Genomic DNA, 72,089 nt, shown 5'->3' with positions numbered 1-72,089 from the left:
ACTTTAAAGAATTTTATAAACAAGGTATCTAAAACTAGCAAAGATTTATGAAAATTTTGTATTTATATTCATGATTTGTGTTATTCAGCTTTCTTTAATTTTTACTGCCTATTTAGATGCCAAATTACCATTAAATTATTCTGTGGCTTATTTAAAATTTAATTTTAGAATATGTTTATCTTTTACAGATATTAGTTAATATCACAAAACTATTATGGATATGTTTACCATACGTGACGTTCCATCCTTCTACACGGATGACGACAATGAAGTACGACCCGAAGACGTTGAAGTTGAACTTTCTGTTCATCAAGCTGAGTAAGTTTTTTAATTATTTTTATCTCCAAAGAAGTTTATTTGTATCAGTTATAAAAATTTCTTAAGAATAATTATTATTTCATCGAAATACTGCTGAACTCTGCCATAGAATAATTTATAAACAACTTATACTGGACACTATAGAAAAATAAGTGGTATACTTTTGTAATAGTGCGGCATACTGTTTTTAAAAAGACTTAATAAAAGAAAATCTTAAACAAATTTTATTTAAACTTACGTATTAAATGCAATTACGAACGTACTATTCTTATTTAAAAAAATTTAGATATATTTTGTTATTATAACAAAAGTTCAGAAAAGCTGTAATAAATGTATGAAAGATTATAAATATTTGAACTGACTAGAAAAAAGTATTTTCTTTTTATGTTCTATAAATTTACTCTGTTATACTTTTCAGATATATCAACGAAACCTATGATGTTGAATTCAACGCAATGCTCGATGATTTGATTCAACATTTTGGAAAATTGAATTTTGCTTCGAAGTGAGTATTAAAATTTATACTACGTGTTTATAATTATAATTAATATAACTACGTGTTTAATAGTATTTGTTTTAAGTAACAATTTAAGTTATTTAGTAATAGCTTTACGCGATTTTTTTCTAACGAACTCGTACTATATTTGCAAACAGTTGATATCATTAATACCTAAAAACAGAGATAAACTTTAGTAATTATTATTTTATTAATAGATTAATCTTTTTCAAAAAACACTTTAACTTTTTTATTGAACTACTACGTATAACAATAAAAATAATCAGTTGTACACTTTTTGAACTATTAGCATAGCAAAAGAAATTCATATAAAAATATTTCTACGCAATGTAAAAATACTAAGTTCATTTTGTAAATAAAATTTTTATATATAACTATCATATATTTTAAATTTATCTATTTTCTAGTCATATTAACAGTTGCTGTTTTCTAGAAAACTTTAAGAATTTCATAAAACATTTTTTTATTTTTATTTTGAACTTTTTTTAGCTCAATGTTTTAAATGAAACCGTCAAACTTTTTATTTTACCAACTTCAACTTTTATTCCATTTTATATTAATTAATGTTTGTCCCTCTATCAGATTATTATCTTTTAATTTGCTAAAACACAAAATTAACTTATTTAATTTTAGATTTTAAGATTTTGTGAAACTAAAACTTATCTATAAAAAAAAGTTCTTTAATTTTTCAATAATTATTCAGTTTAGATGTTCAAAATAAACAAACTTTTAAGAAGTTTAAATTGTTTTAAAGCTATAGTATATTTTTAATGTTTACACATTTTAACCTTACAAAATAACTTTTATTAAAAGTTTGTTCGAAGCTATTTTAAGGTTTTTAACGATATTAGAATTCTAACTCTTTTAGTTATACATCTTTAAATTGAAAAAAAGCAAAAACAACAAAAAAAACTTATACGATAAATAAAGTTCATACTTAATTTTTTGAAAACAACTCTTTAACTTTTGTTATATTTTGTTAAAGCTATTGTGAAGTTAAAGATTATTGCCTGATGAAGTATTAATTTTCTAGTTTTAAGTGTAAATAAATCAAAAGCTTAAAAATAAAAACTAACTTACACTTAGTAACGTTTTGTTCAAACAATTGTATACAAGTGTTTTTATATTCAACAAAACTTTTAGTAATTAGTTTATAATTAACAGTGACGATAGTGATAATGAAGTTCTCACTGTTGAAGAATCTGCAGTTGTTGAAGTCGAACCTGCTATGGCCCTAAACAAATCTGTGATGGCTTCAACTAAAGCTAACTTAAAGATGATACAACCTGGTTTGAAAAAAGTTGTTGGACACGTTTGGTGAGTGTGTTTGTAAAAAGTTATATCAAAACAAAAACACTTATGTAATAAAATAGTATTCAAAAAACATAAACAACTCTTATATTTACCCTAAAACTAAGGTTTTTGGTTATTCATTTGTATTATACCCTGTATACATAATAAAAGTATATACAAAAGCTTTAACCATATTTTCTTTTCTAAGTACAAAAAGCTGTAATACAATAACAAAAAATATAAATTTACAATTTTGTTCCATTTAATGTTGTTAAAAATTTATAAATATGTAAATATGTTTTGTTTGTTTAAACATATTTAAATCTAATTGGTTTAGGTTTTTACTACTTAGTGAAAACAAACACAAAGAAAAAAAAGAGAGTTTAAAATAAGTTTTGCACTAATAAAAGCAGTAAGTCGTAAAAGAAGATGTTAGTTATTTTTTATGTTAATAAAATAACATACACAATCATTTCTTTCTATATAAAATAGAGTAATTAAAAAAATCATTTAGCTAACAGTGCTCTAAAAAGTAGTAAAGCTTTCAAAGCTGTTGCAAAACCTGGTTTAAATATTAGTGCTATACTAATTTTAAACAATAAATACTGGAAAAATTTTGATAAAAAATACGCTATAATGATTTAATTACATAAATAGTTTAATCTAATTCCGCTTTACTAAAACTTTTTCATATTTTTTTTTGTATTAATCAGCTGCAAAAATAAAGAAGATAATAATTTTAATTAAATAATTCAACTTTTTTACATATTAAATAACATATAATCTTTTTTACATCGTGACAAACACACGTTGTAAAAAAGAAAGTATATTGTAGTTTTATGTAAACAACTTGAAAAACTTATAGTGCTGCTGAAGATAGCAAAGTACTCAACGTTGTTGAAGAAGCTCAAGTTGTCCCAGTTGAAATCAAAGTTGATGAATTGCAAGTTAGGTAAGTCTGTTCTTATGGAGTAATAAGATTTGAAAACTAAAAAAGTAGTCTAAAGCATTAAAAAACGATTTTTTATTTTTTAGATTTTTTTTTAATTTTATGTTAATTTCGTTTAGTTAGTTTTGTTGCTTTGAACCTCTAATATTTTATTTCACAAGAAAACAACGCTTTAACCATTTTTGTAGTCTTCATAGTTTATAAAATTAGGTATTTATATTTAATTATCTAAGCTTTGAAAAATAGATAAATAGAAAGTTTTAAACTTAATTGGATATTTGAGAAGTATGAACTTGAAAGAGAGTAAAAAATCATACTTTAGTGAGCATTAAGTAAAATATTTAACTGTAATTCATAATGATTACTTTTTTGTATATCTTAAACTTTTTTTTTACTCATATACTGTTTATCGTTTTAAACTTAAAAAAATGAAAACTAATATAACAGGTTTTTAACAATAATGAGTTTTTAATCTAATAACCTTATAAAATTGTCCAATAAAACTGTTAGAATTAAAAAATATATTATAATTCATAATTTAATAATAAACTAAAAGGTTTTTATTTAGATTGACACATAATTTATTTTTTTAACAGTTCTACGATTAAAGCTTATTAATACTTTAAAGTCAAAGCCGCGTAAATATAAACAAACTTAGAATTTCAACTTGTATAAGTTATTGTAACTTTTGCTTGTATTCTGTTTTGTATTATTGGCTGTATTTGTACAAAAATACTTTTATTGATTTATGCATTTATTTTATTAATTATTTTACTAGTACAAGTAATTTAAACATTTTAAATTGTAGTTTGATTTTACTTAAAATTATTTGCATTTATGACTGATTTGACTTAGTTTAAATGAATAAGTAATCAATCACCACTTGGATTATTATAACATATTATATTTTATTTGTTATTGTACTATTTATTTTCTAGTGAATGTAACTGAATGTGTAATCGTATATGTTTTCTTTGATATGATTTAATATAACAGTTAAATAGATATTAAGTAAAAAGTAAATAAATTTATCAACTCTTATTTTTTATTCTGTTTTCCTTTTAGAAAAAAAAAATAGTTTGATTTAAATCAACAAACAACTGACAGAACTGCTTTACCTGGTAAGTCTGGAAAAGAAGCTGAAGCCATGGAACCAAATGGTCCTGACGGTCAAGCCAGCTCATTTGAAGACCCGAGTATCGATGAAGAAAGAGCTGCTGATGACGCAATAGTTGATCATGAAAATGCTGATGAACCTGATGAAGAAAGAGCTGCTTATGACGCATTAGTTGAAAATACTGCTGAACCTGATGTTGAAAGAGTTGCTTATGACGCAATAGTTGAAAATACTGCTGAACCTGATGTTGAAAGGTATGTTGTTGAATCTGCACAATTCGAACACTATTTTTTACTGTTTTTCTCTCAGACATCAGGTATATCTATTTTTTTAATGATTGTTAAGCTTGTTTACTGCCATTGTTTTTGTATCTTTTAAATGTTCAATTATTGTTAAATGGTAACTAAACCGATTACATTTTCATCTGGTCCCTTAGTTTAAAATAAAACGGTGTTTTTATTCAATTTTTTTATACATTTGACTTATTTCATAATATAAGATAGATAGACTATTCCTATAGTCTTTTAACCAGTACTAATTAAAACGTGTTTTAAAAAACTTAAACATAGAAAATCTATAATTTTGTTTCTTGATCTTTATTTAATAGCTAAATACAATAGATAACTTATATTACCATAAGGAATAAGTTAAGTTATACAAGTGTTAAACAAAAACAAATTTCAGAGCTGATTATCGTGATTTGACTGATTCTGAAGCTAATCTCGATGACTCAATTGATTCAATCCAGGTACAGAGGTCAGAAGACTCCGATTTTGTTGAAGAAGCCATGGAAGATTCTGAAAGTGTTTCAACAGCTGAAAATCTTGAAAATAACCTGGATGTTGCTAGGTAAAATACCCGAGATTAAAAGAATAACTTTTTTGCTTTGACATTAAATATATTTTGAACAATAAACGCTGCAGCTAAATAGATTTTTTAAATTAACGCTAGTTTTAAAATTGTTTTAGAGATGAAGAAACAATTGTGCTTATCACTGATGATGAAGAAGATGAAGAAGAAGCTGTTGGAGATGAAATTGTTGAAGTTGCTCAAAAGAAAGATTTGGAGTTAGCAGAAGTTGCTTCAACAATGCTTCAAAATACTCTTGCTTTCAATAGGTGAGAAATATTATTGACCTATGTTTAAATTTATTGTAGCAAAAAAAAATATATGCAAAAGCTAGTTGTCTACTGTATTTATCATATTTTTGTTTGTATATATTTTAGAGTTTTAAAGCACGATTGCTTTTCACTGTAACCTAAGTTTTGTAACCGAAGAAAACTAAAACTAAAAGACTGATTACTTATTTTTTAAATTTTAGCTGTATTTTTATTAATCACATTTTAAATTATTGTTCTACTAAGCTTTAAACATATTTGCCAAGAGGCTACAGATTGTTTTAATGATTTTACAATGTTGTTGCTTTACTTTACTACTTTAAAATTGTTTTAATAATTTTTAATTTAATAAAACTAAAAACTCGACTAAACATAAAATTTAAAGACATTTATAAACCTTAAGTAAAAATGTAATTTCAAGATCTGCTTAAGATGTAAATGTTCTTTAATTTCTTTGGAATATAAATTGTTGTTTAAAAATTTCCTTCTTAAAATGTCTTGTTTAAATATTCTAACTAATATTAACTTATGTATTAATATAATATCTGGAAATGGTTTTTAAATGTTATAGTATTAATTTTATTAGTGTAATAAAAGTTTCATTTAAGTCAGGACAAAGCTAACCAAAGCATTTTTAGAATAATTTCAAAACGTGCTAACTAATTTTTAATCAATCTTTTTTTAATAACGTTATTTTAAACTATTATTTTATTTTAGGAAAAGCGAGACTGTAGTCAGAAGAGTCAGTAGTGCAAAACTTAAAGTTAGTTGATCTTATTCTGTATAAAAACAATTGAAATTTTTAAAATGAATTTTAATAAACTATCTAGCTTTTAATTCATATCTAATTGCAAAGATTTACTAAAATTATAAAAAAAACTAAATAAAATTTTTGTTGTAAACAACTTTATTTTAGTTAGTTATTTTAATTTTCTAGTGTTAAAAGATTTAATAATTTTTTATTTTTTTAGGTTTTTTTAAATTTTTGCTTTAAAAATTTAGCAACTCATAAAACAAGTAATTTATTTTAAACTATCAAAATAAGTCACTGAAATCATTCAATAAAATCAAAAGTGTAGTAAACTGTATTTAAAGTTAATTTTATTTTACAGCCTCCTGTTTTCAAAAATGTACTAAAAGAATTGTTACTAACATCAGTGGGTCCTTCCTTCATGAAGTTTCACAACTTCATCAAGTTCAAAGGAAAAAGGTTTTTGTCTGCAGAGGTGAGTTTTTGACAAATTTTTTAGTTCAACTATTTAAATAGTCCGAAAGTCATAATACTGTTAGAATTTTTTTACATTGAAGGTTAAACAACCAAACCAAAACATTTTTTTGTGCTAAATTATCTTTCTGTTATGATATATTTTTGTTTTTTATCGATTATATACAAGTTCAAAATCAATAACATACAAAAAAAAGATTTTAGTAATTTTTAGTATTTTAAAGTTACACAGTTCAATAATTATTAGTATTTTAAGATTACTTAATGCAACTTTAATTTTTTTTAATTGAAAAATATTATCAACTAAAATTACTTTTGCTTTAAAAATAGATAATGGAAGCTTACTCAAACCATCTTTTGAGTAAGTGTGAAAAGAAAATTTCATATATTTCGAGTTACATGAGTACGAAGATTTATTTGAACAATCTTTTCGGAAACTACAAAAGAATGAGAACGTTCAAATTTGACGACCATTACGGTGAGTGTTAATAACATACTTATTAGTTTTGCTTTCAATATTGTTGTTTCCTTGCCTTCAAGAATTTTAAAAAGTTCGTATATACCAGAATTTCTTCTTACTTGTTTAAAATAAGTCTTTATTACTAGCTATGAACATATCAAAAAAAAATATTATTGTTAACCCTATATGTCACACCTAAAAAAAATAAAGTTATTAATAGTCTTGAAAATTTATGAATAAAAACAATTTATGTGACTTGAAAAAATAAAACATATTTTTTATACAATATTATACTTTCCAGGTTTTTTCTCTTTCCTAAACAAAGACGAGCATTGGATCTTCGTAGCTCTCAAAAATAAAACTCTCTACTATATGGATCCAATGTGTCATTATGACGACACTGAGACAAAAGTGAGCAGATTTTTGTAAAACAAAAGTTTAAAATTATTCTTATTTCGTCAAGAGAGTTTTACAAATTTTTAACTCGTTAACGTTTCATTACTAAACTATATCAGAATCTAAAAGTAAATTTAATAACTCAGAACTAACTTTACCTAAACAGAATGCTCAAAAGTTTGCAGAAGATCTAATGGATTTCTTCTCTAACCGCAACAAAAAACTTAAACACCCTGAAAAAATTGGGTTTTACAAAATCAGAGCGGTTGTCCCGAAACACAGCTACCAGCAAGATAGGTACAATTGCGGAATACTATGCCTACAAGTCAGTTTGTTTTTACAATCAAAGCACATAGAGTTATTTAAAAAGTAATGATCTCTTAATATGCTGTATAAATTTCATACAAAGCACATTTGATGTTAATCAATTAGGTCAAAATACTAAATACTTCTTCATAAACTAATAAGTCCAACCATGGAAACAACTTGTAGATTAAATTGTTTTTTCAACTAACTACAATATTAAGTTTATCACTTAACCCATAACATTTCACATGAACATTAAATGAAACGTTGATCGAATATTTTTAGTTTGCCGAACAATTTCTGAAGAACGAGATGAAGGTACCAGCCGTCGAAGTGACCTCATGCCCATCAAAACTGGACGGAGTGAGGAACATAATCGGACAAATAATTGAAAAAGAAGGTAGCTCTCATTTTAAACAAATTTTGATGTTCCAGTATTTAGCAGAAGTTTTAGTAAAAATTTACATTTAATTTCTTTTATATTATTAACAAAAAACATTGTTGTATAATTTTTTTGAGCGAACAAATTAAACATTATTCACAAAAACGCAACATCTGTGCAATTCAGTTTTCTCTTTCACTTACGATTATGTCGTTTATAGTACCTCACAAAAGCTTCTGCTCGAGTTGCGGCCGCAATGGAGACGCAGTGGAGTTGAACCAGATTTGTGGAAACTGTCAACGAGTTCAGTGCCGCGACTGCCCGTTCTTTGTGGAGGGCTTGTGCAACATTTGCACCTGCCTAAAGTTTGTTTTTGTTGTGATAAATTCATTTGATAATGTCTTTGAGGTAATTTACTGTTGATTAACAAAACATATAGATTTATTCATCATTTAAAGTGACTACTTACTTTTATATTAAAACATATTTTTAATAAAATTAAAAAACAAAACTTTCCTTACCTTTTATACTTGCTTTTAATTGATGATTTTTCAAAATAAATATTTACTTTTTATTTTATTTTTTATTTAGTTTTAAAGTATTCAAGAAAATGCTTAGTTAGTTTGTTATAAAGCATTAGTTCAGATGTTTAAGCTAACGTTTAGGCTAAGACCGAATTTCTGTTACAAAAAGAAAGTTCAGTTTAGTAAATAATCTATTTTTAATTAATAGTATTACTAAATTTTTATTAAAATATGGTTATGTTAGTGAAATGTTATGTACATATATTAAAGTTAAATTTTTGTTTTAGCATTGAGATTCAAAAGTCACCAGGAGCAGACGTTTTAAAGTTGCTCTCAAAGAAAGCCTTGAAATCAGGCGAAAATGTTGACAGCGAGTTCATAAATTCACAATACAAAGAAGATGTTCAGAAAAGAATCGACGAGATTAAGTCGAATAAAATTAAGCTGCTGTCATTACAACAGTTGTTGTCTCAAGGGTGATTCATTTGCTTATAACTTTATTTTTCAAAGCTATTTTTTTTAAGCTTCTCTTTATCTGGTACTTTTATAAAACGCTGTTTAGTTAAGTCAATATTGTCTGTCTCTAAATAGTGCTTGAAAAACTTTTAATATATTTTTTCATACTTATTAGTGATGCTTTTTTTGTACAGAGTTAAAAGCTCTGCAATAAACTCTGAGTATAAAAAATGTTTAAAAAGATAGTGTAGTAGTAAAGTATGTTCAATTTATAAAAAAGCGTAATTTTATTAAGTTTTGTCTAGTACTACTAAAAAACTATAATTTTGCAAAAATACTCAAACAAGTTCAATTTAATTTTTTTTCTAACTTTCAACTTAAAAAATTAGCTTTTAATAAATTTTTTTTTTAGAGCTGCATTGGCGAAGAAAGAAGTGCCATCATTTAAAAGCTTTAAAATAAAAGATAGAAAAAAATCGAACTGCGATCCATCTAAAACCGACGAACTCTTCAAAAACTTGTTAGTGTTAAAAGTTGTTACTTATACTTTGCTTTTAATTTAATTTAAACACGCTTGCTAATTGAATTTACACAGACTTGAAACCTTCAATAATTTTTTCCTTATACTTATTGAAGTTATGTAAGTAAATTCTTTATCAGCTTTAACTTGACTAAAATTACACAGTGAAAGTGAGGATAATAAAAAAAAGCTTTGGAAACCAGCTGCTAGTGGGTTAGAGGTCCAACAGCACATAATTACAAAGTAATTGTTTTAATTGTACAACTAAGTATCATGGTTTATTTTTGGTTTTTGCAGAGTTTTGGCCGTTTTGCCAACTTCAAATTACGTTTTTTTTATCTATTTATCTGAGTAACTTATCTTTAACAGAGTTCATCGAGAGAAACAATCGAAGAAACGCAAGCTTACTACTGATAATGCAAATACAACACGCCCACGTAAAGTTGTAAAGTAAGTCATTAAGTTTTTCTTCATAACTGTGATTTAATTTGAAAGGCTAACGTAACATTTTGTGTGATATTGATCAATTTTAAGAACAACGATTAAGAAGAATGAAAGTCATATAAGAAACAAAGAAAGCCGTCGGCAGATATCATTGACAAATCAACAATGTTCATCAAACATTAGAAGAATGTCGTCAGATGAACTTACAAGGTTTGTTGATTAACTGATAAATTTTATAATATAGATATTAATACTTTTGTTCGTTAAACTGCAAATAATTTAAAATAACAATTCTTTATATATTTAAAAAATTTAAAAGCTTTATACTTTTTACTTTATGTTACCTGATTGTGAAGTTAACAAAAATTGAATTTTAAGAAAATCTGAAGTAAGTCCTGCTCATAAGAAATTAAAGCTAAGCTGCAATAACGTTCCATCCAAAACATACAAAACGTAAGTTTATAGTATAGTTTTGATATATAATATCAAAATCTGTTGTATTCTTAAAGATATTAAAGTGTTAACATAAGTAGAAGTTAATATGAAACATTTTGTTCTTTTTATGTTGCTTTAGTTGATAAAATCATTTAATTTAAAACTAAATAGTCGGTAGTTTTGTATTTGTTATAAAGCATGTAATTTGTGTTTGATCTACAATATAGTGACTTTTATGACTTAGAAGGACGCTTTTAAGATGTTTTACTACTAATAATATATATAAAATTATAAAAATAGTTTCGTGAACAAACAAAACAATACAAGTATGACGTCATCACCTGTACGACACAATAAGCAAACCAGCAAACAAATGACGTCATCACCAAGCTCTTACGCAGTTAAACACGGGAAACCCAAGATTGCAGCTACAAAAAAACAAACGTAAGTTAAACTAATAACTAAGCATAAATAATTTTTTATAGCTTATATTATAATTAAATAGTTTATCAACTTTATCTTATTTTAAAAACGTACAGAGAGGACAGCCTTAAACAACAACATAAGTTTTTGAAGAAGCATCTGTCGGCTGGTGACGGGGTTGAAGTTCCACATAAAGCTAAAAAGTAATATTTTTGTAACTTTCGTTTTTATTAGAGCAGAGTTCCCGAAAACTTTTTTCATAAACTTAATAAACATAAATTTTTTGGAAAAAACTTAAAAAATGAACTGTAATTAATTGTTATTAACTATTCTAATAGTTATTGCCCTTTATTATATAACTGTTTCTGTTCCCTTACTGGTTGTTGTCTCTTAAAAGTCAAAATAATTTCCAATGAAAAGGTATATACCATTTAGGAAAACAATGTTCTTAAGTTAAATAAATTTAGTTAGCATGCGAACAAAGTAACATATAAAATAGTATCGTAGTTTATTGTTGGTTTGTACAGAGCTTATGACGTTGTGCCAAAATACAACACTTTTCATCGAGAAGAACTATCCAGAAAACGCAAACAATCTGATGATAATACAACATACCCTTGTAGAGCTGTAAAGTAAGTAGTAAAGTTTTTTAAATTAAATTCACATTGACATAACGAAATAACTTTGAAAAACAATTAAGCTTGACTCGATTTAACACTTTGCTTTATCCATTTCAAGGACAATGGCTGAGAAAAATGAAAGTCATATAAGAAAAAAAGAAAGCTGTCAGCAGATATCATTGACAAATCAACAATATTCGTCAGGCAACAGAAAAATGTTACCAGATAAAAATAAAAAGTTTTTTTTCATTTGTAAATGTTTTAAAAATTGAACAGTTTTCATTTTTGAATTAAGTATAGTATTGAAAATAGATCTAAGTAAAGCTTTCATTGCTTGCAAAATTAAAAGTTCATAGTTTGCCTAATGTATTAGTTAAACAAAATTGAATTTTCTAGAATTTCTCCAAATAGCTCTGCAAAAAGAAAGAAAAGTCTATGTGGCGATAAAGCTTATGAGAAAGTTTTCAAAACGTAAGTTTATATTTATTTGTATTTTTTATTTATTTTGTACTTTAATCAGAAAAGTGATTCTCTTCCTTGTACCCAATTTTAATGATATAGCTAAAGTTAGAATTAATAATGTTCCTTTAAAGTTGTTTCTGAATTTTCAATATAAAAATTTGGTTGTTATATATAAAATTATCAATTAATGCTTGTTTAGCAGCTTATATTGAATAATTATATACCATTTATGAATAATAATATCTAAGAACATAATTAAGTTTCCGAAAGGTAAGCTTATACTTGTTTATATTTATTATATATCTTGTACATGTAATCAGAAAAGCGGATATCTTCTTTGTATCCAATTTTATTAATACAGCTAAATTTAAATTTAATAATGTCCTATAAAGTTGTTTCGGAATTTTCAATGTTTTTACATATAAAATTATCAATTAATGCTTGTTTAGCAGCTTGTATTGAATAAATATCTGAGAACATAATTAAAAAAGTTAAACTGTGATATTACTGTGAAGTTTAAAAAATTAACTAACAAGTCAACTGGTTTAATTCAAATAAGTTTTATTTTTCAGTCCAACAAGCTCAAATCACCATAAGATCAGGAGGGTTGAAAATCAAGTAGTTGAAACTGAGCGAAAGCTGAAAGAAAACTCGAGTCTAGAACTGTCCATGGAGACTGTTTATGACGCAAAAATAGGTCAGAGGGGAGAATCACAAAGTACGTCTGACTTTACAAAAAGCAACAATTCAACGTTGACATCAACGAAACTGAACGGAGATGAAAATCTTTTAAATCAAACTGAAAATTTTTGTGGTCCGCTGAAACCAAAACCTTCTGAAAAACTACCAACTAAGGATCCACAAGAAAAAACATACCAAGAAGAATCCATAATAGTTTTAAATGAAAACAAGGTTGATGGAACAAACAAGATGGAACCTGAACAAGGTCCTGAAACTTTAAAAGATAACTTTGTTCAAAGCAGAGAGGGAGAAGAACTGATGGATACAGATAGTAACAAACTTGGTATGTTCAGAGATTCTTGTTCGATCAATACTGACGAGTCAAAAAATCGAGAAAACAAAACAAATCATTTACCTGAGAAATTGAATTTACCACAACCAAAAAGTTGTAAAAATCTTAAAAGAAAACGAAATACATCTCAGAAAAAAGTAGAACCAATGTTAAAGAAGCTAATAACGAATTGCTTCTTCAACAAAGGGGTACCTAAAGAAGCTTTGACAGCTGGACGCAGTTAGTTAATTTTGTAGTTTTTTATTATATATGAAGTTTTTTAAATAAATATAAATTATAATTTTATATATGTATGTTACTTGTACATAAGTTTTATTATTCCTGGTTAATTAAGTTTGAAACATGTCCGTAGTGTGTTAGATTTTAAATAGACTTTAGATTAAGTGTTTAACTATCATAACTACAACTTAAGAAATATTAAAGTATAAATTTTAATGGTACTTAGTTTTTGCAGTAATTAAAAGAATTACAGCTTAATTTAGTTTTAAAATAAAAAATCTAACTTTGTAAACAGAGTTACGGAGTAGCGTTAAAAATGTTTTGAATAAGCTGGACTTCTGTGGAAAACCAGCTCTAAGTAAGGATGATTTAAAATCCGGCATGAGTAAGTGAATTTTATAATTACTTTTTATTTTTGTTTAACTAATATAAAATATTGTTAAGTTTTAATGCTTTGTATAGTCAAACAATTTTTATTTATACTTAAAATCAATCAAAGAAGTATTAATTTAGTTCTGCTTGTATTTTGTTAAGAAATGTTGTAATAACAGTTCATGTATTACAATGCCAATTTGGTAAACAACAATCTAAATCTATTGAACATCAGATATACACATAACCTACATGCTTATGTATATGAGTGTTTAATTAGAAATTGTTAATAAAATTGTTAATAAAAGAAATTGTTTCTGTTAAGTAAAGAAAATATTAATATTGTAGATTTACTTATGAAGCTTTTTTTTGTCAAATTAGATTAATTTAAAAAATATATATAAAATGAAACACTGTTTTGTTGTTTTAACAGTTTTAGGCCTATAGATTCTATAAAACGTTTAATAAGATGTTTTTAATGTTTTTTTTTTTTCAAAGTTTTATTCGATTATAAATAACGACAAAAAAAATGTTTTTATCAATTCACAGAACTGAGAGGCGGTAGAACACTTTCAGCACCAAATAAACTCAAAAAACGTTAGTAATTTTTTATTTTTAATAAAAAAGTAAGTTTCATTGATTTTCTTTTGCATTTTAAAAGCTTTAAGGTTTAAACAGTATTATAAAAGTCTTTTTATTTAAAATGTTATTTCAAATAAGGCATAGTTATGCTTCTTAATTTCCATACTTACTAATTTTCATAGCTCAACTGTATAAAAGTAAATTAAGTTTAATTAATGTTATAATTATTACAAGTAATAAGAATTAATAAAACAGGTAAAAGAAGAATTAACCAGTAAAGATGATAACACACCGCTTGAAAAAAGGACAATCAAGGGAGAAAAGTATGTAACATAATATTCAAAAGTACAAATAAACCAAATGAATATTTTTACAAAGTTCAATTTTAACTGCATAAAATTACTAAACATCAAGTTGAAACTTAAAATTTTCATTAAGTTTTATTATCAAACAGTAAAATTGAAAACACAAATATTTATCTGAAATAAAAACTAGTACTAATATATTGTTTACAACAACAAACAACTCACATAATAAACAGCTCGAGGTGTTTGTGTGAGATGATGGCGAACCAGTCTGCTCAGTCCACGTGCTCATGGAAAACGAAAAAGGAATGCCGACAAGTTAAAGAATACCTCGAATGAAGATGTCGGAATCTATTTTTTGAACCAGATTAGTTAAAATTAATTGTCGTAAACTAGTTGTGTGAATTAATTAGATTTGAAAGTTGCATGAAAAGAGTTAAGATGGTAAATAATGCTTTTTGAGTTTTCCTTATTTTTTTTATTTTTGTTTTGTTGGGCGGGTGCGGAGGTTTGTTGAAACAAAAGAAAATTAAAAAAAAATTGAAAAATTAATTAAGTTTTTACCGTTTTAACTCTTTTCTATTTTGTTTTCTCTGTTCTTTTTTTTTCAACGTAAGCAGTGTTTTAGTTTTCAAGTTAATAATTAATGTAATAAATTAAAAAAAAGCAGTATAACAAGTCAAAGAGTCTAACCTTTAAACTATGTATTCTTAATATGGCACTCGAATATAGTTGTTTTCAAGTAGGAACGACACAAGCACCACAAAAATAAATAAATAAAAAAAGAGAAAAACAATGCAAAAAAATCATATTGAGCTTGTATTGTACTGTTCGTACTTATTTGTATTCTTTTCCACATTTAATATCTAGAATGATATCAAAAAAAAACACAAAAAACAGCAAAAAATAACTAAAAAAAAGAAAAAAGCAAAAAAAAAATCTTGAGTATTTTTTGTATCCTTTGCGAGTCTTAACGTTTTTATTTTTTTTCTTTCAGTTTCAAATCTACAGTAAAATACAAAAAAAAAAAAAACAACAAGAGAAAAAAAAAATACAAAAAAATACATATAAAAAACAAAAAAAAAAACTTTCATTTTGAGTTTCTTTTGTACCCTTTGCGAGTCTTAAGTTTTTTATCTATTATTCTTCCGTACTTCTCATTTACAGTGATAAATAAAAAACTATAAAATAAAACACAAAAAAAAAACCTCTGCTTTAGGCAACTTTTACTGTTCATAAAATAAGCAAACGTTTTTAGAGAATGTGACGTCAGAAGTAATAGTCTCAACATCTTATATTTGGAGTTTTACATATAATTTTAAAAATTACATACCTTGTAGAGCTTAATGACAGCCTAATTCGATCTATATATTTGTACATACGTTACAGTACAAAAGTAAACTATAAAAAATTATCTATATGGTTGTTTGCTGGGAGGGTGGGAAGGGCAAATATACAACAATTATTAAAAAAAAATGATTTAACGAATCAATAAAGTGAACAAAATCAGTAACTAAGTAGAAGTTTAAGTTTCGAAATCTTTTGGTCTGTATTGTTGAGGCGATTTTATTGCTTTGCCTTAGAAAATAACGTACAAACTTGAAATAATAATCTTTAAAAAAACTGAAAAAAGTTATCCATTCTTAGTTTTTTGTATCCTTTGCAAATCTTAAATTTTATTTTTCTACTTTCGTGTTTCTTATCTATATTAAAATACAAAAAAAAGAACAGATTATAAAAAAAAAAAACAAGAAAAAAAAAACAATAAAAAACAAAACAACAAAAAACAAATGCCACAAAAAAAAAACTGCCACTATTAGTTTTTTTAGTATCCTTTGTAAATCTTAAAATTGTATTTTATTCTTTTTCCGTTCTTTTCATCTTCAGTAAAAAACTCAAACCTATAAAATAAAATACAAAGGAAAATTAAATTGCCACTGCCAAAGGCAATTTTATTATGATTTTTACCTATTCAAAAAAAAGTAGACGTCTTTGGCGAATGTGACGTCTGAAGTAAAAGTATTTAACATCTTTATGATTGGAGGTTTACACATGTTTTCAAAACAACATACCTTGTAATACCTTGTAAAACTTTATTTGGCCAACATATTTCTACTTACATAATAGTAAAAAAGTAAATAATAAAATTATATAATTAAGCATTATCTATATGGTAGTTTGCTGGGAGGGTGGGTAGGGCAAACAAGAAAAAATATAAAAATTTGATGTTTTAGCAAATCAAGAAAGTGATAAAAAACTGTTATTAAGCAGAAATTTAAGTATAAAAACAAACTCTATCGCTTAGTCTGAATTGACAAAGCAATATTTTTTCCCAACAACTAAAACAATAAAAAAGATTAATAAAAAATTCACATAAAAATGCAAAAAAAAATGCCGTTGTCAGTTTGTTTTGCATCCATTACGAGTCTTAATGGGTTTTATTTATTCTTCTTCCGTGTTTGTAAATCCAGTCAAATACAAAAAAAAAAATTAAAAAACTAAAATAAAAAAGAAATTAATTAAAAAAAAATTGCCATTGTAGGTTTGTGTTTTATCCTTTGCGAGTCTTAAGTAATTTTTTCATTCTTTTCCGTATTTCATGTTTAAAGTAATAAAAAAAACAAAAACAGAAAATACCACAAAAGACAAAAAAGGGGAAAAAATGTAAAAAAAATGCAGTGTACGATTCTTATTGACGTAAGCATATTTTGTTACTGTCTGAAGACTCAATAAAACAGAATTTTCGTTTCTGTATCTTTTTTTTTGGATAAAAAAAAAATTAAAACCGCTCATAATATTTGAAATAGCTTTTATAAATGTAGGATTTAAAAATATGTCTGGTAATCTTTTGTGTAAAACTTATATGTTAGCAGAATGTTGTCTAATGCTAGCTTTATTCTACTTTATTTCTTGATTTGTTCTATTAACATTTGTTGTTTCCCTGTCTAAAGCATATATACTGGAAAATTTCTCAGATACATTTTTAAAAATGTACGTCTATTTCAAACACAATTTTTCTAGTTTTTTTAAACTTTTTCTTGGAAATTAAGTTAGTATGTCTGTAAATATTATAAAAATCATTACATTAATACTCTAATAAAACATGCTTTTTTAAACATTTTTCTAAGGGAATATATTGAATTAGTGTTTTAAGGATTCTTAAATTTTAGAAAGATAGGGTCAGCAATACTTAAGTGCAATGTTGAAAATTATATTACTTTAATGATAATTATTATTAGTGGGCCATAAGCAAAGTGGCCGTGAAGTTTATAGGGGATTAAAGGCCATAATCAAAATTTTACACTAGATATTGTCTTTTCTGGAGTTGATTATGAAGAAAAACAAAATCTTAGAGGTGTTTAAGGGTAGCTTTAAAACTTATTCTAGATATTACGGGAATTTTTTAGAAATTTAGGGGGCCATAAGCTGTAAAACGGGGAGCCAGAAGGCCATAATTTGAAACTCACTTTAGAAATTCTGGAGTTGATGGCGAAGAGCAAAAAAAAGATCTTATGCGTTTTTAATAGTAGTTTTTTGAGAAATGTTGTCGGTGGAGGCCATAGTTTTCATTTCTTTGAAGGGAGGCTTATGACAAAAATTTGGGAAACCCTGCTCTATATTTCTATCTAGAGTAGTTGTGCGTAAAAATGTTGCTAAATAGTATTAAAGCTTTGGTTAGAGTTTTTACTGCAATTTTTCATTTTACTTCTAATGTCTAGAATGCTAATAAGGCAGGTTAACATCAAAATTTTATCTGAGAGCTACTCAGCTTACACAGGAATCAGGTTTCTCTGTGGGGTATTCCCTCACGGAGAAAACCGATTAATGGATTTCATCCCGACGCTAACGAGGTTTGGCTCCTCGGTTTTTTTTCGTATGAGTTGACCTGTAAGACCAGAGAAAGGCACAGAAGCAGAGAGTTGTTGGGAATTCAGAAGTTGCAGGAGTGAGGAGACTCACCAAAACGATGAGAGAGGTTACAGTTACGAGGTTAGTGTTGTTGAGATTTATCATTGTCGCAGGAGTTGTCATAATTGCACTTATCAGAGTGTGAGGCAGACAGCTTTTTGATCATAGTTGTGCTTCTTTTATAACAAGTAATCAAAGAGTCTAGAATCTATTATTCTTATTGTTAACGACTAGTCATATCATTTAATAACTGCTAAGCCGGCTTAACTCTAGGGGTTACATGTTGATGCTTAGGTTTACTCAAAAGGTAACCATGTCAAGGCTTGTTATTGATTAGTTGCTACACCACGTAAAACCTAACTAAGTAGGTAGTACTCAAATTTATTGTAATTTACGTTTTTGTTCCTTTATTGTACACTAAAGAAAATTACTGTTAAATGCTATTAGACAATTATTAATCAACATATAATTCATAATTATTTTAAGATATGTAAAAAAATTGTTCTACACAGTTTGTACAGAATTGTATTTTTTTACTTTGTTTACAAACAAGTTAAAATATACTATAACTTTTAATGTAATATATAATGCACAAATCTATTTTAGCAAGATTAGCTTTTACAATCCATTTTAGTCTCAATTATTAATGAAAAATAAGTAATTTTTTGTATTTTATTTGAAAGTTAGCTGTATCCTTTAATTAGCTTGCATGAATTTGAATTTTCAATTTATAACTATTAATAACATTTTTAAGTTTTATTTAAATATAACCAGTCAAAATAGCTACATTAGCTTTTCTTTCAATTTAGTATCAGTTTGTACTTTTTATCAATTTTGATGCGAATGAAAATTATTTTGCTTAAGCTACTACTAAAAGTAACTTTACTTAAGCTAATTATAGTTTTTTTTTTTGTTCGAATTTTATACTATTTTACTATTGACCATTTGAAGATCCATGATTTTTAAAATTGCGATTTATTGAAAGTACTTTCAAAGTATATTTTAAACGCTTATAAAATGTTTTTTTTTTCAGAATATAAGGCTTTTGTGCTTTATTCAAGTAAATGTTGTGCCTTATTTAAAAAAAAAAAACTAAATTTATACTAGTTATTTGACTTTTCTGTTTTAATACTGATCTCGATTTGTTAAATGAAACTAATAGTTTATCCTGAAAAGCATGGAAATAAGAAACAAAACAAGAAAAATAAAACCACTTTGGTCTCACAATAAACCTATTTTAGAGTCATAAAATTTCCAATAAGTCAAACTATTGTAGTCTTGTAAATGTTTGATCGCTGGAAAAGTTTTAAGCAACATCAAAAATTAAACAAAACTGTCCGGGAAGAAAATTCGACTACAAAATATAAAAACAGAAAATTAGATTTAGAAACTTTTATTTTGAAAGGAAAATACGGAATGTACTTTTATTGATAATTGAACATCAATAATAAAAGCACTCAAAGTATTTGGTTCTGGTATATGGTTCACAAAAAATCCTTTTAGTTTTCGAGTCGCTTATCACTTGGATAGCTTTCAACGTCTTTTCCAGGACCATTTGAAATTATTTTGTCTTTTATAACAACAAATTTATTTTTTTTGTCAATTTTGCAGTTATTGGTTGTTAATTTCTTTTTAGTTATTTTGTTTTTAAGCATTTAGGTTTGTAAAGAAAATTATAATTTTTTTTTTTGTTTTCAACTACTTCTTTAAGAAGATATCCTAAATTTTAAATCAGAAATTAATTATGAAAAATTAAATAATAAATTAATTTGGTTCACATTTGTGTATTTCTACATAATCAATTTAATTTTATAATTTTTTTTTTGTATTTACAGCAAAAAACGTTTTCATTATAGCGGAAATTTCTCACTCAAGTAGAAAGCACTATTTGTTATAATGTTAAACGTTGTATATAATATTTTATACTACAACGTTTATATAAAATAAACTTTTTTTGATAATTATTTGAAAAAAAAAAAAAAAAAATTTTCATGTCAGATTTTTGAAAACATTAACTTAAAGTGAAAAATAAGTTTAAGTTTATTACTAAGTAAGTCAAACAATTTTTGTAGTCATAAATAGTTAACTTAATAGTTTTTTTTATTTGTGTTTATATAATAATTTATTTATTTATTTTTTAATTGTCGGGTAAACATTTTAAAATAAAACAATTTTTTTTTTTTGGTTTTTATCTAACATTATTGAAAATTGAAATTTTTTTAAAACTCTTTTAAGTTAAAAAAATAAAATTTTATATTTTTGTTTATACTTATATAATTTTTCGTTTGTTCTTTTTATGGTTTTTTGTTTTTTTGTGGTCTAAAATAACTAGCTAACAAACTTTGATGTTAAAAGTAAAACTTAATAAAACCAACTTCTACTTAAACTTTTTTTAAATTTAATAATTTCAATTGTTTAAACATACCAACTTGAAAATTTCTAACGAATAGAATAAGAACATATGAATTTATTCTTGCATATAAACTAAATACCTATTTTATAACTATTGATACAATTACCTACAAGAGAGAGTTTTTATTTATTTGAATAAAGCTTTAGATTTTTCTGTTTTATAATTTTGTTTTTTAATTACTATAAGTCTATAAGTTTTGTAATTTTCAATGATAAGTTTGTAAGCTACACTTTATAAAATTTAAAAAAAAAAATTTTCACAAAAAAAAAAAGACTTGCAAGTTTGATATTTTTTTAAGTTTTATGTACGTTTAAAATACTGCCTGTTAATAAACTTTTGCAGTAAACTTTTTAATTTTTTTTTTGTTAATACAATTTGTCGATAAATTTTATATTTTAGAGACGTTTATAAATTCATATACGATATTTTTGTTGTTTTAGATTGTATTGTTTTTCCTTTACTGAAAAAAAACACATGTAATTCGATCAAAAGTTAAAAAAGTTGATAAGTTGTCCAACTCTGTGTTATTGAGTCAGATTTGTACAAATTGTTCTGCAGAGCTCCTCTGGACTGAATTTTGATTTGCTGGAATACAGCTCAGTCCACATTTCACCTTTTAGTCTAAATTTCGACGTCTTAGTTTTTGTAAAAGACAGGTTGTGTTTGTTTAAGAATATACCAGATTAGATCACATTTCACCTTTTAATCTAAATTTTGACGTCTTAGTTTTTGTAAAAGACAGGTTGTGTTTGTTTCAGAATATACCAGATTGGATCACATTTCACCTTTTAATCTAAATTTCGACGTCTTAGTTTTTGCAAAAGACAGATTGTGTTTGTTTCAGAATATACCAGATTGGATATGTATCTGTGTAATTGTCGTCGTTTCTTGTTCAATTATTTGGATTAATGAAGAACAACAAACAAGGGAATCTATTTAAGTTTTACTGTTGTAGTTTTTATTTATGTTATTTATATAAGTATTTATGTTTATGTTTTATTTTATTTCCTAATTTATTTAGGATTTTAAAGTGTTTGTTTTAAATTGTAAAAGTTTGCACAACTCTAAATAGTATTTAAAAAGTTTATAATTAATTTTTACTGGTGTGTGTAAATTCGCATGACTGTTATTTTATTCATTTTGGTGTTAATAATAAATTTATAAAATACTTATATATTACTTGAACCTGTTATATTTTGATAATTTAGTTACACGTTTGGATATAATTTCTCTCAGAAAAGAGTTTTTTCTAATTTCTAGCTTAAAACGGTTTTAAATTTTAATGGTATACTGTTTTAAAAGTATTATGTGAAAACAAACAGTTGTAACAAATAAAACTTTTGTAATATAATTAACTACAGTTGAATTACAAATTTTTTGAACAGTTTTGTTTTATAGTAAAAATATTATATCAATCAATTTATGAAATCTTCTTAAAATAAATATTTTCAGTAATTTTGTTAGGCAATAGCTTTGTACAAGAAAAAGTTAAAAAAAATTTGAATTTATGTTATTTAATTTAATTGACTTATAGTACATATTTTGAATTTTGTACAATACTGTTTTTAAGTTTTTAAACTTTAAATATTTTTTTAATTGGTTGAGCATTTCTTATTGATAAAAGTTGTTTAAATGTGTATTTTTTTTAAAAACTTAATAAGCATATAAATTAATAAGCATTGTATTTCCATTTTAAATGAGTATTATCTATATACTTTTGAGGAGTAGTTTTCATGTAGATTTTTTCTAATATTTTAATATTTTTTTTTTATTACTGCTTTTTAACTCTAAATTCCCAAAAATTGTTTTTTTTTTTATTTTCATTGTTACTTACATATTTTTCGATTTAAAAATAAAAATGTTTTTTACAATTAAAATAAAATAAAACAACACTTAAATAAAGTACAGTTATTGTAAGGCCAAGTTTTTTTCTACACATATATACTGTCTGCTGTTTTGAAGTGTTACTTATATTTGATATTTAATATTTAAGTTTTTTAAAGATTAATTTATATCAGAAAAATATTTATATAGTTTAATGCGCCTCTTTATTTGTTTTATGATTTATGTAATTTATGTCTTACAAAGGCTAAAAGAACAATTTCAAAAAAGACAGAATACTTTTGCAAAAGTCAAGAAAATAAAAAGAAAAAGTCTGAAATTTGAATACATAAATCTGTAAATAAGTCAGATCATGTAAAACTGTTGGGATCAAAGCTATTTAGATAAATCTAGCAAACAAAAAAAGCTACTCGTACAAGTATACATCAGTTTCATTTCAGTACTGGTTATATAAATTCCTTGGCTTGATAGAGTTTTTGTATATCTTAGTCTGAATTATAAAACTATCTGAAAAATTTACAGTTATGTAAACAGGATCTTACTAAATTAATATTGCTGGTTTTAACCATAGATTTTTATCATTTAATAGTATAAACAGGGTTTAAATATATATTGAAATTGCATTATGATTCATTGTGTTTATAGGTTTTTTAGCCAAAATTAATAACCATTTATAAAGTTAGTTTTATAATTTGTTTTTTACTAATCTAAGTTTTTAGTCTTTATTAAAGTTTTAAAATTAATTGTTTAGCTTTTTATACCATAGCTTATTGTACTTTACTTTATTCGCTTTAGTTTAGTTAATAAAAAATATATAGTTTCTTTTTGTATTTTAAACTAAAATATTGTTTTTTAAGTATTTTGCTCTCCTAATTATTTATTATGAAAAGAACCAACATTCTAAAAATTTCACATACTTTAAACTCTTCCTAACAGTTTAGAGTGTTATTTTTGGTAGGTTTAGATTCATACATCTCTTTTTCACAATATTATAACAGTTTATAAAACTTAAAAATGTAAAAATTTAGATTAGTTTGTTTTGAATTAAGCTGACTGCTATTTTTTTGAATTTTATAATACACTGGCTTATATTTTATTTGATTTATATGTGCTTTCGATTTATTGAGTTTTACGTTTAGTTTTAATTTGTATGAGATAAAAGGTTTTATAACTTTTATTTTAAAAATCTATCCATTTAATTGTTAGTGCTATAAGGTTTGAAATTTTTTAGCTCATCAATAACGAAATCAAACAACTCTAACGATTTTGATGATTTTTAATATAACTTAGTATAATTGTTGTAGAAACTCTTTAAAATAGTTCTATTTCACATTTTAATATTATTTAAGTTTTTTTTTTTGTATTTGTATAAACTTTTATTCTCACAAATTTTAATATACTATCAAATATAAAACTTTTAATAACGTTTCTGTTGAAATTTTTATAGGCAAAAGCTTTGCAAAGGATATAAAAAATATATCTATAACCTCAAATTGGTATTATTTAGATGTAATTAAATAGAAAAGTCTCATTTTTTTTTGTGAAAAACAATTTTCTCATATTTATTTAAAATTTTAATATTGTGTTGTTAGTTGAAAAAGCCTTCTTATTATTATTTTTTCCAATTTTAAGTACTATTGTTTTTGAAAATAAGTTGTCATACAAGTTTTACGTTTTTTTACTAATATTTTTATTTGCTTTTATAACATGTTTTTTTGTTATAAGCTTAAAGATATTTATTTATTTGTTACCGTTGTTTATTGTTTTATATTATGTAGTAGTTATCAAACTAAAAAAAAATTAATCACATTTTTTAATATTTTTACTTAAATGTTCAACATATTAATATAAAAACAACTATGCAAGAAAAATACAGTGTTTAGATTTTGGTACTTATAAAATACTTGTCTGTTATTTATAAATTCTGTTTTAAATACTTTTTTTGGTTTAAAAAACATTTTTTGAAAATTATTTATAATTAATAAATGTTATAATTTTGAATGTGTTATTTTTTTGTAGTGAGTCATGTAAAAAAAAATTTGTTGCACGAATAGTTACAAGGACGCAATGTGAAATTCAAAAGAGTTTTTTTTTGTAATTGCATATTTTCAAAAATTATATTCATTCATTATGTGTGAAATATGCATTTCTGTTCAAGATAATATATATACAGCTTTAGTGAGGAAAATTGATATTGAAAAGTCCGGCAAACAAAGTTGATTCACTAATCTTTAATGGAACTAACATGCTTACATAGCTAAATGTATAGAAAAACCTGATTGTTTTGTTCTGATTTTGGAAATACTTTGCATAGTGGAACACTTTTTTTTTGGTACACCAAAGTTGTTCTTTGTTTGCTTTCAATACCAATTTGGAACTTTCTTTTTTTTACTGAATTGATCTTACTGGGAATTACCATAGTTTTCGACACCTAGTAGTAGAAATAGGGTGTAAATTAATTATTAAATTTTATTGTTATTTATTGTGTACTGTAGGTTTGTTTGCTTATATTAGATACTTTTATTAATTTATGTTTGAAAGTTTTAAACGTCAATAGTTTCAATTTTTACTTATAAAATTTTTACTTATAAAACAGAGTTTTAATATATATGTATCAGTTTACTGTACTTGAGTTTAATCGCTCTAGTTTGATGTTTTTACAAAGTTTAGTAGAATACTTTAATTTTTTACTTACAAGTAAGGTGTTGCTTTTTAAGTATTTTTCTCACTAAATTATTTAGCAATGTAATATGAATAGATCCAAAATTTTTAAAAACCTTTAAAGTGGTCAGCTTTTGTGATTGATAATAAAATAAAGATATTCGCTAAAAATTTAAGGTAGTATATCTCTTCAAGTCTTATTTTATTATTTTATAATAGTAGATATCTTTTCTACCAGTTTAAAGTGTTTATTTTGGTTAATTTAAATTCGATTAATTTTTTCACAACATTAAAACAGTTTATAAAACTTAAAAAAATATCAATGTAGACTAATATGTTTTAAATTCAACTGAATGCTGTTTTATACATTTCGTAACTCACTAGCTTATGTTTTATTAGATTTTATTGTGCTTTTGAAAAATTGAATTTTGTATTTAATTTTAACTTTTATAAAATAAAAAGCATTATAACTTCCAGCTGAAAATTTTTATCTACTTAATTTTAAGTGGTATACAGTTCAATTTTTTTTGAATAGTTACAACGAAATCCAACAGCTCTAATGATTCTAATGTTTTGTTATATAACTTCTTATATTTAATTTGTTTACATTTTTAAAAAGTTTAATATTTATATTTTGTTTCTGTACTAAGCTACATTCGATTTAGTTTTACCTTTTAATGCCATTTAATAGCATGTAATTCCTACAAAATTTATATTTAAATAAATATTCAAACAAATTATATTAAAAATGAATTGTTGAAGTTTAAAAGTTTAAAGTTTAAAAGTTTAAAAATGATTATACTAAAAATTAATTGTTGAAAAATAAAACAATGATAAACATTAAATTAAAAAAAAAAAAGTTGAACTAAAAGAGGTTTACGGTGTATTAGAAAGTATAAATCAATTATAAGTTCCTGTACAAAGGCTCAAGACTTTGTAAAGTAGAATAAAACAAATTCACATTTAAAAAAATAATTAAAAAATATATGTTGATTAGTACTTATCTAACAGCATTTAAGTACAGTTTTCTTAGTTTTTAATATATAAACAAAAACAAAATTAAAATTATATAAATTAATGTATTCCTTACTAGCAGCTGTCTAAAAGCTTGTCTAGCATCAAAATTTTAACAAGCCTCACTTCTTTGTAGTTATGTTTGACAAATCAAAGAACTCAGATGTCACTCCTTAGTAATTAAGTAGTGAATAGATGGTAGGCTTATTCGTTAACAATAAGGCATAATAGATCTTTAGACTTACGATTTACTTGTTCTAGGCGATTAAAAACTACGATCAAAATGCCTTTTTAAACTGTCTGTACTCTTTGTAATATAGACATCTCCTGCTACAATGATATACTTCAACAACACTAACTTTGTAGTTTCAGTGAATCACTTCTCATTATTGGGAGTGAGACCTTACTGCAAAAATTCTCAACAGCTTCTTGTAACTTTCGGTTTGCATGTTTCTCGGATACACAATCAGTGACAATTTTTAGTCGAATTAAGTTTGACGAAGGGATTTAATAGCTGTGTAGCAGTTAGTATAAAACTTGTTGTTTATTTTCCTTATAAGTTGGAAGGAGATTAGTTTTAAAAGTGAAAAAGCATAAAAAAAAAATAAAAGAAAAAAAATTAGTACCCTGTAAAAAATTAAAAAGTCAAATCAAAAAGTTTTCATCGAAAGTAAATTATGTATTTAGAACTTAATTACCAAAATGTCTTCACTTTTTTAGTTGCAAAACCAAAGCCCTTCTGATAATTTAACAATAAGTTTCTGTTTTCCTAAGCTCTTAATTATATTAGTTTTTTGTTTTAATTTTTTATATTTGCTTTAGGTGGGTTAGGGTTAACCATTCAGACTTTAGATTTCAGTTAGAGTGGGTTAGAGATCACGATTAAAATGTTGTTTACGTACTGTTGTATCAATACCTTATCTTAAATGCATAATTTTAAAATGAAAAATATTTCAAATACTTACTACTGCTGCTGACCCTGTACTTCGTAAAACAATATTTTAATGTTCCTTGTGGGTTGAAGCTTAATTGGCACCAGTTCTGTAAAATATTTTACAAAATAAATACCTCCACTGTCTTATGAATGTTTTTGGTCAAGCTAAATAATTTTTCTTTATAAACTGTTTATACTTTGCTTTCAATTGTAAAATCAATGCACTTTTGATTACTTTGAAATTGGTTTCTGTTTGTTTTAAGCCTTAATTATAATGTATGCTTTCTTTTGTATGCTTACGTTGGTTATGGTTTACGATTATTAGCTAAGATTTTAGTTACAGTTGGTTAAGTATAAGGATTTGAATATTACTTTTGTACTGTTGTATTACTACCTTATCTACATGAATAACTTATGAACGAAAAAAATTTGAAAACCTGAATACTGCAATCGACACTATTAATTGCTGAACAACTATTTTCCTGTTGCTGGTTGAAGCTGATTTGGCAACAGTTTTGTAAAATATTTTGCCATCTTTTCCCTGCCTTGTGCTTTTTGAAAAGCTATGGCTTCGGGAGTAAACTCTGAGAACAAATAAATTTAATCTTGAACAATTAGGTGGAAAGAATTTTATAACGTATTGTTTTCTAAATTCATTTTTTTGTTAGCTAACTTGACAGAAATTAAGAAATAATATTTAACCTCCTTTATTAAATAGTGAACTTTTGCTAGTTTATTACCAGATTACATACAATTCTTACAATTCATTGCCGCAAATGTCAAAAATTCTATTCATAGGCGACAGTTTTAACTTTGGAAAACACTTTTTTAATAAAAAAAGACAAAAACAAGTCATAAAACATAAAAGTTCAATGAAAGTTTAAGTTTATACAATTCATTAACCAATAGGTAACTTCCCATTTAGGATTGGGGCTGATTTAGCACCAGCTTTGCTAAACTTTTTGCCTACACTGCCTTGTGGATGATTTTGGTTAAGTTAAGGCTTCGGGAGTAAACCCTAAGGAAAAATTAGACAATGATAAGTCTTTAACACATAAGGGAAAACCAATTTGCTCGTTTAACAATGTCAATTTAATAATTGCCCTTAAGTTAAAAGTTATCCACTTACCTTTTGTCCCTCACTACTTATTGCTTTTTGACATCCTTAAAAGTCCCCAAATGTAGAACTTTGGATAACCTTACTTTAAGCTAAGTCACTTCTACTTCTAAAAAGTATAAAAATCCGAAAAAAGTATTCATATCTGGAATTTGTATACTGTCTCTAACGAATTTAGCTTAAGTGCATTCCGCTAAATTACTTCTCTAAATAGACAAAAAGATGCTGCTACATTATCTAGTGTGCAAAACATTATAAATAAATAGAACTCAAAATCTTACTACTGCAGCCCACCCTATATATTGCCCAACTAATATGTTAGTTATACCCATTGTGAGTTTGAGTTGATTTTGCCCCAGCTCTGTAAAACCTTTGCCATCTTTCCACTGCCTTGTGGGTACTTTTGGTTAAGCTAAGGCTTCGGGGGAAAACCCAGAGGAGAAATCAGACAAGTTTTAAATAGTTGGGTAGAGGGAATTACTAAACAGTATTTACTAAATTCACTTTTTCATTTTGTTATTAGCTGACTTGGCAGAAATAAATACCAACCCCCTTAATTGAATTTTTAACTTTTACTACTTATTACCATTATACTCATATAACTCTTACTTTTTCCGTGCTTTTAATGTCCGAAATTCTATTCAAAGGCGACATTGTAAACTTTTGGAAAACTTTTTTATGAATAACAACTGGAAAAAAGAAACTTAAAATATATAAACTTTGTCAACCAGTATGTTAATTTCCCTTGTTTGTTGGACCTGATTTCTCATCAGCGCTGTAAAACATCATGCCTCCACTTCCTTGTGAATGCTTTTGGTTAAGTTAAAGAGTAAACCCTTAGGAAAAAACTAGACAAACTTAAGTCTAGAAAACTTGTTGTAGACAGAACCCTTTAGCCCATTTATTACAATCTTATTTATAATCGCTCTATTAAATAGAAAATATCCACTTACTTTTTGTATCTTGACTACTTAATATCTTTTTTGTTTTAAATTTCTTTGCATTTTCAGGAGGAAAAACTTTAGCAAACCCACCCTTTTCTACTTCTAAAAATTAGAAAAATCTAATAAAAAACTATTCGTAGCTGAAGTGACGTAATATGAAATAAGCTTAGCATTATAATATTCCTAATTTTGATAAATCTAGCTACAAAGATAGCAACCGATAATTTCATTTTAGGCTTTGTGCTTAAACAGCTGATTTTAACTTGATATTCTTTTTTATTGCGGTCAATAAATTGTCAATAAAAAGTTGTAACAAAAATAAGTCTGTTACAAAGTGTGTTAATGCCAAAAATAAAGTACTATTGAAAAATAGGACTTGAAAAACTAACAGTGCAAATTTTAAGACTACTTTGATTTAAACCATTGAATTTTAGTTGAAAAGGTTTGACTTAACTGTGCTGACTACACGTTATACTGCTTAGTAGATTATTTAATTTTTTTTTGTTTTATTTTACAAAATAAATAAAAACGTCTACACCAAAACACTGCTTACTTGTTTCTTTTTCCTTAACTGTTAATAGAAGTCAAATACTATTTTTCTGATTTTAAATATATAAATTTGTAAGTGTTATAAAAATCAATCAATTAAAACACTACACTGGTTTTTATTTGAACAAAAGTTAAAGATTGTTTATTGAAAAGTTTATATACAACCAACAAAAAACTTGTAACGGACTTCTTTGAGATTTCTACATGTATTTTATAACATATGTACTGTCATAAGACAGTTTTTATGTTTTTATACACTTAATTTTAGTTTTCATGTATGACGGAAATTAAATTAATTTTTATGTTTTAATTTTTTCTTTATTATATTTCATCAAAAAAAAAATTAAAATACTAGTAAACTATAAACAAACTATAAACTGAAAGTAAATTCCTTTTTTTTTAATCTTTTTGCGTTTTTTTAATTACTCTTTTATATTTTTCCTTGCAGTTTTTTTAAGGCTATTTAATACCATGTTTAGTTTAAAAAAACTTGTTTTAGTGTTTTATCATCTATAGAATTTTTCATAACTTAAAAACCTTTTTGTATATTTATTTTTTACATACTTTTTTCTTATGTTTTTTATAAAGTTTTTATTTAAGTAAGATGCAAAATTTGAAATTAAAAGGCATGTTTACACAATAATTTGGTAATTTATTATTCATTGAATTATGAATTGTGTTAGTAGATAAAATCTGCTATTGCACTTAAATAAACAAAAAAGTTTGATGTTTTCGATAAGTTCATAGTTAAAAAAAAGAAATTATAACAATAATTTGATTATAAAACGATTACAAAAAGTGGCTTTAGTGAGCTGTCATACTTTTTGTTTGTTATTATTCATACACTGTTACAAATATTTAGATTGTTTTTTGAAATTTGAGCTCTTTTTTACTTTTATTTAATTTTTATATTACATATGTCAATCGTGTATTATTAATAAAAAAAGAAAGAAAAAAAAAGAACTACTAGTAGTTTTTTTTAATAAATAAGTTTTTGTTACAGTTATTCAAAGCTTTTTTATAAATGGTTTATCACATTTCTTATATACTCAGTCTATTAAGAAGTTATAATTATATAAACAAGTATTAAATAAAATCCTCTATAAGGTAAAATAATTAAACTTATAAGAAACCATCAGTTTTTAATGAATGGTTTATTACTTAACATTGAAAAGATTTATAACAATATAATCTTTTTCAACAAAAGTTTTAAAATTTGTAAAGTTTTACGAAGGGAAGTTTTACGCATTATTAAAAAGTTTTAGAAGCTAATTTATAGGCAAGTTTAAAACTACACGTTTTTTACTTTTAATGATACTAATAATTTTTATCTGTTAAATTTTCACAAAGGAGTAGTATGAAAATATTAAAACTTAATCAGTAAATTCCACTTCATTTGTTTAAAAAGATTTTTTTTTTTTATACTTATTAAATAAATATACCACGACCATGTAAAATTACTACTTTTTTTACAACAGTTATTTATTGTAAACTATTCAAAAACCGTTGAATTTAAAACTTTTGTTTAACAAAATAATTATTTTAGTTTAAATTAAGTAACGTTGTTTAACTACTAAGTTAATATCATAGTATTATGAGAGAAGAATAAGTAATATATAATTGATTTTCAAACTAAACGTCTAAATAGTAATTGATGTTTATATAATGGTATTTTTTAGCTAGTGGCTGTAATACGCTATAGCTTAATTTTAATTTTACTATTGACCTAAATAATTGTTTTTGAAATCAGTAGTCAATGCACAATCAAATCAACAAACTACTTTTATTATACTCAAACTGTAATGATTTGTGATTAGTTTGTTTGTCTATCACATTTAGTTTCATTATGATAACCATGAAACTTTCCTACTAACAAGGACATAATGCACTACAACTTTTGAACACAAGTTATATAAGTTTACATTAACTGTATTTTATTATACTTAATTTTCATAATTCACATTTCTTAAGGTATAAATTTTTTTGGTTTAAAAACTCAATTTAAATATTTTAACTTATAAACTAATAAAAAAAAGTATTTTTACAATTTATAATTTATATATTATAAATATAATTCTTACAATTTAAAATGTCGTCTAGTTGTTTATAAGAATTGACCTGGGCTAATCAATTTCATTTTAAATATAAATTGTTGAAAAAAATTGAAGTGTTAAAAAGCATTAGTTATTACAAAATACGTTTTTTTTTTAAAGCTTTTGCCAATATTTTTTTTGCACAATCTTTATATCATATAATGCGTTTTAATGCAATCTTAATACGAATAAATTTTAATAGAAAAAAGTTACGAATTGTAAGTATAAAACTGTTAGTATAAATACAAAAAAGAGTATTTACGTAATTCCAACTGCATCAAGATTTACAATTAAGTAAATTAAAAGTTTTTGTCTACGAACACCGTTGCTATTAATTTTGTATGATTAACTATTTTTTAAAATGAAATACAAGTGCTTAACTAAAACATAAAGATAATTTAAATGTTTCAAAAAAAAAGTTTAACTAATATATTCAAAAAGAACGATAAAGGGAATTTTATAGTTATGGAAATTTTGTATGCTTGTAAGAAAATATGCATTTTGTTGTTTTTTAAATGACCGCCAGGGGGCGTTAGACGATTGTTTAAAATCAACACACAATAAAACTTAAAATATGTCTGTTATTACGCTTAGTTAAGCCATAAGACCGTGCGAGACGCACACACATTCATTATAAAACTTTTTTATTATTTTCGTTCTATAAGATCTTCATGCTTATTTGCGTTTTTGTATTAAATTGTGCTTAGTTTAGCTATCGTTGTGCATAAAGCACGATATATATTAAGACTCTGTATTATTAGCACTTTTATTAGTTAGAACTATTTAGTATTTAAGATTTTAAACACTTTAAGAACATTTATATTTGAAGAACTTTGTGTTTATTTATTGTGTTTATATTCGCAGTTTTATTCAACTGATTTATTAGCTGCTTTATCATTTCTACTTCCTAATTTTCACATTAACATCACGTTTTTAATAAAATCACTTCATTAAAGAAATTATACATATTAAGTCTGTTACATATTTGTTAATTACTAAGTTAAACCTAATGAGTAAGATAAATTCAGTAAAAACCTCAAGAGCTAAACGCGCTAAGCGTTTAGCACAAAAAAGGGGACTTCCCCAAAATAAAGGTAGTTCCTATCACAGGCCCTGGAGGACTACATACTTAGATGTGTACTAACACAAAAAAAAAATAAAACAGAACATTTGTTATATACAAAACAGTTGTGTATAATAGTATTTTAAATAAAGTTACAGAAGTGAAATTTAAATGAAAGTATTACAAATCTAAAGATTTTAGTATAGTTATAACGTAATTAATGATATTTTTTGTATAAGGAATTTTATGTTCATCAACTGACAAAGTCTTTTAGTAAAGGTACTGAATAGTTTTTCAGATTATTAATTATAAGAAAATTACACTTTATTTCAACAGCGAAAGTCTTATAAGCAACTAAATTTAATCGAACAATGTTTTTTATAGTAAAAATAAACAGATTATTAAAATTTAAAGCAATAACCTAAATAACTAATTTTATTTATGTAAATCTAATGTTAAATTATTACATTAAGTTCACTACATGATCTTAAGAAAAAATTAACTAATTTTTTAAAAATAGCGATTAAGGGAAAATTTTTAGTTATGGAAGCTTTAATAGTTAGTTGTGCACTAACACAAAACAAAAGTTATAAAACATAAAATTAATTATATATAAATTAGTTGTATATAACAGTGTTTTAAATACAGAATTTTAAAACTGTATCTAACTTAATACAAATTAAAACAGTATGAGTATTTAAAGACAGTATTTTTTTCTTAAAAAATATTTTGAATAAAGTAATTTTGTTCATCAGTTGACAAATTTCTTTTAGTAAAGGTACCAAAACATTTTATTAGATATTAGTTGTCAGGTAATTACATTTTAATACGAGGGCAAACGTTATTTTTAGCTTAAACAAAGTTACCTAATTTTTATAAGCAACTACTTTTAGTTTGACAGTGTTTTTTAATGTTAAAATAAACAACTGTTTATAATTTAAAGTCTAAGGTTGAATAAACTATATGATTTAAAACACAAATACAAAATATAATTGGAAAGTATTACAGCTTTTAAAAAATAAAATTAGTTATTATTTAATTTAAGCAGAGTCTAATTACATATTTTCGTTTAATAGTATAAAAATAACCATAGTTGTTAGGTTTAAACTTTATGACTAAGACTTTGATCAGTACCAAATTACTAAATCTGATAAGGTTATATTACTTAAGAATACGTAGACTAAAAACAAACATTAATAAATAACTCGAATGAAATGTTCAAAAAAAAGTTTTTAATGTACAACCCTGTTTGTAGGCTGTGCTTAAAAGAATCAACAGCCGTTATGTATGCGTTAAAAAAGGAAGGTTGTTTAAATAAGCGAAGCGAATTTATATCGTCTTGTCGACATATAAAAAAACTTCTTTTAAAACACAACAAATTTTGAAGCATTTTATAGTCAAATAACTGTTGTTTTCGTTAATTTTAGTTGTTTAATTAGTTAGAAGGTAGATCGATTTTTGTACTGAATATTTGTAATGTACAATATTACGTCATACTGTTTTTTGTTTTTTTGCATAACTTTTGTATCTTTGTTTAGTACAATGCTTTGTATTTTGAATTTAACTGGCTGATGATCAGAGCTTTATGAAAAATTAAAGCTTTGTGAAACATATGTTCCAGAATTTTTAAAATCGCCATTTGAATAAATTATATATATATATATATATATACATATATATGATATTGCCTAAAGCACGCAATACAGTTTTTTTTTTAATTTTTAGTCATGTGAAATTGTATTTACTCTATAAAAAAGGTTGAAGATAATAATCTTTTAACCTTTTTTTGATTCTTAAGAATTCTGTTATGTGTGAGATAAATTTTTAAAGTTTGTAAAAATGAGTTGCCGTTCTATGTATTTCGGACCTATAATAAAATCTAAAAAAAATCGTAATCAAATAAAAGTATATTATTTGTCTAATATTTTTAGTTATTGCAACTATTTAGATATCATTACTACCAAGCTGTACAAGTAAGCTAGCAAATTTTGCAAAGTTAAAAAAAAATATCGTTCAAGATTTTATAAGAAACAGCTGAATCATACAATTTATGTTTATAGTTTTAGCAAAAGTTGTAAAAATATCTACAACTAATTATGTTTTTCTCATAAGTAGAGTTTTCAATACGGCTTTGATTGAACAAGGTAATGATTACTTTTGAGGTTTTTAGATAAAAATCCTTGACACAAAATAAAAATAATTAACCAAATACAACAACACTATAAAATGTCTTTATATTTAAAATTAAAAAGGATAATTTCAATTTTGCAATCTTGAAAATAGTTGATAAAAAAAGTATTGATGTTAATCAAAAAAATTTTTTTAATAACAACTAAAAGTTGAAAAAATAATATTTGCTGATGATAAATAAAGTTTCAATTTTGATAATTGGAATTAAAATTAAAATGTGTTTGCTTAATTATCTTACAATTGTCACACTAAAAATACACACAAATGTAGGTCTCTAAAATCCTATAGATTAAAATAGTTTAATGCAATTGAAGCCCTTTTTCTATTTTTATTTAGTTAAAATTAGTTTTTAAAACGTTGAAATAGTTTTTGATATTATTGAACGCATGATACAAAAAAAACAACGAAAAAAAAGTGTATACGTTTTTTTTAAACTTCCATGTTTATCTGTAATTTTATTTTTTGAACAATTAGTTACTCAGTGTATTTTGTTTAAATATATAAAGTTATAGTTGAAGTTGAGTAACTTTTTGTTAAAGCCTAAGTTTAATATTTGAAGAAAAAAAAATTATATATGCAGTTAAGTTAATTGTTTAAGATGATTATATCAAAAGTACTTAACATTTTTACCAAAAATTTAAGTTTAGAAATACATTATTTCGATTCGGTTACATACTTTTTTAGATTACGTTTACTCATTATTTATGACTAAAACTAAAAATTTTAGCGAGAATAAATGTCAACCCTTAATACTAGACACACCAAATGTGGGAGAAATTAAAATATGCTTAATTTTTTTCATAGTTACTTACAAACAGTCTCAATTTAAAATAAATTGTAACAAATTAAATAAGCTAACGGTCAAGTTTCATTGAAACAACATCTTTTATTGGATTTTAGTTTTAGTCAGTTAATTTTAAAATAAATTAATTGTTAAAAAAACAAAAAAATAGTTTATTTAGACACCTTTACACTTGTCTAAAAATATCTTCTATGAGTATAATAAGTTCCTAAGTTATAAACAAATTTAATTAACGTAACTGCGATGAATGTTAGTATAAAACTTTATGTCTTTGGTTTATTGTCATGTACATTACTTAAACTACATAAAATAAGTTTAAACTGAAAATAACGTATAAAGTAAAGGCTTTAAGTAAATATACTGTAACATTTCTCGGCAGTCTAGTTCACAACCTAATTTAAAAAACAAATATAAACAAGTATAAAAAGTTAGTTTTATTTCTATATTCTAACATTAACAATGGCAGAAAAAATCAACAAAACAAAAATTTAAACAATTTTTAAAGTTTAAATAAATTTAGGAAATGGAATTTCAAAACGTATTAAGTATAAACCAGAATATAATTATAAACCGGAAAATAAGTACTACTAACATAAATTATACTGTTTTGATAATTTATCTTCAATTAAATAAACATTAAAAGCAAAATGCTTAACAAAACTTATTTTTGTTTCAATGTTTTTTAATAAACTAAACTCGATCACTTTTAATATAATGTCACCAAGGTGTTTAAACGCTCAATGTAACTAAAACTAAAAACTAATCCTTTTGTCAAACGCTTTTCTCCCTAAAGCATAATCAAATAAGCTTAACTGTATTATTATAAGCATTGCTTGTAATAGTATATGAGCACCTCAGCCTTATAAAAAAACACTTTAATCGTTAATGCATAATATTAAAATAATATTTTTAATTCAATAGTGTCTGTTAGTATTTTCCATGCAAACATTATTTTATTATTTTTATGAATAATAAAAAAAAAAGTATAGCCATTAATAAGTAGGAACCAATAAAGTATCTCAATATTTTTTTATAAAATATAAAATAATGTTATGCTTTAAAAAGCTGTATTCACTAATACTAATTTATGTCACATATTAGAAAAGTATAGAAAAATATTAAGGTATACATATATCGGAAAATCAAAACGCCTAAAAACGACTAGTTTTGTTAAAAGTAGACTGGTCGTATTGATATTATATTTAAAATAAAAATTAAATAAACTAAATGGTGTAATACTAATATTTAGTGAACTTATTTTAATTTATAGCGAAAATGAATGTTAGATGCATAACTAACTTCAATATTTTTAAATAATTACCATATATGGTGCTTAACTTTGTAAAATTTACAGTAAATCTTTTTAATCTAGTTAATAATATTTTTAACATTAATGTCAGGTAAACTCCAACAAAAAAAATATTTTTAAATTTTTTTCTACTTATTCAATTTAATAGTTTTTTGGTACTAAAATTAAAACTAGTTTAAGGTTGTTAAAAAACTATTTAAGTTTAAACGCTAGTTTGTCGTAAAGCTTTTTTTTATTTTTGTTGATAATAAATACAGACTTTAGTGAAGTAGAATTATGTAGTAGTTACGAAACGATAAAATTTTCATTATATTAGAAAATTGTATTTTTTCTACTTTCTTATAATTTAGCCTATTGTTATACTTACGTAATTCATTCTAAAACCGCAAATATTGTATTACGCGCTCTAAATATATTAAAAACAAGTTTTCATAAATTAATTTATGTTCTTTCAAGTGCTTTGAGTTTGTAGCTTCTAGGAAGTAATAAAAAATAATAACTTGTCGGTAATTTTTTTGTTAATTACTTATTTATAACTTAAAAACGGATTTTTAATACTACCTATTTGTTGGCTGCAAACCTTCGTACTTTAAAAAAAATAGTGTTTTCATTTATATTTACATATTGTAGTTTAATATAACTACTATATCAGATATTGAAGTGCGTTCTCTAACTAATTTTAATCATTAAAAGTAATTAAAAAATTATTACACCAGTTTAAAAAAAAAAACTAAAGTAGGTTTTCATGTTATCGATACTATTAGAATTAAACTCCTAAAATTATAGAAAAGTAAAACTACAATAGTAAATAGAAGACTATACATAAGTCTTAAATAAAAGACTTTTAATATAACTCCCACAATTAAAAATTAATAACTGATTGTTCAACATTAACAAGTTAGTCTCATAAATTATTGAACAAAAAAGCTAGCTTTTACGTATGTAGCAAAAATTAAAGGAACTTTTTTTCTACTTAAATTAAATAATTAAAAACTTTAGAAGAATCACAAATCTGTAGAATTACAATGCAAATGTTATAAGTATCATCAACTTTAAAAACTTAATATATAATAATCAGTAATATTCATCTCCGTGTTCAATGAGCTATAAATCTAAAATTGTAGTCTTTTTACTTAGACGTATGAATGAGTAATTTTTGAATACTTATAAAAAATTGTTTCTTTAATATTAGTTGTTACGATATGAACAGAATTAATAATAAATCAACTAAAGAAACAATTATGCCATCTATTTTATAAAAGAACTGTTTTTTGAATGTTTTTAACTTTTTTATTGAGTTTAAGTTAACCAGTTGGATAAATTACAATACATTCTTACCAAGTTTAAAATTTAAACAAAAGTAAATAACATATAATATATACTTGTTTTGTTTAGTCTGTGGATTGTGAAAGTAGCTCTTAGCTTTTTGTCGTTACCGATTGATAGTATATTGCACAAAACAAGCCGGTTTTTTTAGCCTTTTGCAAAAATAAAAATAGCTGTTAGTAAAAACTGTTATGATGAAAAAATACAATCAGCCTTTGATAACTAGTCAAAAACTTAAAAAAAAAAACTTGAAATAACAAAAATTGTAATTTGGCTTAAAGCAATAAGCTAACCTAAAAGAAACTTTAACAAGAAGTTTATTTTATACTGCTGAAATATTTATAGACAACTAAATAATATATTTAATGTGTAAGTTGTTGGTTATATGCGATAAATGACGTCAAAATATAGTATTTATGGTTATTTAATCTAGAATGCTAAATTAGATATTTAGTAACCGTTTTTTTTTGTCACTTTAATAAGTGAGTTATGAGCCTAAAAGAGATTGGATTTATTAGGGATAATGTTTCTGTTTTGGATGTTATAGTTCTTATATATAAACTGTCACATAAAAAGTATAATGTGTCATTTATTAGCTCACTTTACTGATTTTTAAAAGCTGCTTTTAATGATATACTTTTATTTGAAAAACTAAAACTTTATAAATTTGCTATAGTAATAAAACCAGTAAAATATATGTTATTATATAACCAAATCAAATCTAACAGTTGTGACTAATTAGTGGTAGCAATAAAAATACATTTAAACAAATATTTTTGTTGTCAGACATTTACCTTCTAATTATTTAATATTATAAGATAGTTATATTATTTAAATACATAAAAGTATTATAAATAACTTTTTTAAATCTAATAATGTTTACAAACCACAAAAATGTGTAAGTTCCAAGAGCATCCGCATTTAAGCAGATGCTCCGACTATAAAAAAATGTAAAACTATTTAGTTTTAAATAACGCTTTGCTTATTAATATTTGTTATAGTTGTAATTTCTTTTCTTAATAAAATGGTTTTAAAAACTATTTAACTAAAGTTGTTTTCATATAACTCCAATTCACCTAAAAATGTCCCCTGGTAAGAATAGTACTTCACAAATTGTAAGTTTTACAGCTAGTTAAAAGTAGTCCAACATTGATAATACATATCAGTTGTATCAATTAAAACACATTTTTTTTGTCAGACACTTACCTTCTAATGATTTGATGTTTTAGAATAATTGTATTTTTTAAGTACATTAAACTGATTTTTTAAACTAACGTCTAAAAATTTCAAAAACATAACTGATTATAAATCAGAATACAATATTTTGATCGATTAGGTTCATATTTATACTATTATCTTCGTAGCAATTAGTAAAATACTTATAGATAATAAATAAGTTTATTAAACTTAGAGCTTTTCAAATGTTCGAATAAAGCTTATGTTACAAATGTCTTACATTTACAACCCTTTTTTCTGACAGTGAAACGTTTAATAAAAGTTTTAAATACCACAAATGAATACTTAAGGTATTTTTTCATAAACAAAATTTAAATATTTTCAAACTCTAGCAGAATTTTTGAAATTTTTATATACTTAAATTAAATAAATAAAAACTTTAGAAGAAGCACAAATTTGTAGAATTAAAATGCAAATGTTATAGGTATTATTAACTTTAAAAACTTAATATATAATAATCAGTTATATTCATCTCCGTGTTCAATAAGCTATAAATTTAAATAGTGTTGTCTTTTTACTTAGACGTATGATTATTAATTTTTGAATACTTAAAAAAAATTGTTTCTTTAATATTAGTTATTACGATATGAACAGAATTAAAAATAAAACAACTGAATAAAAACAATCATGCCATCTATTTTTAAAAAGAACTATTTTTTGAATATATTTAACTTTTTTATTAAGTTTAAGTTAAACAGTTGGATAAATCACAATACATTCTTACCAAATTTAAAATTTAAACAAAAGTTTTTCATTTTTTTGTTATAAAGAGTCGAAAAGTAAAAATATTTTTCAAAATAATAAAAAATAACTAAGACATTCTTCTAACAGTACTATTTAATAAAGAAGTACTTTTTTAATTGCAATAAGAATTCTTTAAAAATTAACAGCTTAAGTTTTTTTTATGTTTTTAATGAATTTTATTCATATAGTCTTGAGTTATATATGTTATTTGGTTGTTAGAGGTATTATTTTAATCTTCATATTAAGTTTTGGAGAAAATATCACCCTTATTTTAAAAATAACATTTTTTAAGCAAAGCTTTGAATTTTGCTTTATTGTCAGTTTTAAGCTTTTACTAAATTTAAAAAAAAATCACAAAGCTTTTACAGACAATGTTTCTAAAAATTTATGAATGCGATAAAAATTAAAATGCGTTTTGGTGTATAAAAATACCAAAAAAAATTGTTTTGCTAAATAAAAAATGCTACTCAAATAACACACTTATATATTAAATAAATGCTTTAATTTAAATTTTAACTTGTTGATTATTTTCATTTACCAAAAATACAACTATAAAACTTTTAAAGGTTACTTAAATAGCTGAAACATTTATACTAATATGGTTTATTTATTATAAAATATACGTATATAATATATAATATATACTTGTTTTGTTAAGTCTGTGAATTGTGAAAGAAGCTCTTAGCTTTTTGTCGTTACCGATTGATAGTATATTGCCCAAAACAAGACAGATTTATTAGCCTTTTAAAAAAATAGAAATCGCTGTTAGTACAAACCGTTATTGAAAAATACAATCAGCATTTGATAACTAATCAAAAACCTTTAAAAAGAACAAGAAATAACGAAAATATGAATTTTGGCTTAAACTAACAAGCTACACTAACAGAAACTTTAACAAAAAGTTTATTTTATACTGCTGTAATAGTTATAGACAATTAAATAATATATTTAATAAGTAAGTTGTTGCTTAAATGCGTTCAAATGAAGTCAAAATATAGTATTTAAGTTTATTTAATCTAGAATGCTAAATTAGATAATTAGGAACCGTTTTTTTGTCACTTTAATAAGTGAGTTATGAGCCTAAAAGAGATTGGATTTATTAGGGATAATGTTTCTGTTTTGGATGTTATAGTTCTTATATATAAACTATCACATAAAAAGTATAATGTGTCATTTATTAGCTCACTTTACTGATTTTTAGAAGCTGCTTAGAATAATATACTTTTTTTTGAAAAACTAAAACTTTATAAATTAGCTGTAGTAATAAAACCAATAAAATATATTTTATTATATAACCAAGTCAAAACTAACAGTTGTGACTAATTAGTGGTAGCAATAAAAATACATTTAAATAAATATTTTTCTTGTCAGACATTTACCTTCTAATTAGTTGATATTATAAGATAGTTATATCATTTAAATATATAAAAGTGTTATAAACAACTTTTTTAAACCTGATGATTTTACTTTTATTTATTATTTGTAGTATTTTTTACGAAGGTGTAGCATAACAAACTACACAATTTTATCACTAAATACCATTTTGTTTAATAGGAAAACAATCTTTTTTTATTATTGAATGTTTTTTTAATAATAGCTATAATTAAAATAAAAATACTTTACTATTTTCTTATGTTGTAAAAGTTTGAACTAACTCAAGTCTTGACAGTTAAACATTTATCTTGTATTGGTCAATGCTAGTTATTGTAAATTATTGAATAAAAAATGAAATAAATACTTTTTATAAACAATATTGTTATAAATAATCAAATTTAAGTAAAGTTTTATAAACCATTTAATTAATATTATTATCTACTAATAAAATGAAAGAATGTAATGATAAATTAAGTTTTAATCTAAATTACTAGATAGTAATTAATTTTTAAGTAATGGTATTTTTTAGCTAGTGTTAGCGGATGTTGTGCACTACAGTTTATGTTTAATTTTCTTATTACCCTAAATGGAGCTTTCTATAAAAATTGCACTATTAAAATGTTTACAAGTACTTTATAGTTTAAGTAATTTACCTTTGCATTATTTTATTATACTGTATTTTCATATTTCTAATCTCGCAAGGTTGGAGCAGAAACATATTAGATTGTAAGTTTAAACTTCAAAATATCATTTAATAATTAATAACTAAATGAACCTAAATGATATTTAATTTAGAGCTATTTTCTAACTTTAAGAATTAATCTAGATTTTGATAAAATATGAGCTTGGCTAATCATTTTATATTTAAAATATAAACAAACTTGAAATTAAACATTTTGATAATAAAAAGAAATAAGGACTTCTGTGTTATTTTAAAACTTTAGAACACTTTTTGTTTTTAAAACTATTTTGATTAGGTAATGCGTTTAAAATAAGCTTAATATATTAATAAGTCTTTCTAGAAACTAGTTATGGATTAAAAATATAAAACTGTTGCTATACAGTTAAAATCAAAAATATCTACAATTTATTTTTCTATAAAGTTTTACAAGAGAGAAATTCATATTCTTTAGTTTACTAAAATCACTATTAAAATTTAATGTTATTGATACTTTTTAAATATTTAAAGTCATTTAAATATATATATAGAACTTTATTTAATATGGAAAAGTACCAAAAATGAGATTTCTAAAGTTACGGAAGCTTCTATACTCATTTGTATACTACTACAAAAAAGTATCAAACATATCATTAATTATATACAATATAGTTGTTTTTTACAGTGTTTTAAATAACGATAAAGGATTTATATAAATTAAATTAGTTTTTTTTTTCATATTAAAACAATATAAATATAAGTAGAACATATTTTGTATTTAGATAATAATTTTTTTATGAACTAATTTATGTTTACCAATTGAAAAAGTTTTTTTGAGTATGGGTGCTGTAAAAATTTATAGGTAATTAGTTGTCATTTCAACGGCAAAATTTAATTTAACTTAACTAAAGTTACTTAATTCTTATGCGCAACTAATGTTGTTACAACAATATTTTAAATATAAAAATGAACAAATCTCCAGAATTTAAAATTTATACTTTTAATATACTAATTTACTTCTAACTAAAACACAAAATAATATAGGTAAGTGTTTAAGCCTTCAAAAATTAAAAGAAGAAAAAAAACTTAAACTTAATCAGAATATAGTTATAAATTTTACAGTTTATAGCCGTATTTATTAGCTGTAAGCTTTGAAACTAAGAATTAAATTAGTTTTAAACTGATAGATTTAAAAAGCTAAAATATGTATAATTAACAAAATTTTGATACATAACTTAGTTGAAGTCTTCATAAATAATTTTTTTGTAATTGTACATAGTACTAAAAGAAATCTTTGAAAATCATCACTAAAAAACAAATATTTCAAACTATTCTATCTAACTACACTTTATTATTAAATTTATAAGAAATGCTAAAAACATTGAAAGTTATAAATAAGTTTAAATTTTTTTTCACAACACATTAAATGTTCTATTTTTAACATTTTTTCGTGGATGTTAATAAATGCATTAAAATGCAACTTATGCTTTAGTGACGTAATGAAACAAAGGTGCAATTGCTATATCACAAACTGAGTATATAAACAAACGGTTTTACTACTAAAACATCGTCATGTGAAAACCTTGCTGAATGAGCAATTTTTAAAGCTGTTGAAATTGCAGCTAAAATAAAAAAAAAACAATAATTTAAACTAATTTTATTTTTACAGTTAATTTATGTTAGTGTTTACAGTTTTAATACTTTTATTAAGCCTTAGATTTTTTTTAGTGTGTTTACTCATCATTAAAGTTAAATTTATGAAAATGGTTTAAACAATGTCTAAAAAGATAAAAAATATTAAACAAGTCGTTGTTCTAATAATAAAACAGTTTAATAAAGATGATTAAATTTTGCTTATCTATAATAAGATTAAAGATTTGCGACACTATTTGTGAAGTTTTATATAATGTTATACTTGAAAATATCGCATTTTTTTGCGATTGAAACCTTGTAGTATTTAAAATATTTAATTTGCACACCTTTATTAAAATGATTTATTATCTATAGTAAACAACATTGTTATTTAAATTTTAATACTTTATACTACTTGAAAATGTCGCAATTTTTTGCCACGGAAAACTGGTAGTAGATAAAATATTAAAACTTTACAGCTTTGTTCTGATAAGCTCTTTACACTTAAGTAAGTTTAGAAATTTATTTTAGCTAAGACAAATAACTTTATAATAATAAAACTAAAAATGCTAAGTATAATGATCTAATTATCTATACATTTTTGTTTAGGTGTACCAGTAAAAAATTTAGGTCATGTTTAAATTAAAGTTTATCTCAATAGTTATTTGTTTTTGTTAATGTAGGAAACTTTTATAGCTAAAATTATTGTAAAAAGTACCAATTTGACCGACTTAAAATTGGTATAAAAACAGGGCCTTATATGTTAGAAATTTAAATTAAAAAAGAAACCTTTGTGTTTAATAAAAAAAATCGCTTTAATCTAAACATAATAAGTTTAATGTTGATAAGGTTAATTTTGACGATAAACAATTTTTGTTAAAGTTACACTAACTATATGTTTAAATAATTAACAAATTATAGTTGTTTATTAAATTATACACAATAATTGAAGTAAAATTTTAGTTTTAATTAAAACATGTTTAAGTTTATTTTTGAAAATATAAAAGTGAAAATTTAAATTAAAACTTTCAGTTTTGTTAGAAAAATGTAGTAAACTCTATTTTTTAAAACTTAAACTATTACAGGGATTAGCTCCATATAAGGTAACAATTGTGAGCAATTTTTATTTATTGATTAGGTTGTTAAGAAAATTGGTTGAAATTTAAGCTAAACACATAATTTAGTCGTTTCAGTAAAAAATCTGTTTGAATATTTTTAAAATTATTTAAACGAAATTCCTACATATCTAAATTTATCTACTATAAGTTTAAATTGATATAAAAAATTAATTAATCATTCTTTTTTAACCATAATATTTATAATGAATGTTAAATTAAAACACATATAAGTAATATACTAGTTAAAATTGTGATATAAATCAATTAATCTAAGTTACACCTAACAATTAGACTGGTAATTAAGACTTCTAAAAAATAGAAATGAACTAAAATCTGTACTTGATAAAAATTAATATTTTATTATCAGAAACAAATATCTAAAAAATAATCGCAGAATGGTTTTGTATACTTAAAAATACAAGAAGCGCTGTTATTATTGATATATGTTAAATATTTTTTAACTTATTTACCTAAAGCTATTAATACAGTTTTTTTTTTCAATTTATTTTAAGTGATAATAGTATTTAGTCTACTAATAAAGTTAAAATGGTATTTTACTATTTTTTTTACTCTTAGTAGTTCTATATATGTTTTAGACAATTTTTTAAAGATTGTAACATTTAATGTATTTTGTCATTCTATATTTTTCGATGAAATAAAATAACTAAAAACAAAAGCATATAGAATTTAAAGTAAATCAGTAGCTTAGTTTTTATTCTTACACAATTTATTTTTAAGTTTAACGTTTTAATACTTTAATGCAAAATTACTATATTTAGTCCGATGTAGTTTACAAAACTGTTTTATTTCTATATTTTGCAACTATTGTTTGTTTGCTAAACTATTAATACTATAAAATGCTTTAAAACAAATATAGAATGTTTTTATAAATTAAACTAAATAATTTATTAATTGCAAATCAACGACTATAAAACAAAATTGAAAGGAAAAATATTTATCAAACTAAGTTTTAAAAAATTTTACTAGTAAATAGTTTTTTAGCTTTATGCCTACGAATACCATTGTTGATTATTTTTAAGACTTTAAAACATTTTTATTGAATAATTTATATTTAATTATCATATTCAAATGTTTTAATAAACGTTTAATTCACCTATAAACAAAGTGGTAAAGAGATTTTTTTATAGTTATTGAACAATTCATACTTAATTGTGAGCTACTAAAAAATATTTTTTAAATATCATAACAATTGTATAAGTTGTTAAATAAACTTAGTTGCTAAATATAGCTCTAGAATTGTAGTAATGTAATTAAAGTACATTTAGTTTAAAATTTATAAAGCTATTTATTTTTATTGGAGAAACGAAACGACAACTGTTCGTCAGAACTAAAGAACATACAAAGCCTAAAAATAGTGTAGTATTTTTACATATAGAGTAATGTATAATCTGTCAAAATAATAGAGATATTTTGATTGTTTTAAGGTAATACTATTTTGTAAAAATAAACATTTTTTACTTGCAGAAAAGGCAAATTAAAAAAAAATACATTTTTGTTCCAGTTATCTATTTTAGTTTTTATCATTAATTTGATAAGTTTTTAATGATTGTTTGTTTTTTTAGTTAACTCGTATTTTATTTAATTAATTAGTTTCTGTGAGTATTTATATTGTTTAAAAATATTATTCAAATTTTAATATAGAAATTAATTTAATTTTAAAAGCTTTGCTCAAATAAAAAAAAAAGTTTGTAATATTAAATTGGTACATAAGGACTTTTAAGCTTTTAAAAATTTATTTGACAACAAAAAAAGCTTGCAAAATATTAATAAAATGTTCTCTTGCTTCTATAAATTGCTGAGTCTGAAACAGATACCTCTATATCATGTTAATTTTACATTTAATATAAACAGTCAGGTTTAAATATTTGTTCGTTTTTATGTTTATTCCATTTTTATAGATATTAAATTATTCCGAGATAAAATAAAAATGGGTCTTAGTTTACAATAATTTTGATACTCTTGCATGTAAAAGCTACAAATTCAGATTTTAAAACCATTCCTATTATGTTCAGTTTTAATTCTAACAAAAAAATCAGGCTGAAGTATTCGTTTGTTGTTAAGCTTACTTAAATTATTTTAATTATAATATAAGTAATGGTTTAAATATTTTAGATGATTGCGCTTTACAGTTGCAATAGTACTTATCTAAATAAATTAAATTTTAGGACGTTTAAACAAATTAAAAAGTTAATCACAAACCAATTATAAACAAACAATCTACATAGTATATATTTTAATATAAAATTTATTTAAACATTTTGATTTAAAAAAATTTGAAAATCATACTTAAAATAACATGATAATCTACAAACGTTGTAACAAAATATATTATTGTTTGATACCTAACTACACTTGTAACTCTGTTTTAATAATCTCTATATTTACGTTGTTAAGACTTAAATCATAATAAATATCGTCAGTAAAACAGAATTTTTGTAGTATTTAAAATAAAAAGAAACAACGTAGGACTTAAAAAAAAAATACTGAAAGATTCTTATTTTAGACGTATTATTATCTTATTCGGTTTTATAAGAAAGTAAAAAATTTAAATTTTTCAAAGAAAATTTAGATTAGAAAAAATTGTTGCATTATGTTACGTTACTATAATAAAAACTTATGTGTTAGAGCACAAATATTAAAAAAGATTGTTTTATTTGATATTATCAACTCCTTCTCTCTTTTATTGAAATAAATCTTATTAAGCGTTGTTGTACATAGCTATGGCGACAATGAATATATAAAAATACATACCAGTTTTACAACAAATGCGTTTGACCTAGACTTTTTTGTTTAAACTTATATAGATAACGTCTTATAATATTATATTTCAATACTTATAAAATATGACATTATTTTATCGGTCAGTCTAAGCTAGAAAATTCTGATTCAGCAAATACTTTAAAAGTGTTAATTTTTTATTTAAATTTTCACCCTTATCCTCATCCAGGGACGTAGCTAGCTCAAAAAAGTTACGAATCTGCAAAAATTAAAACATCTGAAATAACTCGTGATAACGTCCTAGCGGGAACACAGCAATTTAAACTACATCTAATTTAATGTGAAAAAATTCAGTTATGTTAATACATCAAAAATGGAATGTTAAGGTACGAGTGATATCTGTATACAAGGCAATTTAATTTTCTCTACACCCCCTATGACTCTTTATGTCTTTCCACTTGTGTAAACCAAGAAAACATTCATTAAACGGTAGGAATTTTTTATAAGTAGTTTTAAATATTGGGTATTTTCAATTGCAGCAAATTTGCAAAAAAAATGTACCGAATATTTTGATGACGTCATTAACTTTAATTTGGGTTGTTTTGAAGCTTAAACTTGTAAAAAAAACAAAATTGCTGTCTAAGCCTATGACAATTCACTTTTTTAATTTTCTAAATTATAAAAATAATCATATCTGAAATAAAACAATAGAATAATACTAAATATTTCCCTATGTTAACAAAATTATAGTAATATTTTTGTTAACACTAAGTTACAATTTTAAATTCAAAACCAAATTATAAAAAAAAATAATAATTTTTTCTTTTATAGTTTATTGATTATTTTAATTCATAAAATAATTTGAACTAATTAAACATGAGTTATGTACTTTAACTAAAGCTACCTTTTTATAGTTTGAAATAAAGTTAACAGGGTGGCCATCAAACCTAAATGCTTATGGGTATCTTGGAATTTTATATAAAATCCTAGAATGACTCGAAATTCTGATCACTTATTTTGTCTAGATAAGTAAATAAGACTTGAATTTAAAAAATATATTAAATTTTGAAAAATTGAAAGAAGCTTCAAAAAAACTTTAGGAGCAACCTTGGATACAGGGAGGGTGTAGATCACTTTTATTAAAAGTTTTTGTCACTTTATGAAATTCAATCTAAACTACAAGTATCTTTATACAGACTTTTTATACCAAAACAAATTTTTGATATAAAACATTTTAATAGGAGATTACAGTAAGTAGGTTATAATTGTCATCTTTTACTACTTTTTAAATATTGAAAGGAATACTTCCTTAAAATTTAAGCAGGGTCGCCAAAACTCCTGGAATCCAGGTACTTGACAATTTAAACAAAAACTGGAAAAACCTTGAACTTTTGAAATTAAAAAAAATAAAAAAATCTAGTTTTTCAAGAAAAATCATCAAAAAATCTGTAATTTTTAAACTACTTCTAAATGTAAAATAATTAATTTTTAATAAAATATGATAACTTAAAGTCATCAATAATCTATAAAAAAAAAATTTTTAAAGTCAATAGCTAAATTTGTGGTCGAATTTAAAATTGTAACACACACAAAAATTATCAAGGTTAAAAATTATATTTCCTTAATTCTGTTAACATAGTGAAATGTTAAGTATTGTTTTATTTCAGATATAATTAATTTTATATTTAGAAAAATAAACAAAGTGAATTTGTCATAGGCCTAGACAGAAAATCTTTTTTTTTACAAAGTTTAACCTTAATAACCACCTAAAGTAAAGTTGATGGCATCATCAAAATATAGGGTTTTTTTTATGCAAAATTGAGACAATTAGAAGTACCCAATACTTTTAACTACCCATAAAAAATTAAAAAGTTTTACCCTTCATTAAAAATAAATACAAAAAATCAGCATTTAACTCAAAAACACTTATATTGTTTTGAAAGTCAGACTTTTAACGTAGTCAATAGTAACAACAAGTACATAAAATTGTATGATTTTGATTTTTGGAGCCACAGCTTCCTTTAGTATAATTTTTACATTGCAGCTTTTTGAAAAAATAATACAATTTGGATGTATTTGATTCGTTCAATTTTTTTCCGACACTGAAAATGCTAAAGAGTACATATATGTCAAAATTATCTCTCATTAGTGCAAAATTAAGAATAAATGAATACTAAAAAACTAAGACAGCAGAGTCTTTTCAAGCTGAAATAAAAGCAAGTTTTTCGAACATAATTAATGTTTCTGTAGATTTGCAGAAATCTATCAAGCTACGTCTCTGGTAAGTATAATTGATACCTCTCGTATCTTTTCGATTTCTCATATCTTTACGCACTTTTTCTGTGGACAAAATGTGCGTAAATAAGCGAGTAATTATTGTACAAGTACCGAACACATTAAAAAAAAGTCAAAAGACCTTAGATATTATAAAAAAAATGTAATCGATTTAAAATTTCTAATATTGATAATCAAATCAATAAAAAAATTGATTTCACATTAGTTAAAAATTATAACTTTAATACTTTGTTATTAATATTAATTAAAAAGTGATGTAAAATCCAACTATTACAAACACATACTTCATTGTGTCAATTGATATTATTTAATGGTTTATAGATAGTCTTAAATGAGTCAAAAATGAAGTTTGTAACTCCTGGTCACTGGAGTAGAAAGATATTTTATGTTTTAAGTTTAACATTTCTTTTCAACAGTAGTATAATCATGCAAAAAGAAATTTATTACCTAAGTGCATAAAATTTATTAGTGGAAAAACTTTTTGTTTTTCAAAGATATTTGTCATTATTGTACAATAAGTAAACGTTGTATAATAAACTCCTAAAATAAGTAGATGTCAAAAATTCACAAAGGGACGCTTTTGCTGGAAATGTCACTATTGCTCAACGAACCTTTTGCACAGCGTAACGTTTGCGCAAAATTTAAAATTTTATGAAGATATTTTGTTGTTAAAAAAAGATTGTTGAAATTTACAATTTTTTGGTTTATATAAATCGTTAAAATAACTTTAAGAAAGTAGTTTTACATCAATTTTACTTATATGGTATAATACACTTGTTTAAAATTAACATATTAGCTTTAGTACTAGTTTTTTTTTAATTTTTCAAAATATTAATAAGAGTTATAGTGGTTTCGTGTAATTGAATGTAGTTAACATTTTTGAATATACTTTTATGCATTTAACTTTACACTATGATTAAAAAAATTATATATATTAAAATATAGATATTAACTGATTTTTAAAAGTTACTTTTGCTATATTTATGAAAAGCTAATAATTTTACTTTAATAGTATACTACAAATTTTGAAAATCTTCTTATATATGTGAGATTGTTATGAGATGAATGTTGGTAAAGTTTAAACTATTTCGTAAACATAAGATTCTTTTTGAAGTTCTTTAAATTTAGAATTCTGCTTATTTAGAAGTAAAGTTAACTATAGGTAGGCTAACTCTAGAAAACTTGTTTAAGTTAATTAAATCTATATTCTATGCTACTATAAATATTTTTAGCTTTACTAAACCTTTTTCAACATTGAAAAAACACCATTTATGTATAAATTTAAATATTAAAATAAAATTCAAGTTTTCCATACTTATATTTTTATAGCGCAATGGTCGTAACGTCATAAAAAAGTTTAAAAAAAAGAACAAATTGTGCTTTATTTTTAGTAGCACAAACACAACTGCTGCAACTGACAAACATAGTTGTTTTTTAGTCTTTCGAACAATATTAAAAGATACAAAGCTTAAATGCTACAATATAATTTTAGCATTCACTGCATTTTAGTGCTTTAGTTTAAAGCTTAGAAACATTTGACTCAAAGATATTGTACAAAGTTTAGACAAAATAATTTGTTGATATATTTGTTTCCTTTAAGTTTAAAGGTTCTAGATTTAAAGAAAAATGACAAACAAATGCTTTATTCTAATACTAAAGAAAGTATTTAATAAAACAATTAAAACTGTTGTCGTTGTTTTGATAACTTTTTTTTTGTATAATATTTATCTTTTAGGCGTTACTTCCGTTTGTAGAAGCTTCAAACTTTTATAGTTTATTGTGTAGTAAACTCTTTGAAATTTTGCAGTTCTTTTTGCTACGTTTAGAAGTCTACGTTTGTGACATTCCATCGTATACAATAACTGAAAGTTAAAATGTATAAATAGTTACAAGGAAATAAGTTTATTTAATTTAAAGATATATGCCCAATAAAATTGGCGATACAAATACGGTTGAGTCAAATGTTTAATAAATTTTTATATTACTTTAAATTTTTTGCATTCTTTTTTTTGCAAAATTCTTTACTTAAAGTAATAAAACTAGTTTTTGATTCTATTGTATACTTACATCTATTTTTTATCTTTACTAGTTTAAAAATTAAAAAAAATAAGTAAAATACTTTTTATATTAGTTTATTGAACTTTACTTTATAATTTTACTGTAATTTTTTTAAGCTACATATATCTACAATTAAAATGTTGACGTAATAGATTGAAAACCACAACATGTGAATTAATATGTTAATTCAATTAAGTTGTATTTTATTAATATTCGGTAATCATCTACATATCTAGTATGAAGCTTCTAATATATAGAGGTATAAATTGAAAGTTTACAGCGTACCTGTGCTATTTAATATTAAATATTTATTCTACAATACGCAAAGTACTGCATGTAAACACTAGAACAGAGTTGAACTGCCAGATCAGAGTTTAATTCTCCTTACAAACTTAAGTTTCCTATTTATTTTTTTTTACAGTATTTTCAATTAAATAATCTAAAGAAAGTCCATTTAAAAGTTTTCAAGTTTAAACTTTTGCATAGATAATTTTTGTTAAGGTTTTTAAAATTTTTCTTATTTTATGGGTTTTCTATCTGGTTATATTTTGTTTCTATCATAGTCGTATTACAAATGATCGCTAGTATGAAATGTTTTTTATTTCGAAATATTTCAATTGTATAAATGCTACTTTTGTATTTAAGGTTTGTGTATCTAATTACATATCTGATTTAAGTTATTGACTAATTCTCAAATGTATTGAGCTGAAAACTGATTTTTTATTCATCATTGTAGTTTTTTAATGTTTTTTTCTAAAAAGCTTAATATGTATTATTTTTTAAACATATATTATTTTAATTAAATTTACCTTTTTTATTTTAAAACAGTTTAAAATATGTTCTGAGGATTTAAAATAACAAGTTAAACTTTGTGAGTAAAAAAACACTACTTAAAATGTAAAATCTGATAAAAAACAAATAGAAATAAATTAACTCGAAATAAAATTTAAAAGTTTTAATTACAACATAAAACTATAAACTTTAGTATTATAAGACATCAGGACTCAAGTTTGTGTGTATTAATGATATCAGTTATAAAATTATGTTATTGTTTTGTATTAATTTGTAATAACTAAATTTTAAATAAAAAAATTTAAATTTTGTTAAATTTTTTACAAACTTTAGAGGTCTACGTTTGTGACATTTAATCATATACATTAATTGAAAGTTAAAATGTATAAATAGTTACAAGGAAAAAGGTTTATACAATTTAAATAAAGATGCACAAGAAAATAGGCGATACAAATATGGTTGAGTTAAAAGTTTTATTAAATTTTTTTATTACTTTAAAATTGTTGCATTCTTTTGTGATTATTACAAAAAGAAAAACTAGTTCTTGATTATTTTGTATTATAATCTCTAGTTTTTATCTTTAGTAGGTTAAAAATTTAAAATGTTAGAATAATACTTTTTTAATTATTTAATTTTAATACTTATTTTTTAACTAATTTTACTTTATAATTTTAATGCAGTTGTTCAAGCTACATGTTTTTACAATTTAAATGTTAACATAATAGATAAAAACCACAACATTCGATTTAATATCTTAATTTAAATAAGTTATATTTAATAATTATTTGGAAATCATCTAAATACATTGTTTGTAGCTTCTAAATATAGAAGTATAAATTAAAAGTTTACAGCGTAATTGAGCTAACTTAATATTAAATGTTGTTCTACAATACGCAAAGTACGGCACGTAAACACTAGATCAGAGTTTGATCTGTAAGATCATAGTTTAATTCTTTTTTACACTTAAGTTTCCTATTTACTTTTTTACAGAATTTTCAATTAAATTTTCTAAAGAATGTCCGTTTAAAATTTTTCAAGTATAAAAACTAGCATAAATGTTTTTTGTCAAGGTTTTCAAAAATTTCTTATTTTATGGGTTGTCTAACTGGTTATATTTAGTTTCTATTATAGTCGTATTACAAATGATCGCTAGTATGAAATGTTTTATTTAGTATACTTCTATTGTATAAAAGTTCCTTTTTCATTTAAGTTTTATGTATCTAATTACATATCTGATTTAAATTATTAATAATTAATTCTCAATTGTATTAAGCTGAAAACTGGTATTTTATTCATCATTGTAGTTTTTTGATGTTTTTTTCTAAAATGCTTAGTATGTTATATTTTTTAGACATATATTCTTTTAATTAAATTTACTTTTTTTATTTTAAAACAGTTTATTATACATTTTGAGGATTTAAAATAACAAGTTAAACTTTGTGAGCAAAAAAACACAATTTGAAATGTTAATTCTAATGAAAAAGAAATAGAAATAAATTAACTCGAAATAAACTTTAAAGATTTTAATTACAACATAAAACTAAAAATTTTATTATAATAAAACATCAGAACTCAAATTTGTGTGTATTAATGATATCAATTAGAAAATTATGTTATTGTTTTGAACGCCTGTTTATTTTTTCCTTTTTTATTTCATTTTTGCGTTACTTCCGTTTGTAGTAGCTTAAAATTTTAAAGTTTAATGTATAGGAAAGTTTTTTGAAATTTTATAAATGTTTTACTAATTTTAGAGGTCTATATTTGTGAAATTCTATCATATACATTATTTTAAAGTTAAAATATATAAATAGTAAAAAGTAAATCAACATTAGTTCATTCAATTTACAGTAAGTTTCACAATAAATTAGGCGATATAAAAACGGTCGAGTCAAAAGTTTATATTATTTTAAAACTGTTGCATTCTTTTGTAATTATTTTAAGTAAAAAAAAGCTAGTTTTCAATTCTAGTGTATTCTAAGTTCTAGTCTTATCTGTACTATTTTGAAAATTTGAAAAACAAGTAAGATACTTTTTATAGTATATTAATAGACTTGACTTTATAATTTTACTGTAATTGTTCAAGCTATATATTTTTAAAGTTAAGATGTTAACGTAATAGATGAAAAACAACAACGTGTGATTTAAAATTTTCATTCAATTAAATTGTGTTAACTAGTAATTCGGAAGTTTTACAAGTCTATAGTTTGTAGCCTCTTAATGTAGAAGTTAAATTAAAAGTTAACAGCATGTTTGTGTAAATTTGATGTTAGATTTAGTCGCATATGTATAAATTTATTTCAATGTTCAATTTTGTTAAATTTTTTTAGCTTAAATAAAAGCTTAAGCTTAAATTTTGTTAAATCTTTTAATGAATTATAGCATTTAATTCAAAATAGATTAAAGAAAGATGTTTTTTAATGCAAATTATAAACGTTTAATTTTAGAATCTACTATGTTCTTTAATTTTAAAGTGCAAACTTATTATTTACTTGAAATATACTGTATATAAATAAAAATATTACTAACTCAAAATCAAAACAAACGTAAGTTAGTAAACACACATAAAAGTTAATTTATGCAATTTAATTTTAAACTAATGCATAATATCCAAAATATGCACCTAATACAATTTGAACAACATTGAATTATAAATAGACATTAAGAAAAAGCTACTAACTTAGTTGTAAAATACAAAAGTACAGTTAAAACAATAAGTTCACCCTTGTTTGTTACAAAACAAAATTTTATTCATCTTTTTAACTGAAATACTACAAATAATGTTGTTTTTAATAGTTTACGTAAAAGTATAATGTACTTTTAAAATTATTTTGTCATCTTTGCTTATTGACATTTTTTCCCGTAATAAAACTATTTTAAATACAACCTGCGTAATTAACAGTATCAAGCTGTTTAATAATAATTTATTTCTTACTTTAGTAAACTTTTTAGAAGTCAAAAGAGAATTTAAAATGTTAAAACAGCAAAACGTTTATACCCCTTATAGGTTATATTCATTATATTTTGTTATTATTAAAGTAATTTTAAGCAACTTTCAAAGTTTTATTTTTTACTCATTTAGATATTACATGCGAAAGAAAAAAAATAATTATACACTATATAAGTTTTTAAGATTTAGCATTAATTTAGCTTTTTGTTTTTCTTTCTACTGAAAACAATAATCACTGAAACACGCTGGGCTTTTGTCAAATATTTTAATTGTTTAGTCACAATAGTGTTAATGGTGGAGTAAAATATTAAAATATTTTAGTTTTTTGTGAAGTTTTCAAAACTTTTTCTTATTTTTTTTATTGTATTGTTTTTTAGTTTATGCTAGTACAACTTTAGTATAAATTTATTTTTATTTTTTATAGACATGGTTGACAACTATAACGTTTAATACTTTTACTATCTGATTAAAAACAAATACAAACTTTAACAGGATTTAATTACTGTTTACTTTTGTTGGAAACATTTAAGTTAAAATTCGTGTTCATTCAAGCATTTAAGAAAACTTTTGCAATGTTTAGTATTTTATTAATAAAATTTGATAGAGTTTTGATAAGGAGAAAACAAATATTAGTCAAATGTTTACTGATGCAAGTGCGCTATTACGTATTATAGCCTCATATAAATACTTATCAATTGGAATGAATTCTACACCACTTTCAGCTGCTAAAACGTAGACATTTGTATTATCTGTTATTTATAGTAAATAATTTTTATATATTTTTTCTTTTATAAAGTTTATAAATTTAAAATCCATGTAAATAGTTCTCAATTCAACTTCCATTGTTTAATTAAAGTATAATACTGTTTTATTTTTATTTATTGTCTAACTTTTATTGCGTTACGCCGTTTCCCTGCAGAGCAGTTCATCAGACTCTAAAAAAGCTGAAAAACAAAAGTATACTGAAAAAAGAATTATAAAACAAAAGTACACATAAAAGTAAAAAGAAAATAAATGTAAAATGTGAATTACCATTAATATGTTGTTTACAAAACTTAAATTAATATTGTTTTATCATAATAATCACATCTCCCCACCATCGATTGATAACTCTGTCCAGTTCTGCTTTTTACGAAAAAAAAAATTATGTTCTTAATAACGTAAATCTAAGTCACTTAAAGCATTGCTTACATTCGTTTGTTGATATATGAATACAAAATGGAAAACATGTTAAATTTTATATAAATAGAATTTAAAGCTCTTTTTAATAAGAGTTAATAATTAATCAAAAGGCTAAAAAAACACGTTATATAATACTGTTTAAACTTTAAAGTCTAATTACCGTTTTATATTTACTTAAATAAGTAAAACTTCTTGATAATACGTATAAATAAATTAAATTAACAATATAGAATTATCATGTAGTTATTTTGTTTAAACAAATTAAGTTATGTTTTTGTGTGAAAGTATCAGGTCATCATAAAAATTTTACTAGTTTTAAAATAAACATTAAATTAACTTTCTTATTATGATTGTATTAGATGACTTTTAATTAGTCTAGTAAGTAAGTAAATTAAATATACTTAATAATATGCACTTTAATAAGGTAAGCGTTTTAAGAAGTACTTGCGCACTGGATATTAAACATTTGGTTATTAAATATTTAAACAAAAAAGCTATCAACGCGACAAGTTATATCTAACAAACATTTAGTTGTAAAAATAATATATATATTTATCATGATAATAAAAGTTAATTTCACGAAAATCCGTCTTGTTTGTAGCGTCCTAAAAAGAAAATAATATATATTTTGAAACATTTAATATACATATCAAAGTAAATTTTCTTACAAAGTTATCTAAAATAAAATTATAAAACTATTTAGTTATAAAAAAGTTTTGTCTAGATAAGCTGTATTTAATAACTAACGTTGAAATGTGTAGTTTTTATATACATATTAGTAATTAAATAGTGTTGGTACTAATATTGTTGTTTTATAAGTTTGATTTTAAAAAAACACATAATTTTTAAGTTTAAAATAAATTGTGAAATAATTGAAATAATTTTTATTCTGTATCACATTTCAAAACTTGAAAGCTACAAACTTTAATAAAACAAAACAAACTTTGAAATTTTTCTTCTAACTATTTACAATACCTTTGATGCCAATATTTCTTAAATTTAAACTAGTTCGTTAAAATAATAATCCATAAAAGTTTGTTACAATTATCTTTTGGTAAGTTGGGTGGTCAATTTTAAAAGCAAATTTTGTTGTTTTGTAAAATCTATAATAGAATAGTTAAACTGTTTTCTCAATTTATAAAAAAGTGTCATATGATTAGTATTTTCTACTTCGGTATAAAAATATAAGAATCAAGCTTTAATTAAGATAAGCGAGTTTAAAAAAAATTTGTTAGTCCTAGATTAGTTTTTATAATATTTTTAAGTACTAGCAAATAGTTTTGTACTTTTGTTCATAGATATATGTATAATACACGTCATAATGTTAATCCGAATAACTAAACTAAATTTATTAATTATTTAAATAATTTTTTTTAGTAAAAAGTTTACTTTTTATAAATACTTAAGATTGCTTCGTTGCGTCAGATACTGTTTATTAAAATGTATATTTTGTATAAAAAATAATTTATTTTTGTTATAGTAAATACTGTTTCATTTGTTTAGATAATAATATTATTTATATTTTAGCGTTGGTTTTTTTGATACAGTAAAAAATCTAATAGTATTTTTAAAATTTAATAGTTAACTTCTAGTCCTAGAAGCTTTAAACTTTGTTTAATGCACGGTACTAATACATGTAACAGTTGAAAAATATCTACGCAACTTTTGCGTTCAACGTTCAGTTATTGCATTAATAGGAAGTTAAACTTTGTAATTGTTAATCCAGCTTATTTATCAATTTTATTAAGTTAATAAATAAAGGCGACTTAAAGTAACAGTTACAACAAACTTTTATATAACGGTTTTGTTTTAAGTACTGTATCTTACTATACATTTTATTATAATTTACTTAAAATTTTATTTCTTCAAAATACGTTATAAACGTATAGTTATAAGATTTCAAATCGATTCGTAGTGTTATATAAAAATCATTATGTTAATTAAAGTTTACTTCCCGGCATACTAAAGTCCAAATTTAGGCTTTGTTATACTTTTGCAGATGTTTCACCTCATTTTAAATATACGTACAGCATAATACTTATTTCTTATATTATACTTTTATCTTAAAGCAGCAAAATTTCTAAGATTAGGTAATATAAAAAACATACTTTCAATAAATTTCATAATTCCAGCTCATATGTTGTTTTTAAAGCAGCTTTAAAATTTATAGAAAGCCTTTGAAGCAAACGTTTATAACATATCAAATACTCCTTTAATCACAAACAGCAGTACAAAACATTTTATCGTACTTAATGCATTTTTTATTTAGTTCTTTAAGTACTAAATGAAAGACTAGTTAAAATAACAACTACATTAAACTTTATTGTAGTGTTTTATTATAAAAAAGACTTCTCACAATAATTTGTTTAAAGTTATAGATAAAAACTTGTTATAGTGTGTAAAGTCTAAAAGTTACATAGTTTTACAAACATAACACTTTAATCCAAATTGAATTGCTTTTTATAATAACTTGAGCTTGTCTCATAGCACACAAAAATCTAGGCTTATGTTCTGATAGTCTATTTTCACAGTTTCCCAAACCCTTTTTAAGTTTTAGTAACAACATAGTTATAAGTTTTTTAGTGTATACTTAAATTAAAGTTGTTATTAAACCGTTTTAAATTATTAAGTTGTTTTAAAAGCTTTGAATTGTAAAATAAAAACAAACTTTTCATGTTTTAGAACTTAAATCTATAATTTTTATCTAATGTTGTTACAATTCAGAAGCTTAAGAAACTAGTAAGCTGCTGTATTTAAACTTTTTTTTTTCTAGTTTACCAATCTAAAAGTATTCATTTTTAAATTTATAAAAATATAATAACACATTAATGTAAAATTAATCATGTTGATATATGTAACTTGTTTTAAGTAGAAATTACATTACAAAATACTAAGTTTTAAGTAAGTTTTACCAAAAGTATAAAAAAAAATTAGCCTTAATGAAAAGCTACTTATACTCAGAAACCTAATTTCTCATAAATATAAAAAAAATGATTAAGTGGTATAAAATTGAGATTTTATTAATTAACGTTTAGAATAGTTTGTTTGCAAGTCTAAGTATTTAAGTTTTAGTTTTGATGTGTAAAATTTATTTATTTTGCGATAATATTTGCTTACAACTGAAACAACAAAGTTTTAATACACTTTTGTTCTTTTCTACGAAAAAAATAAGCCTTAGAAAAACAGATTTATATAAGCTGCTGAAATTCTCTTTTACTTCTACTTCTAGAAGCTACAAACTATTCCTGTTCGGTCGCAGCTAATTAAATTACAACATCTACCAAACTAATAAAAAGTTTTTAACCGTATGTTTGTGATTTTTTATCAATTGCAAAATAAGTATTATAATTTTCTTTAATCATTAAGAATATTTGAATCTCGATAGTTAAAGGTAATGAAAAAAAAAAGTAGTATTTAATACTAAAAACTTTAAACAAAAGCTACAAAATACTTGCTTTTCTTCAAAAAGTTCTTCACTATTTTAAAGTTTGTAAGTTTTATTTTATTTTTCTTATGTAGGAATTAAAAAAAGACTATTGATCAAATAGTTTTTTGATTGTAATAGTTGTTTTTACATATTTAAAAAACAATTTCTAACAATATAAATTTACAACAGCAAAACAATTTAATTATATATATTCTTATAAGACTTTTAATTTCTATAGTTTTACTCCAATTTTAGGAAATTTAGAACAAATCTTTGAAATGTTAAAGCTTAAATTTATATGGATATTAAACAAACAAATTGTTTTTGACATCTATTAGAACTCTACTAAAACAAATGTTGCTTTAACAAATTTGAAAAGATTTTTTATATATTAGTTATTGTTATTTATTTACTTCTTTTAAGTTATAAAAGCATAACTTCATTATAGTTATAAAACTTTATAAATCTTTTGTTTTTAGTAATACTGTACTAAAGCTACTTCTTGTTTATAATTAAAGAATAAATTTATAGTAAAATATAAGGAAAAACTATAAACAAAGTATGTAGATTAAAATTGATGTTACCAATTTTTATCCAATAGTTTTAACTCTTGTCAAAAATAGTTAGCTTTGTTAAAAAAAAAATTCTAAAAAATAACAAAAAAAGTTTACAACCTTTTCTAGCTCTAAAGTAGTAAACATTTAAAAAAACAATAAGTCAGTTATATGTGTTAAATAAGTTGTTACATTAACTATGTTTGCTGAAATTATCACAAAATATATTGAACCCTTTGACGTTTCGTTTTAACAACAGAGTATATACTATAATTGTACACACTATGTTTTTTTGAGATTCTTTCAGTTTAGAAGTAGCTTAAGCGGAAACGGGTCACTTTAGCACGAGGGGAAACTTTATGTAAAGTTTTAGCTGTATCTTACTTCTATTCCTAGAAGTTACAAACTAGCATTATTGTTCTGGTTCTAACTTAAAATTGTTTTTAACATATATATAACATCAGAGGAAACTTTTTATAAAATTATGTAGTGCAGTAATCTAACTAAAAAGTAACGTTGAGGTTAACATTAATTTTATAATCCCTATAGTACATGATCTTCTTGTTTATTAATTACATTACAACTCTATTTAAAAGTTTAAAATAATACTTATGTTTATTTATTATTCAAGCTAAACAAATTCGTTCAAACTTAAAAATTTGAAATTTTTAAGAAGTGTTAAGTATATAAACAATAGTTAATATTATTTTTTTTTAAAAACTTCAATCAAAAATAATGCTTTTAATTATTTTTTAGTTTTAGTAATACCGGTTTTCTGACTTTTAAATAAGCTGCATGTTAATAATGAATTTCTTTACAAAATTTAGAGACTAAAATTAATTTTTATGGAGTTCAAAAATTAAGATTTAGTTTAAAACTTAAGAATAAAACTTAATTTTATAAATTTAAGCCTAAAACGGTCAGATTTTTTTATTAACAATTGCTTGGTGACCGAATTTATATCTTGTAGAAAAAGAACTTAAATCATAATATGTAAAAATTGACCTAGAAGTCATATATTTGAGTTTGTAAATAAAATTTATGTATGTTTAGAATTAAAACATAAGTCTTATTCTCTACAATTAAAAACAATTATTAACTTCTTCATTTAAACTGCATATCAGCAAAGTATTAACAAGCTACTTTACAGAGCTACTTTGTTTTTAAGAACGTCTTATTAACAATATTAAGTTAATAATAAAAAACTTAAGAGCTACTTAGTATTATTTACATTTCTTTTAAATTTGTTGATAAAAAATAGTTTGTCTACATAGACTAATTTTTGAACAATCATAAACATTTGTGAATAGTAGTATAATATTTTTAACTTATTTTTTTAATTAAAACATTACAAATTAATGTATTGATAGTTTTTTTAACTTCTTTAATTTATTTTAGTAGTTTATGTATGATTAACTGTAGTTTTAATATAAGTTTAATCAATAGCTTGTATTTCAACATTTTATTTTTGCTTTCTGTATGACATAATAAATACTTTATAACAAAAATTTTAACATTTAAAAGTTTTTTTGTTAGTATAGTAGACCACATTTTGAGTACTTATATACAAGTGATTAAACACAGTAAAATAAATAATCAGTATAAAATCACATACTTAAGTTATTCATTTGTAAATACCTAAACTTTGTTAAATATATTTTTTAATAAGAATTTTAATTTATAACCTTTTTTTAAATTAGCAGAAGAAGGATTCTTATCTGTGATCAAAAAAAAAATTAAAATATTACTTATGATTTGTTCCACATGTACTTGTAGAAGTTATAAACTTTAAAAATAATGCCAACTGATTAGGTGAAATTTTTGTGACATAGAAACGATTTTTATGAAGCGCAAACTTCTTGTAATTCGGTTACTACCTATACTAAACACTAAAAATCCTAAAAAAGATACTTAAACATTTAGTTAGAGTTTTTTTTTTCTTTCCTTATTGTACAGTTTTTTTTTTAAGATTAAGTTTGCTATTGATCGTACATACAAAACAAAAACTTCATTTTAGAATGTTTAGATAGTATAAAAAATGAGTTATTTTGTTTTGATTTGTTTTCATTTAAACATTTTTGGAAACAAAACCATTAATCACGTTAACAATGTTTAAGAAAATAACTTCAAAAAATTACTAATTAATAAATGGGGCACCAATAGAAATTTGAACACCTTAAAAAATTTTTTATATGCAACTTTTGATATCTTTGTTTTTAAAAAACACCCATAACTAAAACCTAGATTCTCAAGAAATAGAAATCCGTGAAGTCATTTTTTGTTATCAAAAAAATTTAAACTCCTATAACTAGGAGATACAAACTTTGAATTTACTTTGTAGATATTTAAATTAAATTTAAATATATTTTACTAATTTCATTAAAAAACTAGTTTGTGAGATCTTTCTTTACGTTGATAGAGGCTTAAATTAGTCTTTTTTTTTACTTGAAATTATGTTTCTCTATTATGTTAAAGAGAAAAAAATTAAATTAAGAGTTTTTAATATTGGTTTTTTGTTTCAAATTATTTTTTAAAGTTATGTTTATACTTATTTTACAACTCTTGTTTTTTTATATAAAGTGATAAAAGTATGTATGAATGTAAAAAAGCAATTAAACACAATTTGAGTTTAGATATTGAACTTGCAACTTAAATGCTAAATTATTATTTTAATTATAGATTTATAGAATTGTGAGCATGTGAATGTTTTAAATGTTTTTAATTTGAATTACTTGTAACAATTTTTATCAACTAAAATACTCAATATCTAATAGAATTTATGTGTTTCAGTTTGTAGCTGCTACAAGTAGCAACATAAAAATATAAGTGTACATCTTTAAAAAAAATAATATAATTATAATATAATCCTATTATATTGTTGTATTAATATTAAGTAATATATAACAACAAACGATTACTTCAACTGAACTATCAATAACTATTAAAATATTTATCTGTTAATTACGTCTAACGTTTTGAGTTTGTAGCTGCTACAAGTAGCAACATAAAATACTATATTAGATCTGTAATAACCCTGAATAAAATCTTAATTAGTTTTGTTTGAAAACATTAAAATTGTTAATTTAATCATCACACGTAGCAGAAAAACCAATAAATTTAAAAATATAATTTTTTACAGACTTTTTCTGAATAGGTCCTTTTACAGAATAATGCACTTGATATAGAATGATTGTTCTGCCATACAAATATCAAGAACATGTTTATTATTTGTATAAAAACTTTATATATTATACATATTAAAGAATTAAATCTGAATATAGCATTGGATAGTTGTTAAGTAAATACAAGTAACTGTATAAAATATTTATTGACTTAAAATGTTTGTGTGCTTTTTAATATCTTTTAAATCTAAGATCAAAACCTTATTAGTTTATGTTATTAGTATGTTATTTTTTCAAAACAAGTTATAATATTTGAATGAAATGAGTTTAAGTTTTTAATACCAGTCTTCTTCTGGTAAAACGATTTTCATTTTAGAATTTAAAAACAAAAATTCTAAAAAGTTATTCTTAATAAACTTTAAATTTAATATTTTTAACGCAAAAAAAAAAATCTCACTTCAATTTATTTAGTAAAAGAGTTTTAATTTTAATTTGTATGCGTAAGTAAACACTGAAGGTAACTAATGTACTATTAAAACTTTAAAATACATACTTAATAGAATACTACATAAACTATTTTTTATTTAAATTCTATCTTAAGAAGCTTTAAACTCGGATATCTAGATCAGAACATTTTTTCCTTTGCTTTTCTGAAAATTTTTGTATTTTAAAACTAACATTTATAAACTATTTCTTATGCGATTATTAAATATTAGCTACAAAAATATTTTGTGAAATCTTAAAACTTAGTTAAAATGACAAATATATGTCCACCTAATTGATGATTTTTTTTTATCAGTACTATGATTAAAGTGTTATCGATTAAAAATTTATATATTGTGTTAATTTTCCTACCTATTAGAGATCTCTGTGTATTGATCTTTAAATTATTAAACATATAATAATCTTTTTTTTTTTTAATTTAAAATAAATTTTTATGTCTTTTTAGATGCAAAAATTTTACAAAATTTAATATTAATGCTGATTAATAATGCATTTTTTAAAAAATTGTAAAAATTAAATCTTTATAATGTTTTATTATGACAATTAACAAATAAGGCTTCAAGTAATTATTTATAAAATTTATAACATTATAGAAATGTTATAAGTTTTACAGAACATATCGTTGGTACTAAAAAATTAAACTTTATAAAAAGTAAATATTTTGTTATTTTAAAAGGTTAACTCATCTAGAAAAAAAAAATGTTAATTTGCATATAAAATATACTTAAACAAAACACTTGACATAAATTTTGCTGTAATTTACAATAAAAAACCTATTTATTATATTATAATATTATATCAATAATCATAAATTATTTATAATATTTTTTATTTTTATTATAACCGAAAGGCTTCTTTGTACATTAAGTCCGTAGAACAATCTTTTTGAGCACTTATATTAACGTTCAATAAAAAGTATATATTCTAACGTTTTGAAAAGTATATTAGATGGTTAAGTTTCAAAAATGCACGAAAAAACACTTCAGCACTACAGGACACTTTTGCACGACAGTGCTTTTGCACAAAGAAAGTTTTGCACAGGATAAAATTTTTTAAAATATATTTTTATCTTTTTTCTGTTACTGTTGTCTCTAATCATGCCCCTGGTCGTTATTTTTTGTTCACTTTTTTGAATAATAATATTTAATAATTTTGTTATTATTTTATACTTTTATTTTTATTATTTTTTATGTTATTTTTATTGTTAACGTTAACCCTAATCCTCGATTTGTTTGGTAAGGTTTTTTATATATTTTTGTATTTTTATTTTTTCTCTCTTGCAAAAATTTATTCATGTATATATAACCATTTTAGATCACTATTTACTTCTATTTCTAGAAGTTAGAAACTTTATTTAAATAAACTATAGCATAATATTTAAATCAATTGTAACGTTTATATTCAAATATGGAGTCCAATGTTTGTTATTATTTTATTATTATTATAATCAAATACTAAACTGCAGTTTCGTTTGTTTAATTTTACTTTGTTTATTTTTTAAATAATAACTAATATAGACACCATCGGCAAAATTCCTTATCTTTATTTTGTACTGCATTTCTACTACAAAAATATGCAAAGTCAAAAATCTATATTATTTTCTTTAAGATCTTTATTTCATTAACGACATCAATATTAGCTAGTAATTTTGATCGTTATTAAAAAAAGTGAATGCTATTATGAAATTTCAATCCTGTTTTAAGAAATTGTATAAGTTTAGAATACCCAGATGGTTAGTAACACAAATAATTATTTTAATATTTGTTTTAATACGAACTTATAGGTTATATCTATATATTCTTAAAATTTTAAGAAAAATTGTATCGTTATCATAGTTAGTGCAAGTTTTTAAAAATGTACATTTGGTAACATATTTTTTTAATTCTATGTTTTAGTTTTACAAGTTTTTCCTTCATTAACTTTATGTTAGCTTCGTTTTTTAATTTTTGGTAATGTTTGCATTCATTACGTTTTATATTAATTTTGAAGAAATTATTATCTTTTTATATGCTTAGTAATATACACAAGTTTGTAAAACAAATATTATAACTTACTTTAGTCTACTTTGATTGGAAAATTCATTGTTTTTATTTCTGAAAGTATATTTGTTTTGAAAGTATTTAAATCATTAATAAAAGTTTTATTTTGTTGTTTTATTAAAAATAACTGTACAAGAAAGATATACAAAAAATTAAAGTTTTATAAAAATTAAGATTGAAAATAACTTCCTTGAATATTAAAGACTATTTAATTGCTCCTTAAAAAAAATTTAAATGAAAATTAATATTAAAACTGTTGTGAAAATCAATTATAGTATATTTTAATCAAATAAATTATTTACCAGGTTTTTGTCCATACCAGAGAAAGTATTATACTTAGTTAGCAATTTAAACATCAAAGTTATATATTAAGCTTATTTCCACTTATACTAAAAAAAGTTTGTAAACTACAAAATTTCAGCTTTTTAGTTAATGTTTTAAAACAGGAAAAAACAAGTTATGACGATTTAATCTTAGATTTCGAACTTATAGTTAGAAAACTGAATGAATAATATCATTAAGTTATTTAAGAGTTTTTGAATTTAGGAATAATAAAATTTTTTTTAATTTTCATTACAAATCAACACAAACTAAGACTTCAACCTGAATTGTTATTAATAACTAAAAATTTCAATAGCTACCAAATTTTTCTTAGTAAGTTTGCGGCTGCTACAAGCAGCAGCAGAAAAAAATTAAAAATTAGATCAGTTATTCATCTTGATTAAATTTTAGTTAATCTAGTTTAATATCTTAAAATAATAATATTTGTTTATCATAATTTACATCATTATTACCAACCTAATTTATCATCCTTTAATATAAAAGTAAAATAATAAAAAAATATTAATTAAACTTCTACATTGAACAAGTTATAAAAATAAAATTTAAGTAAAGGTAACGAACACTTAAATACATTTATAAAACAAAGGAAACTTTTTTGAATAAAAATAGAAGTTTAAACTTAAATGTTTAGGTATATTTTAACCGGAGAATTATTTTTTTAACATAATGCATTGAATTCATATATTATAGTGTAGAATATTTAAAATTTATACTATTTAGTAGATGTTTACATCCGTTATCGAAAATTTACTTTATTTACTTTTTATAAACTAGATTTGTTCTTAAAAAAAAAAACATTATTGTTTTACAACTTCTGTTTGTAAGTTGTCACAACTACCTATTTTCTACATATCGTTGCTGTTTAATATCAGTACTTTAATCAGTAGTTTAAGCTTAAACTTTACAGAGTTTTTACTATCCGTTGTGTTTTTTGTTCGTAATGTATTAATATGTATTCTTTTACGAATTGTGCACAGACAATTGATGATTTTTTTTATCAAAAACAGTTTCTAAATAACTATTTTTTAATAATTATATTTCAATGCTTTGTTAGTATAGTATCAAAATGTTATATAAAACTATTACTCAGTTTAAAACTTATAATTTCATACAACCCATGTTCTATAATAAAATAATGTTTTAAAGCAACATATGTAACCGGAAGGTTTTAGTACTAAAAAAATCTAATATATAGTGTACACTAGTCGATTTTATATACATAGACAATAAGAAATATGCGTTTGTTATACTTAGTTCTCAGATGTATAAATAGTTTCATTTGGAAAATTTATATGAAACTTCGCACTTTTATTTTAAAACATGTTTTTTTATAATTTAAGGCTTCGAAAGAAATTCTTTAAAAATGCTTATATTGAACATTTACAGCTGGAAACTTTTTTTCTACTTTTTGTTTTTAATAAATATTCAATCTTAAATTATCATATACAGTTAATATCTTATTATCAATCTTAACTTATCTTGTTGCGATCTTAACTTTATAATATTCAGTCAGTTAGAGCTATATGACTTACAACATTTTATTTAAATACTCACTTAATATAATCAACTGGAGAAACTACGCATCATAGTTTAACTTAAGTATTATAAGGAAATATTTTGTAGCTGCTATTAATGCATAAGTCAATAAGAAAAAATAATTATATTTCAAACTGTTTTGCAAACTTTTTTATTATAATCCGTCAAAATTTTAAAAACTTGTTATATTTTAAGCTAAAGTGATGAAAAATAATTCAATTTTTCACATTAGTTACTTTGTAAGCACTATAATAATTTATTTGTGTTTTTTAAATGTTGTCTTATATTTTAAATAAAATTGAAAAATTTTACTGAATTGATATACAACTAAATTTCAGCTGTTATCAAAACCTTGATTAAACACACGCTAGAAAAATAATGTACAAATTTTATTTTATAATATACACTAACGGATTAACTTCACTAAATAGTATTTTAAATTTCATCATAAGTAGCTTAAAATTATTATCAGTTAGTATTTTATATCTTTAAATATCGAAGAAGAACTTTGTAAAAATTTTTAATACAAATGATTAATATAGAAATTTTAAGAAAACTAGAAATTAGAAAAAAATACAGTAAATAAATTTTAAATCTTTTAATTTTAAAAGATACAAACTTTATTCTCTCTCAGCAAACTGAATTGCAACAATTTTCTAAAAAAATGTACGTACTTACTAAACTACACATTACGAAATTTTAATTAAAACGTAAACATAGGTTGAAGCACATAAGTTAAGTTACCTTTCACCTTAATTTAACTCTTTTAAGTTCAGAAATCTTGTATTTGGCTTTAGAACATTTTTATAAAAAAGGGTAACTAATTTAGATGTACCAGATGAGTTGTATAAGTAGTTATATTAACTATCTTTGTGTTAGTGAACACTAAAAAAGAACAAAATAATTTTAAAAATTTAGAATCAAATTACTAGAAAACGCAAACAGTTAATAAAAGTGTTTACTATACAAAAACTTTTAATGTAAAATCATACAGAAGAAAGCTGGTAAAAATATAAAACATGAATTTCAAACTTATAAAATATATAAATTTGTGAATAAACAGGTAGTTGTTTTAAAGTTTAATTTTTTTGAAATTAAACTTTAAAGCGTTTCGCGTCTCCTCTGTCAATAATCCCGACTCGCGTCTACAAGAGAAGTTTTAAACTCTTTCTCTCCAACTAATTCACGCTTCTTTTACTCATTTTCCATTTTCAATACAAATTGTGAGATCACATAAAACTATTAACTCTTACTTTTAACTCATTGAAATAATTTAATAAAATAAAACATTAAATTTAATGAGTTGTTTGTTATAGTATATGGCAACAATTTTTTTTTTGGCATACAAAAAGTTTTGATTCCTTATAGTAAGTAAAAAATAGTTTTTATAACCATTTTGCTTTAAATGTATATAGGCAAACTTAACAAACTAAATTTATAGCTTCAATCCTACTGTTTCTGGAGGTACAAACTTAGATAAAAATAAGTTGGGACTAACAACAATCAAATATTATTTATGCACAAATAAAGTATATGATTTTAATTATTTATTTATCATTACGTCATTAAATAGTTTCAAATCAAGCTTAATAAATATGTTTAATGTTATTTTTAAAATTATTTAACAACTTTTATAGTACATTTTATATATACGCCTTTAACTTTATTAAAAACTGCTAAATTTAAAAAGTATTAGAATGTTCCATGAAATTATTTGAAATTTGTTTTATTTTAAAAGTATTTTTGTATTTTAAGAATAGTTTAAAAAACCTTACTTTTGTAAAAGCTGAAAGTGTTGAGCTTCTACAAACAAATTAACTAATTTAGGAAAATATTATTTAATTTAAAATAAATTTTAATGAAATGTATAAGAACAATAATTATGTTTACTACCCATTGTAATTTGTTTATTCGTAATGTATTGAAATGAATTTATTTAAGTTATATTATACAAAGTATAATGTTTTATAACTTTTAAGTACAAATCGTTATTTTTATACTAGTTTTGATTTCTTCGATTATATTATATTTATATTTATATTTATATTCGATATATTTCTCGAGTTCTTTTTGTAAGATTATAAAACTGTGACATAAAGATAACAAACTTTTAAATTTAAAATTTAATTTTACTGCTGCTACTTGGAGTTACAAACGTCGTATCTACGAATTTTAGGCAAATAAAAAACTATTCTAAAATATTATTTGATGCAATGAAGTATATGTTTGTTATTCAATGTTGTTACGACCAACTAACTATTACTTTTTCATGCATGCTTTAAAAAAATGATCGTTACTCATACTCCTAGTTCTAGAACATACAAACTTCATAATAAAAAGCGTCATCAAGAAACAAAGTTTTAACATGACTCTTTGGAACATAATGCTATATCATGTATGTTTTGAAAAATTTATTTAAAGCTTAATTACATGTTTGTTTATTAGAGATTATGACTACAAAATTAATTAGTCTATAATTACTAATACTAAACAAACTATAGCTGTATCAAACGCTTTTTCTAAGAAGAATAAATAATACGTTAGAAAAATTAAATATATAGTGTTATTCCTACTTCTAGCACTATACATTAATTTACAATTTTAAATGTTAATTAATAAAATCTATTTGAATCTCAATGAATCTTTTTTAATTTATGTTTATTGCTTATATACTGTTGATAGATAACTATTAATTAATTAAAATTAAAAGTTTTATTTGTTTTTACGTTTTACATAAAACAGAATTGATTAAAAGAATATCTAGTTGTAATTTTGAAACTAAGGTTGTTTTTCAATTCTTTAACTCTTATTTTAAAGACTTACAGGTTTCAAATAAAAAGCTAGCCAAAGTTTTCAATGTTTTAGACCAGGGGTCGGCAAACTGCGGCCCGCGGGCCAATTGCGGCCCGCGAGCACGTTATTTTTTGGAATGGAATGCGGCCCGCGAAGGAAAATTCTGTGGCCCGCGAGCATGTAAATGTGGCCCGCTGAGCAAAAATATATAATCAAGTTAATTTTTTTTCGGTAAGTTGATTTAATTTGATTAGTTTGGTTTTAAGTCTCTGTTTAACATTTTAAATAATTAGAAGAAATTACTGCTTTAGTAATTTAGTTTAATAAAGTTTTAAAATGTGAAAAAGACAGATAA

This window comes from Thalia democratica, chromosome 1 (assembly GCF_965202585.1).
Source record: "Thalia democratica chromosome 1, ktThaDemo2.hap1.1, whole genome shotgun sequence".
Classification (NCBI taxonomy): domain Eukaryota; kingdom Metazoa; phylum Chordata; class Thaliacea; order Salpida; family Salpidae; genus Thalia; species Thalia democratica.
Note: the sequence above shows the minus strand (reverse complement) of the source record.